The 72,089-nt window shown below is 40.2% G+C and overlaps 2 protein-coding genes across 2 annotated transcripts in view; both read right to left on the minus strand.

Moving 5' to 3' along the window:
* Positions 1-19,292: 19,292 nt before the first annotated feature.
* Positions 19,293-50,903, minus strand: LOC311286305 (NACHT, LRR and PYD domains-containing protein 1 homolog). Its single transcript, XM_084402444.1, has 10 exons — positions 50,879-50,903; positions 48,678-48,850; positions 46,516-48,384; positions 32,415-32,588; positions 32,151-32,324; positions 31,891-32,064; positions 31,631-31,801; positions 27,365-27,411; positions 26,709-27,282; positions 19,293-21,154 (listed from the first exon to the last, which is right to left on the minus strand). Exons 2-10 carry the CDS (start codon positions 48,827-48,829, stop codon positions 19,951-19,953), a joined length of 4,539 nt encoding a protein of 1,512 aa, XP_084258570.1. The 5' UTR covers positions 48,830-48,850; positions 50,879-50,903; the 3' UTR covers positions 19,293-19,950.
* Positions 50,904-70,216: 19,313 nt separating this feature from the next.
* Positions 70,217-72,089, minus strand: part of LOC311286308 (uncharacterized protein) — a 28,934-nt gene continuing 27,061 nt past the window's right edge. The window contains exon 9 of the mRNA XM_084402448.1: positions 70,217-71,758. Coding sequence (XP_084258574.1) covers positions 70,561-71,758 — 1,198 coding nt within the window. The 3' untranslated portion in view covers positions 70,217-70,560. The remainder of the gene's footprint in view (positions 71,759-72,089) is intronic.

The raw sequence follows: 72,089 nt of genomic DNA on the forward strand, positions 1-72,089 counted from the left end.
TTCATTCCACTAAGTAATTTATTTGCATGTTAATTAACTGATAATAAATTGACTTATAAATTGACCGAGTGCAATTTACAGAAATGTAAAGAGAAACTAAATGATAAAAAAAACAGAGTCAGTGACGACTACGTCGAATGTGAGCGACTGAAAGGGAACCATGGTAATGAAAACGTGTGGCAGGATGGGCTGAAGTTTAGCCCCAGTCTCCTCTTCTAGCGACAGAAAAATTACCTTTTAATGATGAAACTATTTTTGATAGAATGATAGAAACTGTTTCTGGAAACCTGTTTGCTTTGACCTCATATCTGGTGTTAATGCATTTATGCTTTGCTTTTAATGTGTTGTAGTCTTGAATATTTTTATATAGTTCAAGTTCAATTTTATTTATATAGCACATTTAAAACAGCCACTAGGCTGACCAAAGAGCTTTACAGAACAACAAGATTAAAAGAAGATAACATGCATAACAAAAAATAAGAGCAACATATCTAAGAGTAACCATAAAATAACCAGTATCAGACTCAAATATAAATGAGTAAAACTGGTAGGGTTAGGGTTAGAATAAGATGACATGCAAGTTACTTATAGTCAGTAGAACCATAGTCAGGACCATCATTAGCAGATATTAAGCAGAGAGTCTACTAATACTCTAATGAGAGTTAGTTGACATGTAGTGGCAAAGTTACTTAGTCAACAGAATGTTCAAAAGGAGCATCAAAATAAAGTGTTACTGAAAACGTTGTGGCCCCGAGATAGTGTATAATGAAGAGGCTTCTTGGGTTTGCTATAGCTGTGTGTTCTGTGTACGAACTACGCATTCTGCTTCTGACATTCCTGATGTTGAATATTTTCAATAATTTTCTATTCTTAACTGATATTTTTTCTCATAACTTAGGCAATAGAGTGAGTGATCTTGAAATCACTTAATTTTCTAATAAAAGATAATACATTTTGATTTGGACTTATATATAGATTATAATTTCTAATTATATTTCTCCTGTATTATACATTAGGCCTGCCACAATCATGACTTTTGTGCTGATGATTAAATACTAAAAATGATTACATATTAATACAAATAATGACAATAAAAGAGGTAATTTACAAATTTGCAATTTAACTCTGTTTTGTTCATTACAATTTAAAAAAAAACAACATTTTTTTTAATTGGAATTAGGGCTGTGATACAATCCGTGTATCATTCGTTCAGTCGTTTTTTTATTTAATATTGAAAGTAGAAAAATGAGAAAACAGGTCCTTTTTCGATTTTCATTTTTTCCAAAACAACGAAAAACAAGAATTCAGCTTGATTTTTCGTTTTTCGTTCTGAGGTAGAAAAACGTATAAACAGCTGGAATATTCAAATTTTACACGTGGGCGGGAATGAAACGCCCCTTTCCTTTGATTTGTCAGCCGAAGATCAAACTGTCCCGTCATCAGTTCTTCCTCAGTTCTGCACTGCAGAATAAGAGTCCTCGCGTTGTGATTCTTAACGCGTTTATTGCAACTATATTTCATCTTTTTTTTCATCAAATAACCAGACTAACATGGCTCGACACAACCCGTACTGGGCAAAACACTAGACAGGGCTTTCTTCTGTGTAGACCAGGAGTTCTCAAGTGCCAGGGGTTTGCTATTTTCCTATTTCCGAACTTCTGTAAAGTCACGTTTGTTTTTTTTTTTTTGTTTTTTTTTTATCATGAACCACGCTGTGTTTTATTCTTAAGTGACTATATAATGCATTTTACTTCAAATAATCTAAATGTTGACTTTGAAAAGTAGGCGCGTCAGAAGGCTATTCACTCTATTTTGGTTCATTTTTGGTGTGTGCCAGAAAGATGTTCAAGGAGACTGAGACGCGCCAAAGCAGCGCATCATGTTGGTTTCTTTATTTTTCAAAGGCATGGCATTTTGTAGTCATTTTGAATGTACACAAATAAAAATATAAATGTTACTGTTTCGAATTACAGAGTATTAAACGACAGAATATTATTATTTCCCCTGCTGAGCAACAAATCCAAGTGATGTCGCCGGCGCATCGCTCGCTCACACAGCATCTCTAGGCTATTATCAGTTCACTTCTGGCATTGCTAACATCACAGCATGTTCATAATTAAAATAAAACACAGTCAACCAAACATATAAAAAGTTATTCTGCTTAATTTAATTGGTCTGTTGTACAATATAAAGGCTGTGCTGCACAGTAGGCTACTTGCTGTTATTCCAAACTCATTTCCCTTGCTGTGAAGATGCTGATTTAGCCTATATGTGTATTGGGACTCAACTTAAGTATAAAGCCTTCTTTACATTACTAGTTAGCATCCAAATGTTACATTGCAAATATGGAAACTTTGGACCGAATGAGAGATGCGCGAAACCAACGGTACAGTTTCAGTTTCGATTCAAATAAATTTGTTTAGGCTTGGCGTTTAAAATTGGCTAAATGTTGTTTATAATAAAGGACAAAGCTATTTTATAAGCTATTAGGCTATATTTTTATTATACGTGGCTACTTATTTTTCATTCTTCTTGTTTTCTGAATAGGCCTACCATTCATTTAAGGATTTGACATAGGCAACAGTAAGGGGAAGTAAAATACGCATAGACATATATGCATAATAGTGTTTATAATGTTAATGTTGCATTTTATTTACCGATCTTTTACACTATTTCTGAATAGGCTAATAATAAAATGTGTTTGTTTCCCTCTCAACATGACCCGTGCACTGCGATACAAGCGCACATCTTTGAGATATAAATGAATAAATTTTAATAAAACACAAGGCCTACATCATAAAACTCAGAAGAGTATGTATTTTAATATCTCTGTTGTTCTCTGTTCTCCGGTTGTCTATAGTCAGTCTGAATGTCATGCGTTTACGTTAATATAGACATATTATATTGTCAATGCATTATTCTTTTCTTTTTGTATTAGTGTTAAAAATATTAAATTTACAACTAATTATATTGATTTATATCTTCATTTATTATTTTAAAAAAATTACTGGGCGAGGGCGACCATGTAGGCTAACAGCCATCATTTAGGCTACCTGTACCCAGCTGATGCAAAGTAGACTTGTGCCGGTATTCGGTAATGCGATAAATCGCGGTAATGAATATGCATGATATTGTTATCGCGGGCACTTCAAAATACCGTGAAAAATAATAGATCCGAATTTAGATTTTTAGAACGCACATTATAGCTTATTTTCCATCAACCGCTTAAACAAACGTATATGCTGCGCGAAACACGTGCGCACTCTGATGTAAACAATCGCCACGTGTATAAGCATGCGGCCGTTGCGCACTTCTAGTCTAATGGTGGAAGGAGGAACGCCGCCGCCTACAGTCTATAGCCGCCGCCGATCTATCCGGATCCATCCCGCTTCTAAAAGCAGAGCTGCCAACTCGACGCATTCAGCGCGAGACTCTTCACACGCTCACGCCACACATCCGTTTTCTCACGCAGAGAAAAATCACGGAGCAAAGAGGACACGAAGACCGTCAAACAAGACAGAGCAGGTTACTTTTGATATGAAACAGGAGAACAATTGTGTCACAGAACGTTACATTTAAACCATTTAATGACCAGCAGCATGTTAGATGACTAAAACAAATAGATAAAGAGGAGTATTTTGCTGAATATGTGCACTGCACTTTTTTACATATTTATTATATTTTTACTTGTGTCATTACATAATTGTTATTATAATGAAAACCACATTATATTTGATTTAATTAGTTATTTGTAACCTTTAATAATACCAGCTGATAGGGCTCTATATGTGAGATTTTTTTTTTCCTGAGAAAAAAATAACATGTGGGCTATCTACTGTAGCCTTCCGAATATTTATCCAATTAAAATATCGTGATAATACCGTATACCGTGATAAAAGATCACTCAATTAATCTCAGCATGAAAATGTGATACCGGCACATGCCTAATGCAAAGCGTAGGTGAATTTATATCTACACAGAAGAAAGCCCTGTCTAGTGTTTTGCCCAGTACGGGTTGTGTCGAGCCATGTTAGTCTGGTTATTTGATGAAAAAAAAGATGAAATGTAGTTGCAATAAACGCGTTAAGAATCACAACGCGAGGACTCTTATTCTGCAGTGCAGAACTGAGGAAGAACTGATGACAGGACAGTTTGATCTTCGGCTGACAAATCAAAGGAAAGGGGCGTTTCATTCCCGCCCACGTGTAAAATTCGAATATTCCAGCTGTTTATACATTTTTCTACCTCAGAACGAAAAACGAAAACTCAAGCTGAATTCTTGTTTTTCGTTGTTTTGGAAAAAAATTTAATCGAAAAAGGAACCGGGTCCGTGTACTTTTTGATCATTTCATTTCCTGTTTGGAATGGAATAACGAGAAATGAAAACCAGCTCGTTTATTCGTTTTTTACTTTAGTTTAAAAAACGAAAAATGAGATTTTGGCTCGATTTTTCATTTTTCGTTTGTGGTTTACAAATCGGTTTATGGGTTCGATATTTCATTGCTGAAACGCCCCTTTCATCTGATTGGTCAAACCGCTCCGCCTTCAGTAAGCTACGTGCTTTTCTTTCTGTCAGAGTCAGTACGAGTGTGGCACGGACAAATCATACACTATAATAAAATAATGTCTGAAACCACCACTCACTGTTAACTATGCACAATATTTGAAGCAGAATATGTTGCTGCTCACGTAATTCGTGCTGCAAGCGACCTCATTAATGTGAGCCACGTATATGACAGATTATTTTAGCATGATATAGGCTATTTCCCATTAATAAATACAGTGCAAATAGGCTAGTCCCGTCTCTTTGGATATAAGGGAAGTGGAAATAAATATCAATGATTGGCTGAACGGTACCATGATGGTCCTATGTCCGTAACATTTACCATTTACATCAAAGGCAGTGTGGCGCATAAATAATTTTGAAAATTGAATAGAAATAAAGATTATATTTATGAATGTATGCATTTGTAGCCTACTCATTTCACATGAAAAGAAGGAGACAGAAAAGAGAGAAGTGAACGTACATTAATACTGACAAAATTACCAGGTTTGGGATTAATTAAAATCACATTGTTTGAAGAGCACAGGATACCTTTAAAATGTTATTAGTTTTATTATAAAACTAATAAAATTTTATTACATACTGAATTGGTCGATGTTTGTCTGAGTTTTCTTTATTAGGTTGGCTTTAAAAAGCCAGCATATTTTAAAACATTATTATTATTATTATTATATAATATTACTATGAGAAATTGACTCCGCCTAGAACAAATGCATCACCAAACTCAGCTCAGACCTTCAGACTGGTCTGACTCGCTTATATCTTTTCTAACTGGTAACTGGTCAGACTGACTTTCCCAAAAAAATCCATTAAAGCGGGGCTCAGTAGCTTCGGGATTTCTTCGCTGTATTCTCGCTTTTTGCTCGCAGGTTTCTCTCTAGAGCTCCCCCCACAGCTTCGGAATAGATATTTGACAACACTGTTGTAAAAACTCTTTGGTGATTCTCAGACACCAGAGGCTAGTAGATCAACGACATTAAAGCAGATGGGACATTCTTTAAAACGTCTTCTTCCTTCGGGTTCGGACAGCGTGAGGGAGCGCAATAATGACAGTATTTGAGCAGATTTCTTTTGGCCGTAAAGCAATTGTTTACATCGCGAGACCTGATATCATGCGATACTTCCTGCCGCGGCGGCCGGCGGCCCGCCGTCTCAAAGTTGCAAGTGCGAATTTTCCGCTCACGGGCACCAGGGGGGTGCGAAACGACCACCATTCAACCCGAAATAAGTAATATAACCATTCCAATGACTCCGAAGCTGTTCAGTTAAGGTAAAAAAGTTACTTAGTTCACCTTTAACTTGCGTTATCTGAGCAATGAAGGCTGTAATACTTAATGCTGTCCACTAGAGGGGGCGACAGAATAAGTTTTCTTCTCTCTTTCCCTGTTTGCATCAGTTTAAATGACAAATAAATGCACGGATTTCTTTCATAAATAGGCCATATCTGTGTATGAGAACAAGATTTACACTTAAAGCTTTACGTTTCTTTTAAGATATTGTTATTCCACTGGTTTTTGCATTTAAATTTGTCCATCTGGAACTTTTATATGTCATGAGCTCTATATTTAAGATGTACTAGAAAATTCAGCAACACAAACTCTGTTTTAACTCGGCAAATTTGTTTTCCTTTCAAGTAAGGCTATGGCCTACAAGTTATCCTGCTTTATGCAATGTCTTGCCATACTGTCCAGAATAAACAATATTTTCTCCACATTCTCTATCTATCTATCTATCTATCTATCTATCTATCTATCTATCTATCTATCTATCTATCTATCTATCTATCACAGACCATCTTTTTTAAACTGTTATTTCACAAAGGAAGCCTTTGTGCGGGCATTGGCGTTGTACGAGAAGGATATTCTGAATATGAGCCGACTCAGACTGTAAAATTAGCTGGTTTAAAAATGCGGATTGATCATTGCAGAGTTATTCCAGACGCCTCCCGGTGCTATTCGTATTGGAATTGTGTAATCACAGATTATGAACAGATGTTTTACAAGGATATATTCCCATTGGGTTGTTGGGTTTTCATGTTTTATGGGAACTTTAGACATAATTTTTATACTGTAACTGTGTTATAGCTAACTCTAATGTAACAGTTATGGGTAGGTCATCTACGGACATGTTACGGACATATCATGGTACCATTCAGCCTATTATTGATTTTCATTTCCACTTCCCTTTTATCCAAAGAGACGGGACTATTTGCACTGTATTTATCAATGGGAAATAGCCTATAATATATCATGCTAAAATAATCTGTCATATACGTGGCTCACATTAATGAGGTCGCTTGCAGCACGAATTACGTGAGCAGCAACATATTCTGCTTCAAATATTGTGCATAGTTAACAGTGAGTGGTGGTTTCTGTCATATAATGTGCACATGTAAATGTGACTTTATAGCTTTAAGGGCATTCTGTTACGTACGCACGCGGGGGCGTTGCCCTAGGAGACTGGGGCGGTTGCGGGGAGTTTTTGAGTTTGAACACTTGCCTGTATGTTAGCTGCTGCACGATTGTAACAATACAAAGTATTCATTGAACCCTGAGACTCGTGTGGACATTTGAATTATTTACATGGTGTCAGAAGCGTTTGACGGACACATTGCTTCACTGAAAAGATGGCCAAGTTTCATCCTCCGGAAAGTTTCGCTTTTGATTGTCCAAATGAATGGGCAGACTGGAAGCAACGTTTCCTGCGATTTCGGCTGGCCACTAAACTGAGTAAAGAGGATGGCGAAGTGCAGGTCAGTTCGTTGATTTATGCCATGGGGCCTGAGGCTGAAAACATTTTCAAGTCTTTCACATTTGAGACGGAGGGGGATGAGAAGAAGATTGACGTTGTGTTGGGAAAATACGACGCATACTTCTATCCTAAACACAACGTGATTCACGAGCGCGCCTGTTTTCACCAGAGATCGCAGCGGCCCGGTGAGAAAGCTGAAATGTTTATCAGAGCCCTTTATGAGCTATCAGAACACTGCGACTTTGGTGTAAATAGAGACGAACACATCCGCGACCGCATTGTTGTGGGCATTTTGGACAAGGATTTGTCACGTAAATTGCAGCTAATGGCTGATCTTACACTTGCCCCAACGATTACAACTGTTCGCCAGTCTGAGGAGGTTGCACTCCAAGTTCACCTGCAGGGGGAGTCACATGCAGCAGTACAGGAAATCTGCGGGAGAGGATTAGACAGAGGAAAGCCCAAGTGGAAACCTAAAAAGAGAGAAAATGATCAAGGAGACTCAAACTGTGGAAAATGTGGAAAATTGAAACATAGAGATCCGGAAAGGTGCCCAGCCAAGAACTCCACATGCAACAAGTGTAAGAAGGTGGGTCACTGGGAAAAGAAATGTTATAGTAAATCAGTCAGAGAAGTGACAGAGACTGTTTCACAGACACCATACTTCCTGGGTGCAGTCACAAATGAAAACAGAAGTGATGAACGATGGACAATACAGTTTACAATTGGAACAACACCGGTCAAATTCAAAATTGACACGGGTGCAGATGTAAACATTATGGGAGCAGAGGCGTTCAACAAACTAGTTCCCGATAAGAAATTGGAGCCATCTAATATCACACTGTGCAGTCCAGGTGGTCAGTTGGACTGTTTAGGAAAGTTCCAAGCCAGCACAGAATATAAGGGAAAGCCATACTGTTTTCCAGTATACGTCGTCGGTGGCCGCAACGCGAACAATCTGCTAGGCAGAGCCACTGCAATGACCATGGGGCTTGTGAAACGTGTCGAGGAAGTCCACACAGCATTCGGTGAGCACGGAACACTCAAAACCGAACCTGTTAAAATCCTGTTAAGTGATAATGCTGAGCCATACACAGTGCACACTGCTCGTCGTGTCCCGTTGCCTCTACTGCAAAAAGTAAAAGAGGAATTAAAACGCATGGAGGAAAATGAGGTGATTGAGCCTGTGACTGAGCCCACTGACTGGTGTGCGCCTATGGTGCCAGTTCCAAGGAAAAATGGGAAGGTGCGCATCTGTGTTGATTTGAAGAGGTTAAACGAGGCTGTAAGGAGAGAGAGGTACGTCCTTCCAACTGCTGAGGAAATTACTGCTAAACTTGTTCACGTCACTGGATGCCGCCTCTGGGTTTTGGCAGATACCTCTGCACCCTGAAAGCACCAAATTAACCACCTTCATAACACCCTTTGGGAGATATGCGTTTAAAAGACTCCCATTCGGAATCACAAGTGCTCCGGAAATCTTCCAACGCAAAATGACAGAGACCCTCAATGGCCTGGTAGGCGTGGCTATCTTCATGGATGATGTCCTTGTGTATGGAGATACTCCAGAACAGCACGACCAACGTCTCAGCAAGGTGCTGGAAAGGATCGAGTCAGCCGGCCTGAAGCTAAACAAAGAAAAATGTAAGTTTAGGCAGGACCAGCTTCACTTCTTGGGTCATGTCATTGACAAATCAGGTGTGAGGCCCGACCCTGAAAAAGTCAAGGCAATCCGCGAGCTCCCACCACCACAGAACGTGCAAGACCTAAAGCGTATTTTGGGCATGTTCAATTCCTTGGGGAGATACATTCCAAATTTGTCTACTGTGTGTCAGCCACTTTATGACCTGTTAAAGTTCAAGTCAGTATGGACATGGGACCATTCTCAGCAGGAGGCATTCCAGCGGATTAAAGACATCCTGTCCACTTCTCCAGTCCTGAAGTTCTATGATGTGAACCGGCCTACTGCTGTCTCAGCTGACGCCAGCAGTTATGGCATAGGCGGAGTACTGTTGCAGCTACATGAAGGGGAATGGAAACCTGTGGCATACTGCTCACGTCGCCTGTCTGATGCCGAGACCAGATATGCACAGATTGAGAAGGAGTGTTTGGCGAGCGTCTGGGCCTGTGAGAAATTTGGAAAGTATCTGTGTGGCCTTGAGAGCTTCAAATTGGTCACCGACCACAAACCTCTGGTGCCCCTCATGAATCAGAAAGACCTGGACAACGTGCCAATACGGTGCCAAAGACTACTCATGAGACTTATGAGATTTAAACCGATGGCCGAATATGCACCAGGGAAGACCTTAACAGTGGCCGACACACTCTCACGGAGTCCACTACAGTGCCTGGAAACGGAGACTGACACTCACTCAGACGTAGCGTGCTATATAGCAGCCGTTGTAGACGCCCTGCCTGCAACCCCACGTAAGCTTGAGGCCATAAAGACAGCTACGGCAGCCGACTGTAACCTTCAACTGGTGTTGCAGTACATAAAGTCAGGGTGGCCAGATTACATAGGCCACGTCCCAGCAGCAATCAGAGAGTATTTTCCCTTGAAAGCTGAATTATCTGAATGCAATGGGATCTTCATCAGAGGTAGCCGTATGGTGATTCCTGATGTGCTGAGAAATGACATCCTGAACCGGATACATGACGGACACCAAGGTTTGACAAAGTGTAGAGAGCGAGCCCATGCGTCTGTATGGTGGCCCAGCATCTCATCAGCAATCCAACAAAAGGTCCAGTCCTGTCAGGTATGCCGTGAGATGAAACCCAGCCAGCGGAAAGAACCTCTCATCTCTACCCCCCTTCCTGACCGGCCTTGGAAGAGACTTGCTATGGACCTGTGTGATCATAACAAACACACTTACCTTGTCGTGTCTGACTATTTTTCCCGGTTCCTGGAAATACTTCACCTGCCGACAACCACTGCCTCGCAGGTAATCTTGAAGTTGAAGACAGTGTTTGCAAGATTTGGCTGTCCAGATGAGGTCGTGTCTGACAATGGGCCTCAGTTTTCATGCCAGGAATTTAAAGACTTTGCAAGAGAGTTTGACTTTATACACATCACTTCTAGTCCACACAACCCTCAAGGGAACGGACATGCAGAGAGAGGGGTTCAGACCGCTAAAAAAATCTTGACGCAGAAAGACCCTCTGCTTGCCCTTATGTGCTTTCGCTCAACGCCTTGCACCACCACAGGCGCGAGCCCGGCAGAGCTACTCATGGGCCGGAAGATAAAGACAACCCTTCCAACACTGGAGGCAAATCTACAGCCCCGATGGCCTGATCTGGAAACGGTCAGGACTAAGGATGCATGGGAAAAGGGGAAACAAGCATTCTACTTTAATCAGCGCCATGGAGCTAGGCCCTTGCCTTCTTTAAAGCCAGGTGATCCCGTCCTCATGAAGCTGGATCATCAGAAAGCCTGGAGAACACCTGCCGTTGTCACGGGAGACAGCATCACACCACGCTCCTTTGTTATTGAAACACCTCAGGGAGCAACTTTGAGACACAACCGGCGTCACTTGCAGCATGTTCCTCCGGCAGCTGGAGACACTCACCCTTTAGCTCCAGATGGACTACAGCAAGGTGCTGCCACACAGCAGCCTGACCCCGCAGTCTTCGCTGACACCGCATCACCAACCCCCAGTCTCAAACCGCCAGAGACTCAGACTGGACTGGTCCATACCCGGTCTGGTAGACTGAGTAAACCCGTTGAAAGGTTGAATCTGTGAAGGTGTGGCTATTTTGTTCACCTTTGGAGCCATGCACTGTGGGGAGGGGAAAAGATGACAAAGAAAATGTTTGTTGATTTTGTGGACTGAAAAGTTTACACTCCGAAGAGAGCTTATGTTCTAATGCTCGTTTATATATGGCACAGAGTTATGTTTGATGAGTTAAGCCTACTGATACTAGTGCCTTACTGTTTAATCAAGTGCAGTACTGTTCAAATGTTCAGTTATAGGAACAGTCAGGATATCTTCGGTATCTTGTGTATCCTCAGAGAAAGAAACAAAACTTAAAAGGGGAGATGTCATATAATGTGCACATGTAAATGTGACTTTATAGCTTTAAGGGCATTCTGTTACGTACGCACGCGGGGGCGTTGCCCTAGGAGACTGGGGCGGTTGCGGGGAGTTTTTGAGTTTGAACACTTGCCTGTATGTTAGCTGCTGCACGATTGTAACAATACAAAGTATTCATTGAACCCTGAGACTCGTGTGGACATTTGAATTATTTACAGTTTCAGACATTATTTTATTATAGTGTATGATTTGTCCGTGCCACACTCGTACTGACTCTGACAGAAAGAAAAGCACGTAGCTTACTGAAGGCGGAGCGGTTTGACCAATCAGATGAAAGGGGCGTTTCAGCAATGAAATATCGAACCCATAAACCGATTTGTAAACCACAAACGAAAAATGAAAAATCGAGCCAAAATCTCATTTTTCGTTTTTTAAACTAAAGTAAAAAACGAATAAACGAGCTGGTTTTAATTTCTCGTTATTCCATTCCAAACAGGAAATGAAATGATCAAAAAGTACACGGACCGAACTGTTTTCTCATTTTTCTACTTTCAATATTAAATTTAAAAACGACTGAACGAATTATACACGGATTTGATACAATAGCATCCAAAATAAAAGTTTGTTTTTGCATAATATATGTGTGCGTATATATGGTGTATAATTATTTTGTATATATAAATACACACTATTATTTAAGAAGAATTTGTTATTTATATATAACATAAATTACATATATATATATATATATATATACACATATATATATATATATATATATATATATATATATATATATATATATATATATACACATATATATACACACATATATATAATTATACACAGTTCACACACATATATTATGTAAACACAAACTTTTATTTTGGATGCGATTAATCACGATTATTCGTTTCACAGCCCTACTTGGAATTATATACAATGTAATAAAAATTATAATAAAATAGGCCCATATGATGTACTTTAATGCAGTGAAAATTAATATAATTATTTATAATATAATGCAGTCTGATCAAACCCACAAACCATTTCATATTAAGGGCCTTTGACTATCTTTGTGTAAGGTCTCCAGTGATCTTGAGTGATCGTCCAGTCCGAATATCATATGCTGATGTAATATATATTATAAACGTGACAGGTGAGTTTTATAATACATTGTTTAATCACTATCTTGAAGATTAGGGCAATTCTCAAAGTCTGATAAAATGTCATTTAATTTTCAAATAAAATAATACATTTAGATTTGGACTCATATATAGATTATAATTTGTCTTATTATATTTTTATATGGGCTGACACGATCATAAATTTTATGCTGACGATTAAATATACAAAGAATGACAATAGGCTAAACGATTAACAATTTCATTCTGTTTTGTTCATGTCACTTACAGTTTAAGCCTGGTACGTTATTTTTTTAACTTGGAATCATAATAAAATTATAATAAAAAAATGCCCATATGATGTAGGCTACTTTAACGCTGTGAAAATTATTATAATAAATTAATGCAGTTTGATCACACCCACAAACCTTCATTTCATATTAAGGGTCTTTCTGACTATCTTTGTGTACTTTAGAAAGCTGTCTTTTAATTCTTTGGCAAAAGGCGATTCAAATGTAAACTGAAAACTTATTGTGTTTCTCTCAAATAACTGAGATTATATAGAATAACAGCGAGCAGACGATTAATCAATAATCACGACAGGTATAATTGTACTGTTGTAGAATACAAGCGTTTCAATGTACAATCTCTCACTAACTTTATGCACATGACAAATAAACTTAAACATCATGAACTCATGTCGTATACATGAATGGGAAAATAAGAAATCAAGCTTTATTTCTGACATGAAACAGAAAAAAGAAAGGCGGTTTAGAGGCTATTCTGTTTTGACTAAACCGAGCCAACAAACGAGTTACAGACACACAGATCTAGCGACGCACGTGTGATAATAATATGTAGACCTACACATCAAATCAGAAGCAAATAACTGACCGTAAAGTGTGACATTTGTGAGAGTCTCCGAAGTGGCGTCTTCTCCTCATCCATCAAGTGTTTTAACTTGTTTTCAACGATCTGTTTCCTGAAGGATAGAGTCGTAACACCTGTTCCACCTGCTCCTCGAAATAAGCTCGAACTTCACTTAGGGGAGACCGGGGACAGTTGCAACATGTCATTTTTCTCCAATCAGAAACAAGCTAGAGTGATGACACTCACACTGCACATGCACAGTGACTTCTAAGTGACATGGATAGCATGTGTCAAAGTCAGTGTGTCTAGCAGGCACATGATGTTCTGTCATGGCTGATAGGGTTGGGGACGGTTGCAACAAATTATAAATTGCATGTTTAATAAAAGTTTGTTGCATTGCAAATTGTTCAATTCTTCCTGTCTGACACTGAAATATGGAGAGATTGAATAGCATCTATAACACCTGCACACTGAATCTATTTTCTACACATAAACAAACAAAACTCAATAACTGTTATTTGATCAATTTCACTAAATAAATAAATAATAGGCTATTATTGTATAAATAAATAATATTATAATATTATAGTAGGCCTAAAACAGTTAATAATTTTCAGAATTCTATGCTCATTGAGACAAAAAGCTAAAGTTAATTAGTGAGATTTAAGGTATTTTTAACATGTTGCAACCGTCCCTGGGTTGGGGTCAACATCTGGGGCCGGTTTCACAAAGATAGACTTTGGGCCCTATCTTGCACCCAGCGCAATTGACTTTGTACACCAACGCATGTTTCATTCCTATTTTGCACCCGCGCAAAGCGCGCTTTTCCCTCCACAGAAGCACGTCGCTAAACTAGGGAATGAACTTGCGCTCCCTGGGCGGTTCAGCGCAAAAAAGGAGGCGTGTTCTGGCGCAAACAATCCCTGGTGCTATTTTACTGTTCCATAAAACAATTGCGCCACTGGCCAGAAAAAAACCTAGTCTAAAGTCAGTGACGCGTTGCGCGTTGTTCATTATGCTATTTTAAGGGCGCATTCTTGACCATAATGTATAGCGTGCACAACGCGCATACACTTTGATTCTCTAATCTACACAGAAGCAGCAGTTTTCATTTTTCAGATAGATAGATAGATAGATAGATAGATAGATAGATAGATAGATAGATAGATAGACTTCTCTCTCTTTTACGGCCGTGACGAGAGCGTCGGTCTCCTCGGCTGTGAACCGCCTGGCAAATCCGCCGTTATAATAGCAATACGCCAAGGAAAAAGTGCGCCTGCTCTTAAAGGGAATGTGAGATGATGCCCTGATTGGTTTATTTCACGTTACGCCCAAACCACACCTATGAATAATGAAGCTACTTCAGACCAACCCCTTTTAGATTTGCGCTGGGCGCAAGAGTCATTTATCCCGCCGGGAAAATAGCAACAGCGCCAAGACCCGCCCACAAAGTTACTTGCGCTTTGCGCTTTGACACTTGCGTTTCAGATCGTTAAAATAGGGCCCTTTGACTATGTGTGCGATACCTCGAGTTGTCCTAGACGCGGCGCGGCGCTTCTGGTCCGGTGTGCGACCCCCTTTAGACCTAAGTTAGCCTGGGGGTAAGGTGTCTAATTTTTTTGGTCTAAATTAAGTCAGTCTTTATTTTTGTGAAACAATCTAACTTGCATTAGACTAGTCTATGAGCAAATTTTAGACTTGTCTAACACTATAGACCGGTCTAAAATAGCTTTGTGAAACCGGCCCCAGATCTTTCCCGTCGTTTAAACAAAAAGAAAAAAAGCATTGTATCGCGTTACCACCGATTTGTAACTATAATGATGTTACATAGGCTATCCCTAAAATATATGATACACTACTCTCAGTTACTATAGTAAAATATATTATTACTGTCTCAAAGTAAAAGTTCCCTCAGAAGAAAAGCTCCTGACTCACTGCGCGCGCTGCGTGATTGACGTTTAACGGTTTCTGCGCGAGGGAGAATCTTTTGTCTCACGCATATTAATAAAATATACTCTTACATTAATAAAGATTAAACATAAACGTGTGTGTGTGTGTGTGTGTGTCTTGCTCCTCCTAGATCACACAGAAGCGTCTTCAGCTTTACATCTGTAAATATCATCGAGCTGGTTTTGTCATTTATGAAGCAAACAGTTTGATCATCTGAGAGATTTCCAGGGGTCTGTGATTATAAGAGCAGAAGTTTCATTAATTACTGCCTTTTCCTCAGTTTTACTCACTTAGTTTCTCATTAATTTACCAATATCACATTTTACTAACTCCCAATTATTACTAAAACAGCGTTCATTACAGCTTTTTTACAATAATGGTTAACGAAATGTTTAATTTTAAGCTTAATGCTATTATGAGATATAAGACTATTTAACGCCAGTATGATGGTTTAATAAGTGCTTACAGAGAGCTTAGTCTTTATATAGATAGCCTTACAGTCAGTCAGGAGAACTGAAGAATATCAACTAAAGTATAGTGAATATCAATAGATTCAGAGATCAGCTAAAAGTCTATATGAGAGGAAGGAGAAGCGGACTTGTTTCTCCAGGTAAAAGCTTTAGTATCAGTGAATTTGGTCCTCCAGACATCAGTAACATCAAGTCTCTCCAGGAATGGTTTATATTCTGAATTAAGTGATGAGAGTCGGCCTGTCAATCATTTATCAAGAGCGCTGTCAATCACAACACTGAAATCCCCACCTATAACAAGTAGAGAGTTTGTGAATTCAGTCAGTCAGTAAAGTCTTCTGCTTTCTATAAACTCAAGAGATGTAGCATTCTCAGACCTTCAGTTATCCAGAAATACTGGCCATAATAATATTATAAGTCAAGTTAAGATCAATGACATTACACAGAAATGTCCATATGAATCACAGTCTGAAAGTAACGGATTCTCTTTAAATGTGTTTCTTCATCACTGCACTTCTCTGCTTTGGTCTTCTTTATCTTCAAGTCTTTTCCCTCTGAACAAACACACATGTATTTGATTAATCAGGAATGACATCGGATCATTCTGTCAAACTATTAGTTCAGTTGATTCAGTGTTTGGAGAAGCTCAGTTTCTCAGCTGATGTGACATTTGTGTTGATTCTTATGAGTCTGAAATATGGTCTTCTAATCTATTCAGGTTTATCCAGAAATTACATCATGTGACATACAATGTTGTGAATTTCACCTACGATTCTGTTATTAATGTTTCCATCAGAGATTGCTTTCATCTTCTTGTGTTGTCTTGTTCCTGCAGAGAATTAAAGGTGGAAGAATCATTTTAAAAGTGTTTTACATTAAATCGTTTTGTTCATAGTCAATTATACGGACCTCGTGTGTTAAACAGTCCAGTGTGCGCTCATATAGAATATATAAATCTCAGTAATCCACACATTACCAGAGCTTTACTCTTATTATTATCCGCTTCTACACCTAAAACTGATGGCATTACTCTCACATGTGTTCATAACGTCCTGAAAGTCAGTTGTGGTGAAGTAAAAGCACAGAGTTAGTGATAAAGTTTCCCTCAGAAAAGCTCCTGTCAGACTCCCTTTGCGAGCGCTGAGTGATCGACGTTTAACGGTTTTGTCTCCATTCACTGAAATAAAGAGCAGCACAGACACCATTAATAACTGAGAGAATGAAAAACACTAATGCCTCATAATCCAAGAAAGACTAAATAAGGCCGAGTCTGAAACTACAGTCTCTACTGAGAATCAAAGCTTGTTGAGATTGAAACAAACACTCGCTGATATCTGATGTCTTCCTTCCAGATGATTCTGTCTAATCTGAGGAGGATTCGTTACCATCAGAAATATTTCACACACTTCAGTCTGTCATATTGACCCTGAACACCTTCTGTGTGTCTTTGATTATAAACACACACAAATATGATCTTTGTCATGTTCATGATAGAGATATTTCAGTGTGAGCTGAGGCACAGAGGCTGGTGTGTGTGTGTGTGTGTGTGTCGCTCCTGTCATATAAAGCTGTTGTGCTCGCGGAGTGTAACGGTCACCAGCTGGAGTGCCCTTGAGAACCACCAGAGAGCACTCCACACCCGACTATTGCCACTCTCTCACTAACTACATTTCCCATAACTCACTGCCCGGACTCATCATCACTAATTGCATTCACCTGTGTCTCATCATCCTTGTTAGTTTCAGCCTATTTATTCCTTGTTCATTCATTCAATCATTGCGAAGTTTTGTTTAGTGTCACACTGCAACTCTGAGCGTTTTTCCTGGTTTTCTTGTTTCTTGGTTTTTGGATTTCTTGCCTGTTCCTTGGATTACTCTCTTGCCTCTGACCCCTGCCTGTCTTGTTTTGTTTTTGTTTGTTTGTTTGGACTGCCTACCTGTGTTTTGACCCACTGCCTGTTTATTGGATTACGTGTCTGGATTGCCTCTTAATAAAAGCTGCATTTGGATCTACCTTCGAGTCTCGGAGCAGTTCATGACACGGAGATCTAATAAAGGATAAAACACCATCATTTCAGAAGAAGATGTTGTGGTGATGAAGGCAGCAGATTGAGCTCTGAAGCTCCTGAAAGACTGGAATTACACCGTGATCATCTGTGTTTAACAGCGATACTGTGAGTGTGTGTACCGTCGCTGATCTGCACAATTCATTTAGTGTCAGACAGTGTGTGGAGAAATAAAGCACACTATCAGGAGATCGTCTGTGTGTTTCATTCTGCTGATCTCTCGTCACATTCATGATCATTCATACTGTCATCAGTTCACATCAATCATTCTCCTTACTCCAAATAAATGTTCACTTAAATACAATGATGAAGAAACTGGTGTAGAGACAAATGTATTTACAGTCCAACGTCACAAACCTTCACTGGGTGCGTAAATCCAGCCCAAAAAAGTCCTAAAGTAGGAAAAGGATCCGCACACGTCGAATAGGACAAAGACTCTCCAACTGTTGGTTTATTACGCTTCAATAGAGGACACATAAAAGACCTGCAGAAACCTGCTATAAAGTGCTAAACATTTCCTCAATAACTCTAGTTGTCTAGATTTAATCTCCAAACACTGAAATTCAGTTGAAAATAATGTAAAAACAGAAACTAATGTAAAGATCAATGCTATAAGAGCTCTACACAGTGTGTAATTATATAAACCATACTGTCAGTCGCCATACACAAATGAAGGAGATCAATGCATTTATTAACATTCAGAAAGCCATCTTTCTGCTCTGTCTTCAGATCAGTGTAATGATCAGAATAAACACACACACTATTCTCACTGCGACGGGCTTGAGCTCTCAGTGTGGCGTTGTGAATGTGCTGTCAATGTCAAATACTGATTTTAAAAGAGCCCGTCTGGAGATTCAACGGTCTGATCGATCTTTCATTTGCGGCCCGTCTGACTTACGCTCTCTCTAGAGTTCATGTGTCCTGTGTGTTTCTTTCCTATCAGCTCAATGATGCCAAACACTCTCTCAACTACAACAGTCACAGATGTTCCTCTACTGGACACATTTCTCTAGAGTTGATGCTGAAGTTCATGACAGATCATTGTGTTCATCACAACACAGCGGTCAAATGTGTGAAATGAACAGCATCTTTTCTCCAAAGCAATAAGAGCACAAGCTTTGTTGTAGTCCAGACTTTAAAGTTAGGCATCTTTACAGATGATGATTTTAATAAATAGATAAAAACCTGCGCTGACAAACACTTGCAGTGCTGTGGATGTTTTCCAGGAGCCGCTGGAGGAGAAACGTGTGCAAAAGCAGAACAAAAGCTCCTGGAGACACAAACTGTGCTGCAACTACAGACTAAACCATGACTTGATGGAGCAACATGAGAAGAAATATTCCAGCTCTACGTGACGAATCTCACATTCTGCTTCTACAGCATCAGAACGCTCAGCTGCTTTCATGGGAAGAGCATCACTGGACACTTCTTTTCTGCTCTTTGTTGAAATGATTTAGACACTCCAGCTGAATAATGTTTAATCGGACAGATTTAAGGAAAGGATCATAAGTACACAGAAATAGAGCTAGTGACACAGAAGTGGCTCAACTTACCCACCATTAGGGGTATAGTATGTTGTCACTGGAGAATTTGAGTTTAAAATAAATAAATGACATATTAGTTTTTGTGCATTATCACAGAATGTCTATTCATTAAGAATGTTTCCATGCAGTGAAATATCCAAAATATCCCAGTGTTAAATTCTGAGACAACAAAATAAAGTTTACATAAAGGCGTTTTATTAGATAAAGAAAATATTAAATGTTTCTCATTGCAGTTCACCAAACTTTGTGTGTTTTCAGAAGAATATAATCATATGAAAAAAAAAGAACTGGATTCTATATTTTGAATAAACTACAGCATTTGATAGTTTATGGCTAATCTATAAAAATGTACATCAGCAATTCACCAACAAGTATGAAATACAGCTAGACAAACATAAATATAAATGCTGGTATACATTTACTTTAACATTGAACTCGTTTTACCTTCCCTGTAGAACATTTACTTTGATGTCCAAAAAACTTTAATTTATTTGTAATGTTACTATGAATTAATATTTAGAAATGAGTATATTTTGATAAGTTCAGATAAACCCATATCAGATCAAGAATCAGACCAATGTTCAAAAGTGGTAAAGCTTCTCTTTCTGAAGAACTGAGATGAATTCAGCTTTCACAGGATCTCTGTGTTTGCGTATAATGTCACAGAGCTTTCTCATGCTCTCCTGACTAGTTAAACTTTCATGTGTGATTTCTGAATATTGTTCTTCATGAATTAGTTCTTGCTGACACAGTTTATCTGCAATGATCTGGACATTTGTAACCCCCTGAATGAGATGTGGCCAATGTTTATCAAAATATCTTGCTTTATCTGCCTCACTATTCAGACACGGCTCGTCTCTCTTATGACGAATCTGATCACTATTCAGACGTGGCTCGTCTCTCTTAGGACGAATCAGATCATCTTTCTCAATCGTTGCAGTCCAGACAGTCTTCTGATCCTCTTCTCTGATAAGAGTCATTTGAAGATCATTCTCCAGACGAGTCTTGACCCTGAAGTAGTTTGGGGGAGCTTCTCTTGTGAGTATGATCCCTTCTTTGGGATGGATAGTGGAGGCACCAGAAACATCAAGAATGTGTGGCGTTTTCATCCGAAATGGCCTGCCAGGTCTGGGATGCCTGATGATGCGTGATGAAAACGATTTTTCAGTTTCCTCAATTTTTTTTTTTTCACAGGGATCAACTGGAAAAAAGTAGAGATTTAGAATAAGAGGATCTTTAGAACACATGTAGAGAAGAAGATCGCAGTGTTCGTCCCATCCCATTATCCAACTTATAATTAAAGTTGTAATAGAGAAGGATGGTTGGACAATCTTAGCATGGAATCGGGTCAACTGCACAGGTTCTGTGGTTATTCCCTCGTCTTTTACGGTGAGGACTTTCACAGCATCTTTGAGAGAGGGGTCAGACTCTCCTAAACAGGCGTAATGGGGCAGATGAACTTCCTCCAGTTTCCCTGAGATCACCGTCACATCAATCACTGGACCGATCCGGTTGCACTGCAGCCTCTCCAGCTCTGCGTTGAGGAAGAGTCCGTCTACGGTACGGTACTGAAGGGTGACGACACAGTCACAGACCCATCGCATTCTGGTCCTGACACACTCGTAATGGCCTGGGTCAGTGCTGACCCTGAACTTTGACCCTCCTTCATCTGTACAGGCCGACGGCTCAATCTGAAGCCACTGATCAGAATCAGCTATATGGACACAAGACTGACAGTTCAGCAGCGGGTGAATATCGAGCCCAGAAGGTTTGGGCTGAGAGAACCTGTGAAGAACCAGAAGAAGGCAGAAGCAAAGAGTCAGCTGCTTTTATTCATCTCAGTTAATGTTATTTTCAATGTTTATTAATACATTATTAAAATCAAAAGTTGTATCTGTCAATATTATTTAATGGACTTGAACTAACATGAACTAACAATGAACAGTTGACTAACTAACGTTAACAAATACAGTTAATGCATTAATGAATGTTAACTAATGGGACCTTATTGTAAAGTATTACCAACAATTCAAAACCAACAACATACAAACAGTTTACTATAAAAACTATTTTTTAGAGTCAGTTTGACAGAGAGAAAATATAAAGCTAGTATATAATGCTGCGACTGACACCTGTGCTGTCACTCCCTAATAACAAACAATCTAATATAACAAAAACATATATACTATAATGAGAGTTTAATTCACACATAATTGTCCAGTCATGTTTATGTTTAACTAGCCAACATGAACTCTATATTCTCCATCAATAAGCTCAAGCTGAATAATTGACACGGTTCATGAATTCGCCGTGTCTCTCTTGTCTGTGTTTATGTGTGTGTGTGGGTGGAGCCGCTGATCACTGTGCTGATCAGCACCCCAATCATGATTGATCAGCACGCCAGCTGCAGATGATCAGCACTGCCTATTTAGTCCCTCTGTTTTCACCTTGTCTTTTGTCAGATGTTTACTGTCTGTTCCCGCCTGTCCAGTTTCTGCCGCTGCCTGTTCGTTTGTCCTGCACGTTCGCATTTCCACCATCTTCATCTCCCGGATTATAGCCGCCATCATCTTCTGGTTCTTTGCCGCCTTCGTCACTCAACGCACGGGATCTTCACGTCGGGACTGGGCTGTACCACGGCGTCCCTGTGTCACTAAGAGTTTGTTTCCCTGGACATTGTTTCATCTCATCTTCATCATCTCTGTTCCTGTGTACCAATAAACTCACTTTTACTTGCATTTGAATCCATCTTATCATTTCATCACAGAATGATCTGACGCATTCTGACGCATCGTGCATTCAGCAAGCAACACCGATCTCCAGGAGTATTTATCACGCAGCAGCACCCGCATGGATCAACAGGAAGATAATCTGGCTCTAACAGGAAGAGCAGTACAAGCCTTGGTGACACAGGTGTCCGAGCTGACCCAACAGATTCAACACCTTGCTGTTCCCGCTGCGCCCAGCCCACCGCTGCGCCCAGCGACTAACTTCATGGACCGGTCACTAGCACTAACTCTAATAATTCCCATCACTCCACTTAAGAACACCATTTCCGTTAATGCCCTTAACGGTCAGGAACTCCCCACCATAACCTTTTCTACCAAGTCTATTACACTCATCACATCTGGCAACCACTCAGAATCTATATCATTTCTCCTCCCTGACTCACCCCTGGCCCCCATCGTCCTCGGCCACCCTTGGCTGGTTCAGCATAGCCCAAGGGTTGACTGGGGACACAATTCTGTCTCATCATGGAGTATTCAATGTCATGAGTCTTGTCTTGTGTCTGCCTGTCCGTCTGTGTCTTGTTCTGTTTTGCAGAAGGAGGCGGTGAATTTATCTAACGTGCCCTCAGAGTACCTCGACCTGAAGGAAGTGTTCAGTCCCGTGCTGCTTCTCTTCCTTCGCATCGTCCCTATGACTGTGCTATAGATTTACTCCCAGGTAAGTCTCCGCCTAAGGGCAAGCTTTACTCACTTTCTGCTCCAGAAAGGGAGGCCATGGAGAAATATATTTCTGATTCTCTAGCCTCCGGATTCATCCGCCCTTCCTCTTCTCCTGCGGGGGTGGGATTCTTTTTTGTGGGGAAGAAGGATGGTTCTCTGCGACCTTGTATTGATTACCGAGGGTTGAACAACATCATGGTAAAGAATACTTATCCTTTGCCATTGATGTCTTCAGCTTTCGAGAGGTTGCAGGGAGCATCCGTCTTCACAAAATTGGATTTACGTAACGCCTATCATTTGCTTCGCATCAGGAAGGGGGATGAGTGGAAAACCGCATTTAACACCTCCAGGGGCCATTTTGAATACTTGGTTAGGCCCTTCGGGCTGTCCAACTCCCCAGCGGTTTTCCAAGCACTCGTCAATGATGTACTGAGAGACATGGTTGATCAGTTCATATATGTCTACCTGGATGACATATTGATTTTTTCTTCATCTCTCCAGGAACACGTTCAACACGTCAGACGAGTGCTTCAGAGGTTGCTAGAGAATGTGCTTTTTGTCAAGGCGGAGAAATGCGCTTTTCATGCACAGTCTGTTCCTTTCCTAGGTTACATCGTCTCTTCTGAGGAAGTGCGTATGGATCCTGACAAGGTTAAGGCTGTGGTAGATTGGCCAAGTCCAGATTCCCGTAAGGCCCTACAGAGGTTTCTGGGGTTCGCCAACTTTTATCGGCGGTTCATTCGCAACTTTAGCCAACTAGCCGCACCTCTGACTGCCTTGACCTCCCCCAGAACAACGTTCAGGTGGTCCGATACAGCTGAGGCTGTATTCTCCAACCTCAAAAGTCGCTTTGTTTCGGCTCCCATCTTAGTCGCCCCTGATTCCTCACGTCAGTTCGTGGTGGAGGTCGATGCGTCAGAGGTGGAGGTAGGTGCAGTTCTATCCCAACATTCTTCCTCAGACGACAAGATGCACCCTTGCGCGTTTTTGTCCCATTGTTTATCACCTGTCGAACATAATTATGACATTGGTAACAGAGAGTTGTTGGCCGTCAAGTTAGCGTTGGAGGAGTGGCGTCATTGGTTAGAAGGGTCGGGGGTACCTTTTATCGTTTGGACCGATCATAAGAACCTTAAATATATTAGATCTGCTAAAAGACTCAACTCCAGGCAGGCTCGATGGGCACTTTTTTTCGGACGTTTTGACTTTTCTCTATCGTACCGCCCCGGGTCCAAAAACATCAAACCCGATTCCTTATCTCGCGTTTTTGATCCATCCGAACGCCCGGTTACTCCCGAGTGCATTTTGCCCGAGAAGATAGTTATCTCCACACTCACATGGGAGGTCGAGTCGAAGGTCAAGTCGGCCTTAGAAGGGGTAATGCCTCCGCACGGTTGCCCACCGAGTCCATTGTTTGTGCCGGAGGAGTTACGGTCCGAAGTATTTCGATGGGGTCATTGCTCCAACATTGCTTGTCATCCAGGAGTAAACCGGACTAGCTGTTTAGTAAAGCAACGATTCTGGTGGCCATTAATGGCTCACGACATTCGCAGTTTTGTTTTGGCTTGCTCAGTTTGTGCCATTGGTAAGACGTCTAACCGACCTCCTGATGGGTTACTCCATCCGCTGTCTGTCCCTTCGAGACCCTGGTCCCACATAGCGCTAGATTTTGTCACCGCCCTCCCGCCCTCTAATGGCATGACGGTTGTTTTAACCGTAGTGGACCGGTTCTCGAAGGCGGCACATTTTATTCCCTTGCCCAAATTACCTTCAGTCAAGGAGACAGCGGTGACTGTTGTAGACCACGTCTTTCGTTTACATGGCCTCCCGATGGACGTGGTCTCCGACAGGGGGTCCCAATTTGTGTCCAAATTTTGGAAAGAGTTCTGTAAATTACTAGGGGCTACAGTCAGTCTGTCTTCGGGTTACCATCCCCAGAGCAATGGTCAGACCGAGCGAGCCAACTAAGATTTGGAGAGAGTGTTGCGATGTTTGGTATCCAAGAATCCTTCATCCTGGAGCCAACAACTTTCTATGGTTGAGTACGCACATAACTCGTTACCAGTGTCATCCACGGGCCTCTCTCCATTTGAGTGTAGTCTAGGGTACCAGCCACCAATTTTTTCGAGTCTGGATTCCGAAGTCGCGGTCCCCTCCGCTCACACCTTCGTCCAGAGGTGTCACCGCACATGGACCAGAGCCCGTGAGACTCTGCTCCAGGTGGGGGCGCGCACTAAGGCTAAGGCCGATCGCCACCGGTCAAAGCCTCCCGTATACGTCGTGGCTCAAAAAGTGTGGCTTTCTACCAAGAACATTCCGCTCTGCTCCGTGTCTAATAAGCTAGCTCCCAAATTCATCGGCCCATTCACTGTCACCAAGATCATTAGTCCGGTGACAGTACGCCTCAAACTTCCTCCGGCGTACAGGAGAATTCACTCCGCCTTTCATGTCTCCAAATTGAAACCTGTTTTTCGTTCTCGCCTTAATCCGCCGGCCCTAGATCCCCCACCGCCGCGACTCGTAGACGGGGAACCCACGTATTCGGTTAATCGTATTCTGGACTCGAGACGGAGGGGACGTGGATTCCAGTAGCTGGTGGACTGGGAAGGTTACGGTCCGGAGGAGAGAAGTTGGGTTCCTGCTAGGGACATTCTGGATCACTCCCTTATTGATGATTACAATCAACAGGGAGGTTCCGCTGGGAGCGCCAGGAGGCGCTCTTAGGGGGAGGGGTACTGTCATGGTTCATGAATTCGCCGTCTCTCTCTTGTCTGTGTTTATGTGTGTGTGTGGGTGGAGCCGCTGATCACTGTGCTGATCAGCACCCCAATCATGATTGATCAGCACGCCAGCTGCAGATGATTAGCGCTGCCTATTTAGGCCCTCTGTTTTCACCTTGTCTTTTGTCAGATCGTTGTTGGATGTTTACTGTCTGTTCCCGCCTGTCCAGTTTCTGCCGCTGCCTGTTCATTTGTCCTGCACGTTCGCATTTCCACCATCTTCATCTCCCGGATTATTGCCGCCATCATCTTCCGGTTCTTTGCCGTCTTCGTCACTCAACGCACGTGATCTTCACGTCGGGACTGGGCTGTACCACGGCGTCCCTGTGTCACTAAGAGTTTGTTTCCCTGGACATTGTTTCATCTCATCTTCATCATCTCTGTTCCTGTGTACCAATAAACTCACTTTTACTTGCATTTGAATCCATCTTATCATTTCATCACAATAATGTGTCAAGTCTTCTATAAATCAGTGTTTTTAACTGTGGATATTTTCACAGAGGTGGACAGATAAAGACCATCAGCAGTCTGGGGTGGACAGAAATGTTCATTATCAAACATAATAAATGAGTTTGACTATAAAGAACTGGACTGTTTTACTGCTTACAACACAACTGTCTACAGTTAATTGTGCTTGATTGTAATTGAGGGAGTGCTGGAATAGATCAAGTAATACTGAGTGAATTTGACTATTTCTGTCTTATTCCTCGTCTGCAGGAATATTAATAGTAAAGAAGATCACACTACAGCTAGAAAATTACAGAAAAGAGCAAATTACAGTTTAGAGATCATGTGTCCATCAGGAGCTTTTGAGAAATACCAGTAAATCAGTCTGAGCTTTGAGGCCACAAAACTCTGAAACTGAATGAAACAATAGATTTACCTCAAAACTAATTAAAATGAAAAATGATTTGTTTATAGTTCCTGCACATGAGACGTGTTCTTTTTTTAAACAAAGAAAAAAATAGATATATTTATTGGTATTGGCCAAAATATGTTAAAAACATATATGGTGCATCGCTAGTGTTTAGTGATGTATGAAGAACAGAGGATTGAACTATTATTCAGTCTGGCAAAATCCTTCACTAAGACACAGTATATTTCACTCACCCGGTTGTGTGTGTATCACTGTTGTTTCTCTCAGGACGCTGTTTAATGTCACACAGAGAAACTGAGGAGTTATAATCAAGTCTAAATCCAGCATAGAGGGGTTCAGTGAATGTGGTGTTGAATGTGTGTAAATGTGTGAGTGTGTGTGTGTCAGAGACGCTGTAGAAGGACAGAGTGCTGGCCAACATGTCCAGATAGACTCCTGCTCTATTAGAGGATGAACAGACAGCAGGAATCTCAGTGAAGTTCTTATTGTGCCAGACAATAAATCTGTTATTAGAGCAGTGCAGACTCCAGGATTTGTCATTCCATCCAAAAACACAGTAATCACTCCGTCCTTTCCTGCTGAAACCTTTATATGTCACTGATATGACAGCTCGTCCGCTACATTCAGCCTCCCAGTAACAGCGTCCAGTCAGACTCTCTCCACACAGAACCTGAGAAATAACATCAAATCTCTCTGGATTATCAGGATACGGCTGATGATCTTTCACACGCGTCACTGTCCTGTTCTCATCAGACAGAATGAGACGAGTGTGTGCTGTGTTTGGATCCAGTGTGAGATCACAGGCCCCTGAACACAAGAAGAGAGAAACATTTCACTGAATGAGACAAATCAACAACAAATCACTAAAGGATTGTGTGTGTAGACCTACATTTGTGTAATCCTGCTGTAATTCTGAACTCTCCACAATGATCCACACTATAAAATACATACATGATTCATATTAATTTTAAAGGAAAGACAAAAAAGAAAAAGAAACACACTCAATCTGTTCTGTGACACAAACTTAGTTCTCCCAAAATAATTGTTTCTATCGGTTGACTCACTGCAGTCGAGTTGACTGAGCTACCAAACTGTCAGGTACCCATATTTGCACAATGCTAGTGTAGAGCGCTGCAGTGATGACGCATTTCTTTATGTTTACATCACTCTAAAAACAATAGCTTTTGAATTTGCTGAAAATAAACTCTGTGACCTACAAAAGCTTACAACTCTCACACATTTTGTCCATCATGATAATCTATGGAAGAAAAATAAATTCAAATGTATTTGAACTGCACTAATTGAAAAAAAATCCATTGCATTAACCCCCTGAAGTCGGCGGTATCGCCGGCGATACCAGCTCGCTTTTTTTTTATCAGTGTAAAAGAAACTCATAAATACTCTGTTGACTTTGATTTTCCATAGGAGTTTCATACATCAATCGATTCTGTTAAATGTGTATTATTTTTCTGTATATTCACAATAAAAACAAAGTGTTGTGCTTTTCGCCAAATTAAGAAAAATAATCACGGAGCGAGTTCTGCCTTCTCTCTGTCCGTGTAGTCCATTCTGAAACGCGTCCGAAAATGAATCATAACTCAGCGAATACTTCTCACACAGGCACGTGATATATGTCTTTATGAAGCTTGAAATCTCTTCTTTTAAATGAAGTAATTAATAAAAAAAACAAATGTTTTCAACTCATGTAATCCGTTTGAAAGCAAGGAGAGGTACCGTTTTTTCCTTCTGCCTAATTATCTCTATAATGAACTGAGGCCGCCCCGCCCCCGGCGCTATTGACATGGTAAATAGTTTAGGTGATCTATGCTTCGCACCCGCCCCCCGATCAATGCCTTGAAAACACGAAGTTTCATCAGATCAGATTCACTGATAGTTCATCGCGTTTAGAGAGGATGACGTTTAAAGACGCCCTTCAGATGATCCTGGACAGCGAGGAATAACTCACCTTGGCTTTTCCTCAGAGGAAGATTGTAACTCAGACGAACGGCAGCATGTTCAAGAGCGAATTGATCACGCCGAGTAAACACCGAGTTTTCACGTGAGTAAATACGTGAACTCAAGTGGTCTAGTGGTAGAACATTTGCCTAGTGTGTCAGAGGTTCTGAGTTCGAATCCGCACTCATATAGTTTTTTTTTTTTTGTCAAATCAGATTATGTTTATCAGTGGTTGTATATCAGGCAGAGACACGTGTGTGTGTATTTTGTTTTGTAATTTCACTGGAACGAAAAGAGAGTCTCCACAACGGATTGAAGCGCGCGTCCGAGTGAAGACTGCGCGAGCCTAAAACAAACACAGTATCCGCGTCTGACTCGCGGGAATCCACGGCGCAAACCTGTGAGGGGCTGTGTTTTCTCGAGCCCCTTATCAGCTCGAGAAAACACAAGTTTATTCAGATCATTACTTGTTTACACCGTCTCGCAGCGCTGTGAGGAATAATAATAATAATGGAAAATGTCCCTCAAAAGGTAGATGTAAACAAACTATTAAAAGGTAAATATAATTTTTTTTTCTTTAAATAATTTTTATTGTGTTTTATTAGTAACAAATTTGGGGAGAGGATAAATATTCCAAAACTGAAAATACAGTATGAGAATTTACTGCACAATTACTAGACATGTTTACCTTGGATATTATACAATTTACAAGCACAATTTGTGGAAAAAAAAATGTATATAAAAAATATAAATAAAATTTATTTTTGTGTATAAATATATACACATATATATGTGTGTGTGTATGCACATATATATATTTGTATAAGCAACGTATTAAACTGCAAATTAGCATTTATATTCCTTATAATAAAAATGAAAGACCTATGTTACAGACATATGAAAGACAACATTTCGTTGATTAGTTTTGGATAGATTATACATTTTTACTGTAAAATATCTGCCACCTCAAATAAGCTTTTATTTGCCAATTTTTTTGTCAAAAATAATCAAATAATCAATCAAATCCTTAACTTTGAAATATGTATGATAAAATGTATACTTTAGTTTGTACAAAGAAAGATTACACTTGAATTGTTGTTTATTTAAATATTTACAAGGTAGATGTAAACAAACTATTAAAAGGTAAATATAAGCCTTTTCTTTAAATAATTTTTATTGTGTTTTATTAGTGACAAATTTGGGGAGAGGATAAATATTCCAAAACTGAAAATACAGTATGAGAATTAACTGCACAATTACATGTTTTCCTTGGCTATTATAGGCCAAATTGCAAGCACAATATGTGGAAAAATAAAAAAGAATTGAGATGCTTCCAACTGTTGCTCTTGCATTCTTGTGGCTCAGTGACTCACCTGAATGAATGGCTCATTAAGTATGCGGTCCTCAGGTGTGAACCACTACATATGTATGATCGTCGACGCCCACTCGAATATTGCCTTTCCAAACAGAAAGTGCTTTGCAAAATTCAAATCAATGTATTGTGTTATGTGAAGGATTAGGCAGGGTGATTTTCACATAATTTTGAAGAAAAAACACTAGGCGATGACATCCATTAGACAAAAGTCTTATTGGCACATATTTAGTGTGTGTTTTGTGGTCTTATTTCAGAAACTTTAGTTTTTAGTTTTTTCAATAACCACGCATAAACATTATTCTCTCAAAAATGCAGACATGTACATTCTTGTTGCTCACATATTATGGTAGCCCTGTTTGTGCTAAATAGTGTGTAATTTTTTTTTGCCATTACTATGTTTATAAGCAACTGAAAAAAGCACAAATGTCAGGGCATGTCAGAACATCTCAAGGACCCCAAAAACACCTCAGACCCCAGAGGGTTAACAGTGCTTGCATTTGAATGCATTGTATTTCCAGGGCTTGCATTTTTAGGGGCTGAAAGTCAATGTGGTTGTATATTTAAGCTGTGAATATTTCAATTCAAAACATTTCACACAAATGTTTGCCTTGCAGACTTCACTTCGAAAATATTCAGTCTGTTTAGAAATGCAGCCTATACTATTCGACAGGCAATATTCTGTCCATATTATTTCAGTTTACAAATTCGCTTCCACAAATTCAGTAGTTCAAATTCGGCAGAATATTCAATGTTGCAAATCTGGGAACTGCAGGAATAGCAGTAGAGTACCGATGCATAATATCCATCTGCTTTTAGTTGGCTCAGCAGCAGGTGGTGAGAGCACGTGTTTGTTGAGGAACACCAAAGCAACAGGTAGGGCAAGTCATTAATTCACAAAAACTAATTTGCAGAAATGGAGCAATCGGTAAGTATATGTTATGATTATCAAGGCCGGTATATATATATATATATGTGAAAAAGCTGCGTTTATGTTTAATTCAACATCGTCATGGTTACTTTCCTCGTGTAGGATACATTTAGCAGCTTTCTCTACCGCAAAGAAAACTCAAAATATTTATAATTTTGTACTTTTACTCAAATAAAATCCAATGTTTTATGTTTTATTAGGGTATCTATATTTTTACTCAAGTACGTGATTTGTGTACTTTGTCTACCACAAATGCCGGCCAAAGGCATACGCAAAGAAAGAAGGCGAGGCTTCAGTACATTTTTGTGTTGTCACCATGTTGTGGAGATGTTATGTGTTTGGCTGCGAGAGTAAAACCCCTTTGTTTAGCCTTGCGAAAATGGATGAATTTAGGAATTTATGGTTAAGATGTATTTATAACAAACTTCCTTAGCAGTACAACCCAAAAGTTAGCTTGTGTACAGCACATTTTACAGAGCTGCAGTACATTTTCTGTTGCAGGTCATCCAGTTGCAGGTCATCCAGAAAATGGATGAATTTAGGAATTTATGGTTAAGATGTATTTATAACAAACTTCCTGAGCAGTACAACCCAAAAGTTAGCTTGTGTAAAGCACATTTTACAGAGCTGCAGTACATTTTCTCCCAGCTTCCTGAACCTGGAAGAGTACAACCACAGCTATACACTCCTAAATTAATTAGAAATTTACACTTCTATATTTTAAAACTGTATTTTATTGTATTACTCCCAATAAACAATAATAAACTATTAAAATCGAATCATATGACCCCTTTAATAACGACTACATCCAAATGAGAGCAATCAACTTGTGGTCAGATCACCTGAGGCAGATCTTAATACCAGGAGTAAACCGGGCCTCTTATTGTCCCACATACTTGAGTATCTGCAGGGAACAGTTTGGATCCTTCAGTTTGTCAGAGAGCTTGACTCCTGATTCTCCTGGGTGATTGAAGCTCAGTTCCAGCTCTCTCAGGTGTGATGGGTTTAAACTCAGAGCTGAAGACACATAACCACAGCCTTCCTCTGTCACCATACAGCCTGATAACCTACGGATACATACAGTCATATCATCTACAGACAGACATCTACATTATGATCAGCTGACTGTGAATCATCTCTTATATGTTCTTAATACTTCAGTATGTGCAGCTGACAGTTTGGGCTCTTCAGTCCTTCAGAAATAATCTTCACTCCTGAATCCTGCAGGTCATTGTTACTCAGATCCAGCTCTCTCAAGTGTGAGGGGTTTGAACTCAGAGCTGAACACACATAACCACAGCCTTCCTCTGTCACCATACAGCCAGACAACCTACAGACACACACAGTCAGATCATCCACAAACACACATCAACATGACAGACTGATTGTAAATTATCTCTTATATGTACTTAATACCTCAGTATGTACAGCTGACAGTTTGGGCTCTTCAGTCCTTCAGAAATAATCTTCACTCCTGAATCCTGGAGGGCATTGTTACTCAGATCCAGCTCTCTCATGTGTGAGGAATTTGAACTCAGAGCTGAAGACACATAATCACAGCCTTCCTTTGTCACCATACAGCCAGACATCCTACAGACACACACAGTCAGATCATCTACAGACACACATCAACATTATGACTGGCAGACTGTAAATTATCTTTTATATGTTCTTAAATACCTCAGTATCTGCAGCTGACAATGTGGGCTTTTCAGTCCATCAGAGAGCAGCTTCACTCCTGAATCCTGCATGGCATTGTTACTCAGGTCGAGCTCTCTCAGGACAAAGTTTGAGGATTGTAGAGCTGATGACACAATTTCACAATCCTGACCAGTGAGATTACAACCAGCAAGACTAGAAGAAATTAAAAACAGCACAATAAATTGGCAATACAAAAATAAAAGTCAAATGTTGTGAAATTTTTCAGACAGAATATAATCCTTGATTTGAAAACAGCATTTACATTTAGAAATGCTCTCAGTCCACACTGTTTGTATGTTGTCAGCGTAAAACCACATAAAAGCTAAATAAAATGGTGCCAGACCAAAATGCAAATTATTACCGTATTCCCTGGGATTTCCCTGTTATCAAGAATTATTGAACAGGGATACACATTGACCTAATTTTTTAATGTGTAAATGTGTTTATCCACTTGGAGTAGCATCTTCAAAAAGCTGTTTTTGCTGGACAAAAACACTATCTCAGTATGGACGGAAGCACAAATAGAAAAAAGAAAAGAAAAATATGTTCTAAAAATTATACGGATTAATATGGTCGCAGCCAAAACCTGAGTAAACAAGTCATCCACTCTGAGGAATTTGTCTTTCTACAAAAACAAAGCTATAAAAGGAGTGATCAGTTCCTTTTCTCTTGCCTCATCTATCCATACCCCCATGTGCCACGGTCGCCATGACCGGTTCCCCCGGAGAAGGGGAGGGGGGGGAGTAGAGCGCAGTCTCGTGGGTACCCCCCGGCCTGCGAGGGGCGATGGGGGTATGTGGCGAGCAGGACGGTGGCGTGATTGATAATGAGCGACACCTGCGCGACGCACCGGTCTCGTATCTCTCACGGAGGAGCGGAAGCATAAAGGGGGAGAGACAACAGTGGAGATCGAGAGAGGCCAGGCCTGGATTTTATTTTCATGTTTATGTTTTATTTGATGTGACAGCAGTCGTCCGTGAGGGGCAAGCCTGACCTGCTGAAAGAAAGGCTCAAAAGCAGAGTGTGGCGAGTCAAGCTCCCCCTTGTAAAGACTGGGGACCGGCTCGTCGTGCTCAGCAGCCTCATAATAGACCTGAAACAAAAGTCCTGACGTTTTTTTGTGCCCAGGGGGTAGCGGTTTCCAGCAAATTGTTGGATGATCTGTCGTTTTCTGTTATTGCCCAGGACACAGAAAATTTAACATCCACCCAACTGGAAGTTTTAAAATTAGTACCCCTTTAAAGATACTTTCGCAGCATGAAAGCTACTGCCGGGTATCTCTCTCAGGGTCCTAAATACAGTAAAAAGGAATACACTGCCCTACTCATTTTAAAGGCCTAGTTCCCATTACCGTAAAACCGGAGTAGGCTCATCTGCTATCACATTCATTATGACGTTATGGAATGAGATTGATATAAAAACATGTAGCCTAATGTTTGGTGCATTTTGCTTTTCAAATAAACAGAGCGAGTGACTCAAACTCACAGCGCTTGTAGAGACCATTTACTGAAGCAATCGAGCCACTCCTCACTATGAATCATTATTGTTAACACATTATAAACATCTACGTTTGAGCAGATATCCACAAACACAGCAAATGCTGGTCTAAACATTATAATATTTATCATGTTAGTGTAAACACTCATACTAGCCTACTTTTATATCACACTGTGTTTTATATTATAGAGCATAAAAACATCCTTGTGTCGTACGTGTATATTTATTTAGCATTCAAAGGTTACCTACCTGTCTATAGTTATTCATATCTATATTTCCACACGTTTCTGCCGATTTCATACATTTTAGTCTAGCTAGTTCAACTAGTACAAGTACGCTAACTATTATAAGTGGGAATTAATTTCTTACCTTAAATATCTATCTTAACTTCAAATCACATTCTTCTTCTTCTGAGGTAAATCCAATGTAAGCTCACAGCATGTCTTCCAAACTCGATGAAAAGCAGAGCAATGATGAAGTCTGATGCTTTGTTTTGAGGTAATGAGGGCGTTTAGAGGCTCACGTTCCTTCACGTGGACGATTAGCAGTTGAATCACTTGTTTGCACGTGGGTGTGGTCACATTAGAGATAATGAGGACGCGCTTGAGAAACTGGACCTCTCGTTGCTTTCATACGGATTACTTAAACAGAGAATATTTGTTTTTGATATGATTACATCATTTAAAAATAGAGACTTTCTACCTTCTAAAGACATAACTCTCATGTCTGTGTGGCAAGTATTCGCTGAGTTACAGTTCATTTTCTGTCGTGTTTCAGAATGAACTTCACACTGAGAGAGACACCAGAACGCGCATCATGTTTATTTTCATTATTTTGCGAAAAGCACAACATTTTGTTTTTATAATGTGTACACAAATAAAAGTACACATGTAACAGTTTTGAATGATGTATAACACTTGTATGTATGACAAAAATCGACAGAGTTATTTCAGTCTCTTTTGCACTGATAAGAAAAAAAGCGAGGTGTTGGTGCTTGACCACTGACGCCAGGGGGTTAAAGATGCATGTTTTCACATAGATATATTGGCACAACAGAGAAAGTTCCTAAGGTTTGTTTTTGAGGGCGAAGCTTACAACTCTTGGGTCCTTCCATTCGAACTAGCCTTGTTACATAGATGATTGGTTGATACTGGCCCAATCTCAAAAGCTTGCGCTTTGACATTTGACAAATTGATCCCTGCTGATCTTCTCTCTCTGCAGAAAAGTGTTCTTTCTCCGGCCCAGAGGGTAACGTGCTTGGGGGTTAAATGGGACTTACCATTTTAAACACCATAAGCAACATTAGACTAGGTCAGGACATTACATAGGTCTCATGGCAGCTGCGTTCACAGTGATCCCTATGGGCCTTTTACACATGAGAACACTTCAGTTGTGGCTCAAAGCTGGGGGATTTCATCCACACAATCCCCAAAGGCAAATAAGGGCAAGGAGACGTGCTGATTGCTTTGTACCCTTTCTAAAAATCCATGTTTATGGTAAGTCACGCTCTGAACGCTTCATGCACTTTCTAAAATCCATGTTTATGGTAAGGGTTAAGCGCTGCTGTTTTGTTCTCTTTCTATGTGGCTCAGACCCCAGTTCCTCACCTGGGTTCCCACTCTAGGTGCGTGTTGTCGTCACAAGATGATAACGGGCAGACACTTCTCTGTCAGGCTGGGTAGCAGTCTTAGGTGGCCGTCCAATCCAACGGATCTGGGGTGGCATCACCTTTTTTGGCACATCAATTGCCTCGAATTGATGGCTGTATTTCTGGCCCTGAAGTACTTCCCCCAGCAGTTAAGCGGCTACCATGTCCTAGTGCAGGTGGAAAATTATATGGTAGTAACCTACAAAAATCGGCAGGTGGACTGTTTTCGCACCGTCTAACAGGCTCCACTTTAGAGTCAGGACAAGTTCTGGTCCCTTAGGGCATTTTACAACCTTGGGAGTAGATAAAGTTGAGGTGACCTCTTCGCCTTTCTAGGAACAGCGCAATGTCCCCTTTGCTTCTCTCTAAATCACCATGCTTCTAGGAGTCCTGGCCAAGGTTCATCATCAAGGGTCCTTGCCTCTTATTGATAGCGCCTTGTTGGCTGAACAGAGTTTGGTTCTCGCGATACCGAACAGGAGGGACCTTCAGTCTCAAATGCAGGGCACAATATCCCCAGCCCGATTTGTGGAACCTTCATGTTTGGCCCCGGAAGGGTACCAACTGAGGGACACTGGGTTTTCAGCTGATGTCATAGACACCATTCTCAGTGCTAGGGCTTCCTCCACTAGAAGAAGCTATGCCAATAAATGGGGTGTCTTTGAAAGGTGGTGCACTGCACGTAATGCATATCCATTTAATTGCCAGATTGCTTCAGTTATGGACTTCCTGTAGGAAAGATTTTCAGCAGGCACATGACCCACCCCTCTCAGGGTTTATGTTGCCGCTTTTTTGGCTTGCCACGCCTTGATTGACGGGGTGCCAATCAGGAAGCATCCTCTGCTTGCCCGCTTCATTCGTGGAGTCAGGCGACTGAGGCCTCCTGTTAGAACCAAGATCACTTCATGGGACTTAGCTATAGTCCTTGAGGTTCTGGTCGAGACCCGCTTTGAAGCTCTAGAGTCAGCGCCTGACAAGCTTCTGACTCCCAAGATGTTTTTTCTTATGGCTATCGCTTCTTTGAAAAGAATTGGGGATTTGCAGGCTCCGTCTGTCTTGCCATCCTGCTTTTACTTTGCTCCAAGAATGGTGAAAGCAATTTTGCATCCTCATCCTGACTACCTGGCTAAGGTTACTTTTTCGTTCACAACGCCGGATCAAGAGAAACTTCACAGGCCATATCCAGTCCATGCTCTTCAGGCCTACGTCCACCGCAATAGCCAGTGGCGTAGGTCAGAGCAACTATTCATTTGTCATAGGGGCAGTAACAGGGGGCGGCCACCACTAAACAGACAATTTCACATTGGGTGAGGGATACTATTGCCCTTTCCTATGAGGCATGTGGTCAAACTTTGTCAGTAGGCATCAGGGCTCATTCAACTAGGGAGGGTCGCCTCTTCCCGAGCCTTGGAAGGGGGTGACCCCCTGCAGCATGTTTGTGATGCGGCAGGCTGGTCCTCTCCGCACACATTTATAATATTTTAGTTTGGTTGTTCATGCCACTCCGGGCTCACATGTCCTTGAGTCAACATCACAAGCTCATGTCTGAGAGCTTTCAAGTTCTTGTGAGCACACACTACACAACCGTGAGGGGTCCAGATACCTTTAGGCAGTTGTTTATCTAGTTTTCAGAAGTAGTTGAATCTAGTTTATAGTTTAGGAGCAAACATTTTCTCTCTCATTAGAATTTTTTAAGCGGTCATGACATGAGACATACATTTTCCTAAATCTTTTGACATTTAAGAGGTATTTGTACTATTGAAGTATCCTGCAGGATCCATAGCTTAAAACGTCCTCAGAATTAAAAAAAAAAGAATTCAATCAAGTTCCAAAAATGGCTTGTTAGGATATTGTGGGTTTTGTGACGTCACGTGGGCAAATACATTTGCATATGACCACCTCTAGAGCAAGACATCAACAAACAGTTTTACATCTTTGCACCACAAGCTCTGCCCACTGGCGATCAGTCACTTTGATGCATCCTGTTTAAAAAGCTTGTTTGCTTCTCTATACAGACTCCAGAAAGCCTCCAGCGTCAAAAACAGGGGATGGTTTATTTTTTAATGGCACCCTGGATCACATCAGAGGATTATGTGTTTGTTTGGAGCATTTTACTGCATATTGTTTTGTAAATGAGGCACAGTGTTAGAGAGGGTTTGCAAAAAAACTTGAGCAAAGATAAAGCAGCCACTGTATTGGATCTGACAGCAGCTAGATCTCAAAGCAAAAGTATTTTCATAAAAGCATAAGCAGTTTAATAATCCTTTGTCTAAATTTTATATGTGAATTTTAAAAAACAGAAGAGGGCATTGATACTTTTTTCTTTGTAATGACATTAGTCAATTATACTAATTACACAATTATACTCCCTCCTGACAGAGGGAATGGTTAATACAGATTTCACAAGCTGAGAATATTTGTTTTTTATATACATTACTTCATTTAAAAGAAGAGAATTCAAGCTTCATGCCTGTGTGTCTGTATGCCTGTTTGACTGAGTATTCGCTGAGTTATGGTTCATTTTCAGACGCGTTTCAGAATGGACTTCACTGACAGAGAGAAGGCAGCACTCGCTTCGTGTTTATTTTTCTTTATTTGGCAAAAAGCACAACACTTTGTTTTTATTGTGAGTATACACCAAAAAAAATACACACTTAACAGGATCGATTGATGTATAACACAAGCATATAAGATAAAAATTTATATATTTTTTTCACTGATAAGGAAAAAAACGAGCCTATCGCGCCGGCGCGACAGCCGACCTCAGGGGGTTAATTTCAGACAGAGGGTCAGAATGAGGTTGAAAAATGTATGTAGATTTGTGGATTTTTATGAAAAAAAAATAAAAAAATCCATGTCATGATCCATTTAAAGATGTTAGATACATTATTAAAAAGGATTCTTTAGCCATTAATACGTAATTATTAGCCATTAATAAGTCTTGGCTTTCTCACCCCATATAACACAAAGTGTGCCAGGAATCTGGGCTTTCTATTTGACTCCAGTTTAAAGTTTGACTAACAGATTTTAGCTGTTGTCAAGTCATGCTTTTACCAACTTCGCCTTCTTAGTAAAGTGAAGCCCATTTTATCAAGGAGTAATTTGGAAACAGCTATTCATGCATTTGTTACATCTAGGCTTGATTACTGTAATTCTCTGTATTATTGCATTTCTCAGGCGACCTGAGTTCAAAGTACGACCACATAACACCTATTTTAATGTCTCTGCACTGGCTTCCGGTAAAGTATAGGATTGAGTTTAAAATGTAATTATTTGTCTACAAAACCCTGAATAATTTAGCACCTCAATACTTAACGGATCTTTTGATTCCGTACACTCCATCTAGAAACCTGAGATCCTGTGACCTTGGCCTTCTCACAGTTCCTAAAGTAAAACTTAAAAAAAAAAAAAAATCACGCTTTTGCCGCTGCTGGGCCGAAGCTGTGGAACAGCATTCCTCCTTCTATTAGGCATGCCCCATCTATCTATACTTTTAAATCAGTGTTAATTTTGGCAGCCAATTTTGATTTAGTCTTAGTCTTCATCTTCAGATGAAAATGCTTATTGGTCTTAGTCACATTTTAGTCTTTTTGTCTTTCATAGTTTTAGTCTAGTTTTAGTTGACGAAAAGTCATTGCATTTTTTGTCAACTTTTAGTCATTACTTTGTCAAACTGCAGTTACCGACATTAATTTTGGTAGCTATTTATATGTAGTCTTTAGACAAAAAAATGTCCTTATAATTTTTATCTCTAGGCCAATTCAATTATGCTTATGAGAAATTTAAATTAAGGTAACAGGCTGTATTGACATTGCACTCTTTAGCAGTAGAACTTGTGCAATTCTACATACCCCTTTTCCTTAGTTCAGTGGTTCAGTGTTTTCAGAGTGCCCTACCCCCTGGCCCTGGTACCCCCTCTCTTCCACTTGGACTGCAGTCACACCTTTTCCATTAAGGGACAATATTTGCCCCCTTTAATCGATTTTTCCAGTTCATTTTTTTTTACCTTTATAAGTACCTTTATAAAGTAAATATTGCTTTAAATTAAACAATGTTCAATAATAAATATGCAATGATGGTAAAAGCTAAGTGATACTTTTAAATATTACATTAAAATCGCCAGTAGGTGGCGGTAAGTCACTGTCTTTATGAGTGAGTCATGGAGTCATTCATTCATTCAGTAACAACGCAAGTTACTATATTTATGAACGGGTCATTGAATCTCACGATTCGTTTAAAGCCACAGATTCGTTCACGAATCACCGCTGTGTGCTGCAGTTCTGGTATGGCTTTCGTTGCAAAATAGAGCAATAAGCCTACTGACAATACTGTTTTAAATGTAGTACATCACTTAATGTTACCCTTCTGTTTGTTGAACTGTTGTATAAATCAATGTCACATTTGAAATTGTGTGGATATTCAGGAAACATTGCATTCTTGCTCGTATAATATGAAAACACTGCTGGAAATCAGCCTGCATTTTGATCGCAGATTTAGTCGCACAGATAGCGCGGCTCGTGGAAGAACACAGACCGACTGAATGACACTTTAATTTAAGTAGAAAATCTCAAATGAAGAACTCCAGTTTACTAGTTAGTGTTTTCAGATCATCCGCGCTTCTTCAGCAGTGTAGAGAGCGCGCGCGCATGGTTGCCAGATACTATTGAAAAGACCAGGTAAAAAACGTGTTCTTTTAACAGAAAAGCTCTAACTGGGGGGTTAAATTATTGAAATCTGGCAACCGTAAGCCTGAACGCTCATAAAAACAGTCAATGTGTTGTCGTCTCCTTTATTTGACACAAACAAGTGGTTTTGGTCAAGTTTTAAAAAAAATTTAAACACATTTCAGTCTCGTCTTTTTTCGTCAACGACATTGCATGTGTTGATCAGGGCCGGATCTACCATACGGGCAATCTGGGCACGTGCCCAGGGGCCCTTGCGCAGAGAGGGGCCCTCCGTGATCGGAGGTTTTTTTTTTTTTTTTTTTTTTTTGTGCGCCACACGCTACATAAAAATAGTATACACAAGGCTTGGCCTCGATCTTGATAATTATCCAATCAGAATAAAAAAAAAAGTGTATATTACATATCTTATTCATGCAAATGCTTTTAAACAATTCATGTGCGACAAGACAAAAGTGTGACTGTGACACACACACACAGACACAGAAAGACGCGCGCGCACGCCAGTATCGTGCGCACAGACAGCACGCCAACACAGTTATCTTTCGTGCTTGAACTTACAATAACACACAATTATGCCACAATGTCCGTTTTATCGAGTATCTTCATAACATAAGAGCTGTCTCATGATGAACGTGAAGAGTTGTCGCGAGAATGAGGCGCGTGTGAGATCCGCGTCTCCGTCAGCTGGTCTTAAAGAGACAGCAGCCAATAAAGCTTTCTGTCAGTAAAGTTAATCAAAGAACAAAAAGAACAGAGAAAATGACTCACTGCTGTTGACTAAAGTTTTTTTTGTTGTTGTTGTTGTTGCTATAATAAAGATTAGTCTATATTTAATTTATAATTTATGCAGTGCAGTTTGATAACTTTATTCAATTTCGGTATATGTCCAAGGTCTACCTGTTAGACAGGCACAGGTAAATATGAAATTAATTTTTAACTCTTGTATTATTGAGACAAATAACAATATTTAATTAAAATATATTATTTTAATTTGAAAACACAGTGCATTTAGTTGTTGTTTCTAGTTTGAGTTGAGAAATAGGCTACAAATTTCAGCATTATCACTAATCTGTGGGTGCATTTTACTTGAGAAATAAGCAAGTTAACTCATGAAACCATTTGTTTACTATATCGCAATCGCAATATTGACCTCAATAATCATAATATGACATTTTCCCCAAATCGTGCAGCCCTACTTTTCAGAAAAAATTATTTTGTATCATTGTTGTGAACTAGTCATTCAGCTTTTGATCAATAGTGATTGGCATGTTAAATCCCACACCTGGTGGGCCACCTGTGTGTGTGTGTTCCTTTGGAGGGTGTGGTTGTCAGGTAGGGGAGGGGGGCCCATGAGTTTACGTGCCCAGGGGCCCCTGGGGGTACTAATCCAGCCTTGGTGTTGATATAGTCACAGTTATCATTTAAAGACGTGGGTGTCGTCTCTCATCGTCTCGTCTTAGTCAGGGAAAAAAAGGTCGTCAACGAACATTTTTCGTCAAAGTTTTCGTTAACGAAATTAACACTGTTTTAAATCTCATCTTAAGACTTATTTATTCACCTTGGCTTTTAACCCCCTGGGGTCGGCAAATGCGCCGACGCGTTTTGCTCGATTTTTTTCACATAGCAGTAAAATAGACTTAAAATACTCCGTTATTTATGGTCATACAGACTTAAGAAATATGAAAAAATAAACTGTTAAAGGGATACTTCACAGCTGGAAAGATGAATGTGTATTTAAAATAGGTCATTTATGTAGAAGAAATGTGAAGAAATTTTTGAATTTGGAGCTTTCTAGACTGAGAAAAGCCAGAAAATGTATTTTTGGCTTATGTGGATGAAAGACAACAACTCCCAGAATGCACTTGCTTCGCTGCCCTAGGAGGCCACTCCCAAGCCACCCCTACCGGTAAGAGAGCGCAGTTGAAAACAACAAGGTTAGGCTACGAGTGAGTCTCCGTGACGAGTTTGCCCGTGATTTCGAGATCGCCCAAAATGTCCGGGATTCGGCTTTTGCGTTCTACAGTCGCCATTCATCATGTTTACTGTGGCGAGCAGGACGAGGCGGAGGGCCGTGGGAGAACGGCGCGAGGCCGGTGGCGTCATTACTGAGACGCATCGGTCTCGTATCTCTCACGGAGGTGCGGGAATTTTCTTAGCAATGTTAAAACGCACATCAACCGATCACTTGTTTAGCGTTCATGTAAACACTACATTCAGATTACCAATCGGAATGAATTCAGTTAGATTGAAACAAAAGGTGTGCATGTAAACAATGAATGGCGACCGCAGAAAGCAAAGCCGAATCCCGGACATTTTGGACGATCTCGACGTCTGGGAAAAAGAGGATGGTAACCCCTAATACTCAGCTTTCTCCTACTACTCAGCTTTCTCCACAGAACAAGATCCTGCTAGCTTAGCTTCCAAAGAAAGACTGCTGACACTATGTGTACATTCTGTGAGTGAGATCCCACCCTCTATGGGCGGGTTGAGAACATGCGGAACAGCCCCTCCTACTGGCTGTAGTCTTTAGCCTCTGGCCAGAAAATCCTCAGATGACGCAAAATGACGATTTTTGCGTCATCGGAGGATTTTTTCCAGACAAAAAATACATAAATCTCTCGTCTCAGGGGGATATGAGGGTGGAAAGCACAGTAATTCGAGAATACTACAGGTTTTCTACTCATACAAAGCTTAATGCTAAATCCTGAAGTATCCCTTTAAATGTCAACTTTTTTATGTATCCACGCGAATACTAGTCACACAGGCATGAGCTATATATTTTTATAATCATTTAATTGTCTACTTTTAAATTATTTAATTCAAAACTAAAATGAATATTCTCTGTTTATGTAATCTGTATGAAAATAGAGAGATGTCAGTCGTTCTCATTACAGCTCATCACAACTCATTATCTGCTAATCTGAACACGCCCACGGAGAGCGTGCACTATTCAAACGCAAATGATCTGAGGCAATACATGCAAATCTGTCAACGCCCACATCAGCTGGATAAAACACACCAAGTTTTTATTTAGATTAGTGTACTTTATGTTGCGAGTTGTGAGGAATAATTCTATTGTAATAATAATCCTTGAAAATTTACCTCAGAAGTGCTGGTTTATTTTCATTCCGAGGAGCAACGGATCCAGCTGAGGATTGTGAATAGTAAGTTCTTTATTCTTAAGTGCTTTGTTCTAATCACAATATGGAATAGTGTCTGTAAACTGCAAAAAGACTGTTAAAATTTGAAAAAAGACTGTTATGAATTGCGTTTCTGTGTGTGAATGAATTAACAGCTTTTACCAAACTATATTGCTATACTGAGATGAGTAAAAATCGACTGAACTATGTTGAAATAAAATGTCTTCGTATAAGCAACGTATTAAACATTTATATGCCCTAATATATCATAAAAACGACAGACCTATGTTACAGATGAAATTCGATTTTCGACAATATTTCGTTGACTAGTATTGGATAGATTAGGCTTTAAAATTTTTACTGTAAAATAGACTACTGCCACATCAAAATAAGCTTTTGTTCACCAATTTATCCTCATATGTTAAATATGTAAGTTTGTTTTGTCAAAAATAAAGTCATCAACTAAGATGTTATTATAGTGTTTGTTCCAAGGTAGGCTAGTGAATCCTTAAAAAAGAATTTGGAAAAGAATCCAGGTCCAGGCACTCAGTAGGATGAAAAAGTTAAAAAGCCTTTATTATTTAAAAGGGCTAAAGCATTAAAACACTAACGCGTATCGGCCCACTGGCCTTCATCAGGGTGTTGGTAACAAACAAACAAACAGAATCAAGCCATACTTATAGTTGCATTGATTTCAGGTGTGCCACTCTGGCACTTGCAACACAATTTCTTTGCCACTAGAGGCAATAGTTCAGGTAATGTCTAATACCAGAGGTTAAACCAAACAAGACCAAATGAGACATCTCCAAGTGGAAGAACAGGAGTGACACTACTGCAAACATCCAGTGTACTCCACACAATATGCACCAAAAGTCAATAAACCAGTTACACATCATAATTCTTAATTCATAGTCAAGATGGTTCTAAAACAACATGAATAGTTTACAAAAATGGCAATTGAGTCTATTACATTCAAAAACTAGTCATCATTTATGAACAGCAATATACTGTCCCTATAGAGACACAACAATTATAAAAAGGGTGAAAGGTCAAAACCTTCATTGAGACCTGGATGACTATTGGCCCTCAAGGAATAGATCCAGTATGTCTCCCTCTGTTTAAGACGTTTGATTATATCCCAACCCCTGGCATCAAGGCGAATAGCCTCAATGCCCACTACTTGTAAGGTCGAATCCCTCCCATGTTCTGCGTCTATATAATGTTTGGCCATTGGATAATTCATATTTCCAGTCCGGATGGCATACCTATGCTCAGCTACCCTGTCTCTCAGTCTCCTTTTAGTGAGGCCTATGTAAAAGCAGCCACAAGTACACTCTAATCGATAGACAACATGGGTAGTATTGCAATTTATAAAAATCAAGCGTAGCGTTAGTTCTGGAGGGTCACGTTAGTCAAGCTCGCATCAGCTGACCCTCAGCTGATCCACATCTACCTATAGGAATACGACGCCTATCACCGTATATATATATATATATAAGCTCCTTCAGTATTATGAGCAACTATCGCGTTTCTCAGGAGCGAATTACCCTCCTCCATCCCCAGCTCCTCCTCTCGCCCAGTCAGGATTTGGCTTTCTGATTCCCCTTGAATCAGAATAAATTATCGAATAATGTTGTACTTTAAAATCTTGAATTAAATATATTTGCAAACTTTCATGTTGGTTCTGTTCACTTTACCCCAAGGGGGGTTATTGCTGCTCTCCCTGCTCTTATCCATGCTAGGCTGCATGGATGCGCAGGGAGTTCTCGACCAGAACGGAACCATACCGCCAATCCAAACTGTATGCTAATTGTCAATCATATTTGACGATAGTGGTCCTGACAGAACTGTTAATAGTGTAAGTCTTATTACTGAAAACATCCATAAATGTAGCAGTTTTAGCCATATTCTCACAATAATTACAATTACCACAAGGAAAGTTTCCCTTAGTTTGACGAAGCCAAGTTTCACGTTTAGGAGCAGGGAGGTAAATAATAAAAGCTTTTAAATAATAAAGGCTTTTTAACTTTTGCATCCTACTGAGTGCCTGGACCTGGGTTTTTTTCCAAATTCGTTTTTATGAACATTTAACCCTTCCATGAGCACCAGAGGATACAAGGGATACCAGCAGCGCTCCAGTTCCCTTTTGTCTAGTCTTATAATGAATCCTTAACTTTGAAATACGTATGATAAAATGTATACTTTATTTTTTACAGAGAAAGATTACACTTGAAATATTGTTAGAATTTTAATTGTTGCTGTAATTGTAACCTTTTTAATAAAAACTATATTTACAAGGTAGATGTAAACAAAATCTTAAAAGGTCAATATAATTAAATACAATTAAAGCCTTCTCTTTAAATTATATGTATTGTGTTTTATTTGTGACAAATTTGGGGAGAGGACACATATTCTGAAACTTTCTGAAAATACAATATGAAAGACTCATTATGCAGCTCATTATGCGGGTCACTGTCTTCTCAGGTGTGAACCACATTATTATTCATGATCATTCACGCCCCCATGCATATTGCCTTTCCAAACAAAAAGTGTCCTATAAAATTTAAATCAATGTATTGTTTTATGTGAATGATTAGGCAGGATGATTTTCAGATCATTTTGAAACAAAAACTCTAGGCGACAACATCCATTAGTCAAAAGTCGCGTGGACACATATTTAGTATGTGTTTTGTGGCCTTATTTCAGAAACTTTCATTTTTTGTTTTTTTCAATAACCATGCATAAACATTATTCTCTCAAAAATACAAACATGCACATACATGTTGCTCACATATTATGGTAGCCCTGTTTGTGCTAAATAGAGTGTAATTACACCTTTGCCATTAATATGTTTATAAGCAACTGTAAAAAGCACAAATGTCAGGGCATGTCAGAACATCTCAAGGGCCCCAAAAACCCATTAGAGGGTTAACACTCTGTAGTTTGTCTTCCTGGATTTCTCTTTTATTCTATTGAGTGCTTTTTGGCTTGTCTGGTATTTATGTATGTATTTTGGATTTATTTTTGTGTTTCTTTTATTCCTTGTAAAGCACTTTGGTCAACTTCAGTTGAATGAACCGAATAAATGATTGATTGATTTAAACACTCACAGAGCTTTTCTGCAGTTGACCACAGCTGGTACCAGTCTTCTTCTACCCTCATCTGATGTGTTGTATTTCTTGAGGTTCAGCTCATCCAGCGCCTCCTCTGAGATCTGAAGCATGTAGGAGATTGTTGAGCAGTGAGACGGAGAGAGTTTCTCCACTGAGTGTTTGTCTGATTTCACAAACTCCTGAATCTCTCTGGCCAGAGTCTGATCTTTCACTTCCAGCAGACAGAGGAACAGATTGATGGATTGATCAGCTGAGAGACGATTAATATTCCGCTTATCTTTGATCTTGTCTTTAATGTCCTGTGTGATTCTCCTCATGCTCTCTGAGCTGTTCTCTGTGTGTGTCAGTAGATCCTGTAAGAGTCTCTGATTGGACTCCAGTGAGACGCCCAGCAGGAACCGCAGGAACAGATCCAGCCGTCCATTCTCACTCCAGAGGGCTTTATCTACTGCTGATCTTAGTAGATCATACAGAGAGTCTTCATCAGACATGAATTCACCCAGAAGCTGCAGTGGTTCCTCGTTCTTCATTAAATAGCAGTAAAACACATAGAAAGCAGCGAGAAACTCCTGAACGCTCAGATGAATGAAGCTATAGACTTTCCTCTGATGAATCACAGATTCCTCCTTAAAGATCTCAGTGCAAATCCCAGAATGCACTGAGGCGTCAGTGACGTCTATGCTGCTCTCAATCAGGTCCTTCTCATAGAACATCACATTGCCCTTCATCAGCTGATGGAAAGCCACTTCAGCAAGTTTCAGGATCACTTCTCTGTTGGACTGCAGGAGTTTCTCTGGATCTCTCTCTTCATACTTCTGATTCCTCATGTTGATCTGAATCAGCAGGAAGTGGATGTACATTTCAGTCAGAGTTTGAGGGATTTCTGCACTCAGATCTTCTTCCAGGAGCTTCTGAAGCACAGTGGAGGAGATCCAGCAGAAGACGGGTATGTGGCACATGATGTGGAGGCTTCTTGCTCTTCTGATGTGTGAGATGATTCTGCTGGCTTGATGCTCGTCACTGATTCTCTTCCTGAAATATTCCTCCTTCTGAGGCTCATTGAATCCCTGAATATCTGTCAGACGGTGGATGTATTTGGAGGGGATCTGATTGGCTGCTGCTGGTCTGGAGGTGATCCAGATGAGAGCCGAGGGAAGCAGATCTCCTTTCATGAGCTTTGACATCAACACACCCACTGATGAAGTCTCAGTCACATCAGAAACTTCCTGAGCGTCTGAAAACATCAGTGTGATTCTGCTTTCATCCAGACCATCAAAGATGAACACAACTTTACACTCCTCATAAATCTTTGAGTCCAGATCTTGAAGTTCAGGATGAAAGTCCAGCAGAAGTCTGTGAAGACTGTACTGATGATCTCGGATCAAGTTCAGCTCTCGAAATGGAAGCACAAACATGAAATCTACATCCTGATTGTCTTTTCCCTCGGCCCAGTCCAGAATGAACTTCTGCACAGAGACGGTTTTCCCGATTCCAGCGATGCCTTTAGTGAGAACAGTCTTGATCTGCTCTTTCTCCTCGCGTCCTGGTTCAGGAGAGGCTTTAAAGATGTCATTGCAGTAGATTGGAGTGTCTTGTGAGTGTTGTGTTCTGGCTGTTTTCTCCATCTGTAAAACCTCATGTTCTTCATTCACTCCTTCTCTCTCTCCCTCTATGATGTAGAGCTGTGTGTAGATCCTGTTCAGGAGGGTTTCATTCTCTTGGAGTTTCAGTCCCTCAAATAATCTCTCATACTTGTTCTTCATGCTGGTTTTGTGTCTGTGTTTGACTCTCTGTAGTTCATCATTCACTGGTTGATCATATCTATTCAGGGACGCTGTAATGGTTGTGTTGTCTCGATCTACTCTGCTGAAATAACAACAACAAAAAAAAACAGATTAAAAATTATGTAAAATAAAGGATTTAAACGTATAAATAAAATTTAAATGTAAATGTCAATACAGATGGTCAATCTTTTAAGACATTAATTGTTAAGTTAATTTTCAAAAAGTTAAAAAATGTAAAGTCAAATTAACTTTCCATCACTGACCTTTTATCCCTAGATTTGAGGTGGAAAAAAAAACCCTAACATCTCTGTGTGAATTCAGTGTGTTTTTTACTCTTATTGAGCAGTTCATTCACCACTACATGTTTATACTCACCTAGGGTCAGAGGTCACTGCTTCATCACTGGGGTCAGAGGTCACTGCTTTATCACTGAATTCAGGAGGCTTATGCATTGATCCATCACTCTTCACAGACACACAGCTGGGATCTGGAGATGAAGATCTTCCACAGCTCTCTCGGTTCTCCATAATGAGAAACAGACTTCAGACCTGCGCATGGAAACACAGAGAACAATTACATTTTGACTATTCCAGCAAGGACCGTAAAAACAAACCCAGATTCTACACACAATGACTTTCTAGAGATGTCTGTGTGTTCAGACTGTAGTTGCAGCAGATTGTGGAGGATCCTTTTCTTCAGGAGTCTATAAAGTACTGGTTTACTGTGGAAGAACTGGTCTGACTGCACAAAGGCCAGATGTGAACCTCTGAGATGAAGTGGATCAGTGCTTCAGTCTCCATTACCCACCGTCAGTGTCTCACTGATGCTCTTGAGTCTCACTGAACGCTGAACTTCAACAGCAGGAGGAAAAGCCTGAATCTCTCTCTGTTCAGAAGGTTCATGTGTTTCTGCTGCTGTAGAGAGACTCACTGACAGCTTCTCTGTGTCAGAGCTCATATCACACTGACTGATCAGCACATTTGATCAATAACTCTCTGAACGCTTAGACATGGAGCCTGTTATATTTTTCTAATGCTTAATAGTTGCTCTCCCTCCACAATAATGAGCTTCAATGTATTCAAGTGATGCAGTTTAACAATCAGATACAATAATCACATCATTCCAAATTTGACAGTCATCGATTCCAATAGATTTATTATTTGTTTAAGTGTGATGATTGTGAGTGTTTCAGAAGTGTCAATGAACAGTGTGTTTCCCAAAATAAATTGTGAGGAACAGCAGCTAAAGGTTAAACAGAGTGAAGCTTGTAAAAGCGATGGCTATGTCTCAGTCTCTGTCTGGCATGAGTAAAATAATAATGCAAGTTACAGTGTGGTAAATAAAATAAAACGCATAAAAGAAACAAACAACAATGAATAAACTACAAAAATGGGAAAAATGACAATAATTAAAAGGCACAAAAGTGTCTATAAATAAACTGAATTACATTTATGGACTTTAATCTCAAAATGACATCAGGCCTAGTAGACTATTTCCTCACAAACCAGTGTCACTGACGAGGTGATTAAATCAAAATGAGAAACTAGCAGGGCTGAATCAATACATTTTCTAATCCTATAGTTGATATTGTAATGAAGCTTCAGGAGAGTGAGGATCCATTTGCAGTTTTATTATAATCTTGGTCGCACAATCAGGGTCAATCACCAGCAAACACAACAGTAGAGATAAGGCAACTCGTAATCCAGAAACAGGCATAAGGTCAGGGCAGGCAGCAAACTTACATAAATCAGTCCAGTGTAGAATATAGTCCAGGGCAGGTGCAAAGAATCAAGATGAGAATAGACAGTCCAAAAGTAATCCACAGGAAGACAACACATGGGAAGAAACGCTCAGAGTTGATCACCAGGGTAAATACAAAACTTTGCAATGAGGCAGAGTCTGAGAACACCTTTAAATAGTCCACTGATGAAGATCAGGTGCAAGGAAATCAATGCCAGGTATGTGGGAAATGTAGTGCAAATGGTTTAATATTCAGGAGAGGGTTCCCTCTGGTGGTGAGCAGGAGGAACCGCGGGAGTCTCATTTGTGACAGATATTACGATTCAGTTTTCAGCTCAAAGTGCAGCAGATTGACGAACTGTAGTGAACTGTTTTATTGTACTGAGTGTTCATATCTGGACACTCCTTTTACGTTTGATCCTGATAACACACCCTGTGTCACATGATCTCAGTGATCTAAAGTTAAAATGAAGTTTCATTTGTGAGTTTCAAACTTAGAGGGTAAAGCATATTCATAATAAATCTTTGAATCATAATTAATCTCATCATTAAACTTGAGCTTTTACAAATCATCCCCTTTCCTATAGACGAGCGGCAATAATGTGTTAGAAATGAAAATATAACGATCATGGGTGTCATAAAATGCAACATTTAATATTCAAATACTCAGCTTGTACGTATCTGTAAATTAATCTAAATTAACACAAAATAGCTATGCCTTGATATCATTACAATCCCGTTTAAACTAAATATTAAGTTAGAATTAATGATGCACATGAGAAACTATTACTATATGATAATATGAGATGACTTTAGAGGACTATAACTGAACTTACCGTGACGTGTGACAGTTCAGTGTCTGAAATGGTGTCTTCTCATCGATTAAGTTTAAGCAGTCTCTAGAAAAATATTAACTAAAAGCATTTATCCAGTTATATTATATCACGTGACAAAGCATGTTTCAAAGTTCAGAGGTGTCAGATGAACTGAAGTCTCCTCCTTCTGTTAATATTCAATCACACAGACCTGGTTGTGTGTTAAACCGGACATCTCAATAACCGACTCAATAATCTACCCCAACAATTTAATATTTAAAAAAAAATCAGTCTACACCTAAAACTTAACAGATTATATGGTTAAATTACCTCAGAAAAGCTCCTGTCAGAATCCATTTTCTTGATGTTTAACGTTTTTTGTGCGAGGGAGAATCTTGTGTCTCATGCGCCCATTCACCTTTAGCTGGAGTGTGTTGAGCGAGAGCACTGGCGCCGTCGCATGATTCAGGTGTACAGTTGTAGCCTACATAGTAAAGCGGTATATATAAATGTCTCATTCATACATTCAAATGAGGAAAACCAAAAGTTTAATTTAATTCATTCTTAATTTGCTAAGAAACAAATCCAAACACTGAACCAGAAATCATAATTTAAATAAATCATTTTAACAAAACCAACAGAAATTCTTCTAGTTTAACAGCATCTCACTGATATTGTATATCTCCTCACATAAAACCCCTTAAGAGTCCAAATGTGCTGCTGAGAATCAGAGGAACATCTTAATTTATCGCTCGTGTCTGTAATGACAAAACATGTCCAGGCCACAGTTCACTACCACATAACAAGAAAAACAAAGAAATTATATTTATAATGAGAAAATGAACCCTATTTTAGGACCATTAAGCGTTTTTACATGATGACTTTATTTTCGTGATGATGAAACTTACAAATGCTCATTATTGTAATGCAAATAATCTCCAAGATGTTTAAACACCAGATGTTTAGCTGTTGAGTTGCTCTTCTAATTCTTCTTCTCAATGATGATGTCAGATGCTATATTTCTCCCTGTACAGAATCTCCATCTGTTTCATGTCGGAGACAGTAAAGTTTGGAGATTAAAAGTGGGATTTCATCATATTTTATGTCACAATAATTGCTGAAACTTTTGTCATGATACTGAATTACATTACAAATACAGGTTGAAAAAGATAAAAAAAAATAACTTTGAACATTTAAATACAAATGAAAACAGTAAAGATTAAGAAAGAGATCAACAATAATATTTTTCAATATTTGACACATATTTTAGTTAGTTTTTTTATATTTAGTTTTGAACATGAGGGTGCGTAAACATTGACAGAACTTAATTTATGTGTGAACTGATTATATAAAGATACACACACACACACACACACACACACACACACACACACACACACTCACAGACACCCCTATAGATCATTATGAGGACTTTCCAAATGTGTCATGATTGTTATACTGAGCTAATGATATTTATTTCTCTTTCGCTGCATCAAGGACGCTTTGGGAACACCTCTGTGTGATTGCATCTGAAACCTGTGTGTGAACTCAGTCCAATTGCAGGAAGCTATGAAGCGTACGCAGAACAAACATTGTCAGCTTTTGTGCCTTCAACAAGCGCTCTTTGTGAAATTCTCTCTGTCTATTTATTGTTTGTTTGTCACAAGCACTATATATATATATAGTGCCATTAAACTCCTGTCTTGATATATATATATATAGACAGGAGTTTAATGGCAAGCAAACAGCAATTTGAATTGTGTATCTTCCTGCCCTCGCTACATTACGAGTGGGGATACATGCGATTTATGCATTGTTTGTTTGGGAGTAGAGCACTCATGTCAGCACCCGACATGTCTAGTTGATATTTTGCTGCACTTAATTTTGAGGAATTAAATGGTATATAAGGTACTGCAGCTGTTCAGATCCGAAGAGGTGAATGTGCTGAGCATCAAGTTGGGGGAGATTGAAGATTCCATTATAAACCATTTTTAATAAACCATTGTTCTGCATCTTTATTTAGCCATTTGTATTATAGGGACAGCTGGGATTCCCTCACAATGTAGGGATAGAAACCTGAACACACTTACATTATGAGGCCATTTTCAACACTGTAAGTGCTTTAAACCAGTAACCACACATGTTCAGTGTAACACCACATTAACCATGGTAAAATTACTTTAATGCCTGTCCATCCTCAAGTGCCTTATTTCTTGAACAACAGCAATATGATAAAAGGCAAAACAACAATGACATTCATGAGTAATAATCAGATCTCACCCTCTTCTTCAACAGGAATGAGTGCAGCTGTATGAAGAAGGATCCTGATGACTGAACACACTTCTCCCAACAATCTGCTGCTGAACACACAAACAACTGTAGAGATGACATTAGATTTCAGAAGAGCAGCACAGACACCATTAATAACTGAGAGAATGAAAAACACTAATGCCTCATATGACGGATCTGTTCTTTCACTCACTCTCTGTTCTTTCAATTCCCGAGATCCGATAGACACCATCTGTATGACGGGCTCAATCTCTAGACGACCTCTAGGGTTGCCAACGGTCCCGAAATGTTTTTTGAGCATATTATTCCCTCAGGTAGATTACATGTTTTCTTGCGTGGCTGGATTTTGGACTCATGAACAATAATCACGTTGTTTGCATTCGCCAAAATTGATTAGCCGAAATCAAAACGTGGACAGTGAAAGGAAATTACCGTTAGCGCGAGACGAGTCTGGCTTGAAGAGGAAGCGACCAGGCGGCAGAGGATTATGTTCGCAAATCAAACAATGATTTGTCTCAAAACATTGATTAAAGGAGAACTTGGTAACTTTTTTAACTTAATAAAACTGTCTAGAAATCATTTGGATGGTTAAACAACCTGTTCTGGTGATACTGGTGACTTTCCCCGCTCCCCCCAGCGTTCCCAGGCAGAAAACCAACCTTGCAACTTGGGGACTACCGTCCCGGCAAGATAGAAATTGGAAGTCTCGTGAGAAGCGAGAACTAGAACGAGAACGAGCGCGAAACACGAATTGCTTTACGGCAATTCGACATAAACACACACGCATGTATGATGTATTACCAGATTACCCACCTCGGTAGACATAGCTCCACACGATACAGTTGGCTTGCTCTGATCAAAACAAACGCACATGAGCAGCGGTAGAGAGGGGGAGGAGGCCGACGCAAGTGAGTTTTTTGCGACTGTGTTGTGAAATATACACCCCCCCACAGCTGTAGGGGGAGCTCGTGGGGAAAACACTAGAGTTCGCTAGAGTTACCGAGTTCTCCTTTAAAAAAAGCTGTGATTGGATTATGACAGGTGTCGGTGATCGCTTAAAGTGTTTTCCCCAGGATTCTTTGATGAATATAAAGTTCATAAGAGATTTATTTGAAATAGAAAGCTTTTATAACATTATACATGTCTTTACTGTCACTTTTGATTAATGTAATGCATCCTTGCTGAATAAAAGTAGGCAATTACTTTCTTTAATTTCTTTCCAAAAAAAAAAAATCTTACTAACCCCAGACTTTTGAACTGTAAGCCTAGTGTATAATGTTAAAAAAGCTTTCTATTTTAGATAAATGCTGTTATTTTGAACGATGGTTTGTTTGTAATGTGACATTTTTTTTTTATGTAAGACATTAAAATTCTTTTTAGAATTAAATTGTACATAAATAGGTTAAGCAATACAAATGTGTTTATGTCTGATAACCTTTTAAAACTGCAGACACTGAAATGACGTACACTGTGTGATACAGTACAAATATTTTGAGTGTCCCTCATTTTCCTATAAATAACCACGATTGTCCCGCATTTTCTTTTTCTGAAGTTGGCACCCTAACGAACCCCCCAATGAATGCACAAACACAAATGCTACTTTACTGCGGCTGTTAATATAATAAAACACCCTTTTTAGTGGTATTTCGCTGCAGGCATAACTGACCCACAGCGTGCAGTACACATTGCAACTCTGTGTTGCGTCATCTTAACAGACGTAACCCATATTAGCATCACAACACGTGAACACACTTGGCATGAAACATGACAATCATAATAATAAACAAACATAAACAAAAAGACATGCCTGTTGAATTAAATAAAACACCCTTTTTAGTGCAGGCATAACTGACCTAAATAAAATGTAAAATTAAATTAATCCGTGCCACAACAAGGGCCATATAACTAACAAAAGATATGTTAATACTAATTCAATGGTTAAAATATTAGCCAAACCAAATCACAAACATAAAATACTCGAAAAATTTTTTTTATTTTGCATTATAATCAAACTAATGTTACTGAACTGAGACGGAGCATGAATATACCCACCCACAGCGTGCAGTCCACATTGCTGCTGTGTTGTGCCATCTCCCAACTTACCGAACATTTTTTCCTGCAGTCCCCAAACAAACCACATGAGGGCACCACTACAACATGAAATTAACAACCGCTGCTGAATTCAGGAGGAATTCACAATAAAATACTAACTCTGTTATAATCCAAGAAAGACTAAATAAGGCCGAGTCTGAAACTACAGTCTCTACTGAGAATCAAAGCTTGTTGAGATTGAAACAAACACTCACTGATATCTGATGTCTTCCTTCCAGATGATTCTGTCTAATCTGAGGAGGATTCGTTACCATCAGAAATATTTCACACACTTCAGTCTGTCATATTGACCCTGAACACCTTCTGTGTGTCTTTGATTATAAACACACACAAATATGATCTTTGTCATGTTCATGATAGAGATATTTCAGTGTGAGCTGAGGCACAGAGGCTGGTGTGTGTGTGTGTGTGTGTGTGTGTGTGTGTGTGTGTGTGTGTGTGTGTGTGTGTGTGTGTGTGTCGCTCCTGTCATATAAAGCTGTTGTGCTCGTGGAGATCTAATAAAGGATAAAACACCATCATTTCAGAAGAAGATGTTGTGGTGATGAAGGCAGCAGATTGAGCTCTGAAGCTCCTGAAAGACTGGAATTACTCCGTGATCATCTGTGTTTAACAGCGATACTGTGAGTGTGTGTACCGTCGCTGATCTGCACAATTCATTTAGTGTCAGACAGTGTGTGGAGAAATAAAGCACACTATCAGGAGATCGTCTGTGTGTTTCATTCTGCTGATCTCTCGTCACATTCATGATCATTCATACTGTCATCAGTTCACATCAATCATTCTCCTTACTCCAAATAAATGTTCACTTAAATACAATGATGAAGAAACTGGTGTAGAGCCAAATGTATTTACAGTCCAACGTCACAAACCTTCACTGGGTGCGTAAATCCAGCCCAAAAAGTCCTAAAGTAGGAAAAGGATCCGCACACGTCGAATAGGACAAAGACTCTCCAACTGTTGGTTTATTACGCTTCAATAGAGGACACATAAAAGACCTGCAAAAACCTGCTATAAAGTGCTAAACATTTCCTCAATAACTCTAGTCGTCTCAATGATGCCAAACACTCTCAACTACAACAGTCTCAGATGTTCCTCTACTGGACACATTTCTCTAGAGTTGATGCTGAAGTTCATGACAGATCATTGTGTTCATCACAACACAGCGGTCAAATGTGTGAAATGAACAGCATCTTTTCTCCAAAGCAATAAGAGCACAAGCTTTGTTGTAGTCCAGACTTTAAAGTTAGGCATCTTTACAGATGATCATTTTAATAAATAGATAAAAACCTGCGCTGACAAACACTTGCAGTGCTGTGGATGTTCTCCAGGAGCCGCTGGAGGAGAAACGTGTGCAAAAGCAGAACAAAAGCTCCTGGAGACACAAACTGTGCTGCAACTACAGACTAAACCATGACTTGATGGAGCAACATGAGAAGAAATATTCCAGCTCTACATGACGAATCTCACATTCTGCTTCTACAGCATCAGAACGCTCAGCTGCTTTCATGGGAAGAGCATCACTGGACACTTCTTTTCTGCTCTTTGTTGAAGTGATTTAGACACTCCAGCTGAATAATGTTTAATCGGACAGATTTTGTGGAGCTTCGTTCAGGTGTCCTGACGTTGGAGGAAGGCTGAGACTGTTGTAGAGGACATGAAGCTCAGAGAACATATTCTTAACTGCCAAATATCTGTGCTTCAGCATTATTATACAACACATCATATTTCAGCTGTCTTCTATCAGGACAAATAAAGGAAAGGATCATAAGGACACAAAAATAGAGCTAGTCACACAGAAGTGGCTCAACTTACCCACCATTAGGGGTATAGTATGTTGTCACTGGGGAATTTGAGTTTAAAATAAAAAAAAGAAATAAAATTAAATATTAGTTTTTTGTGCATTATCCCACGACAGTCTTACTTTACAGCACATTATTCAGAATGTCTATTCATTAAGAATATTTCCATGCACTGAAATATCCAAAATATCCAAATGTTAAATTATGACACAACAAAATAAAGTTAGAAAAAAAGAGCTTTTATTAGATAAAGAAAATATTAAATGTTCCTCATTGCAGTTCACCAAACTGTGTGTGTTTGCAGAAGAATATAATCACAGGAAAAGAAGAGCTGGATTTTGTTTGCCACAACTACAGTATGTTTTTTAAGAAAATTCAACATTTCATAGTTTATGAAAAACATTTTATAAAAATGTACATAATTCACCAACAAGTATAAAATACAGTCAGACAAATATAAATCTTGCTATACATTTACTTTAACATTAAACTTGTTTTACATTCCCTGTATTTGAGTTAAAAATAAAAAAGTGGGGAAACGGTCCATTAACTCATGACAGTCTTACTTTACAGCACATTATTCAGAGTCTATCATTCAGAATATTTCCACTTCTGTGACTGAAGTGACGTCGACGTCCGGGTTAGCAGTAGCATTAGCCGTCAGGCAAGTGTTATTTAAATAAACTCCTGATGTACTTACAAACTTTCCAATGCCTTGTTCTATGAGTACAGAACATATTTGTACTACTGTAGAAGTTTGGTGCCATTCTGGGCATTATTAGTGCGGTAATTTACCAGATACAAACCTGGAGCCGTTAGCGCCTGCACTAAACCATCCGGCTGATATCTCTAAATAAGCTCTAACTTAAAAAGGTTTCTGGGGGGTGTTCGGCTCGAGGTCATGGTGCAAAGGACCCTATTGATTTTACTCCGAACCATCCCTTTAAGTTCAAGACTTGAATATAATTATGGGATAAATATGTATTTCCAGGTCCAGACTGATCATTATTTACCCTTGATCTGTTTTGAATCAGCAAGTGGAAGAAGCCTTCATGTTGCCCTCAGTCCGAGCTGTGAGAGAAAGATGAAACATCAGATTACACAAACACATCAGCTGAGCAAAGAGAAACATTTGAGTTTAACAATGACTTCATTTTTCACATTGAATCCCTCACAGCACTAAACAGTCACTCCTTACAATGAAAGAAAACATTTAAATGTAAAGTTTAAACATTACCTTCATTGTGTTTGTCCTCCAACTCTTTAGCCAGATTATTCTGGTTCATCTTCCTCAGGATGTTCACTGTGATCTTCACAGCTTCTTCTGGTCCTAAACGTGCCACCATCGTGTCCACTGTGTCAAAGACATCTGCGTTCTGCATTTCAGACTTTGGAATATGCTCATGATTCCTCAAGTTCCTTCGCTGATTCACTTCTGCAGGACAAAAAGAAAAAGATCTTCAGTATTTTTTCACTCTAAACACATGATTTGAAGTATTCAAATGTTAGGGTTAGATCAGGTCTCGTCTCTTGGAGGCATCTCATCCAAACTCTTGTCGAACAGTCAGTGATTTTTCAGCGAGTCACACACAAAGCAGGAAACAAGATTTAAATAAAAAAGTTTTTACGAGTAAAGTACAATTAGTAGTCAGAGGTGCAAAAAAATTATTGTGTGAGTATATTAATGAAGCAAAGACAGAGATAGTCACTTGAGTTGTGTAAATCTGCTATACTTTACAGAAAAATCAGTATAATGAATATATCACTAATTAATCATTTATGAATGATTAGTCATGTTTTGTAAATGATTAGTTAATTATTAACTAATCAATTGTAAATGACTTGTAACACAATCTACAAAACATACATAAAATGTTAGTATATCACTTGCTAATCATTTATGAATGTTTTGTAAATGATTAGTTCATCATTAACTAACCACTTATAAATGACTTACAACTGAACGTTATTATAAAGTGTTACCTGTTTAGTCTCAGGTTAGTTAAAGTAAGTCGAATTCGTTCTAAGTAATAAGTATATAAATTTCCATAATTACAACTCGATCGAAAGACTGCTCCGTGGTTTAGTTCAGCTCAATTCTTTATACAGTAGTCACGGCAGGCTGGTTCTTTTTGTATTAATTATAAGTAGTTTTATTATTTCAAAGTTAATAGGTTTACTACGGAAGCGTATTGCATTCACTTGAGGAAAAAAAATCTACTCTGTTTTTCTGAATTAATGACTTAATTATCTCAGAATTCTGAGATAATTTTTTCTTGAAATAAAAATATTTGCTCTGTTTTTCTGAATTAATGACTTAATTATCTCAGAATTCTGAGATAATTAAGTCATTAATTCAGAAAAATAGAGCAATTTTTTTAAAATAAAAAATTATCTCATAATTCTGAGATAATTAAGTCGTTAATTCAGAAAAACAGAACAAAATATTTTTTTTATGAAAAATTATCTCAGAATTCTGAGATAATTAAGTCATTAATTCAGAAAAACAGAGCAAATATTTTTATTTCAAGAAAAAATTATCTCAGAATTCTGAGATAATTAAGTCATGAATTCAGAAAAACAGAGTAGATTTTTTTTTCCTCAAGTGAATGCAATACGCTTCCGTAGTTTACACACTGTAAAATAAAATGAAATAAAACAAAACAAAGCATAAAATAAACAGTTCACAGGCTTCAACTGCAGGTGTCAGGCTAGGACAATTGAACAGAGGAGAGGCTGCCAGGGTAGGCTATTACAGCGTCTGACATTGACATATGACACTGTACTTTTTATACTTCATATCACACCCCGTTATCACATATTCAATCTCTTCTAAACAATTTATCCAATCCAAAATCTTGATCTATTGTTAACTCTTTCAGTTTTTCCAAGACCTTCTTATAAAAAGCCTTCCTCTCCTTTGTTCTTCTTTTCCTGGCTCGCATCCTTTGTCGTCTTCTACGCTTAGTCTGTAAAAGAACAGGTAATACTTTCCATTTCTACTTCGCTAAGATCAGGGATGTAGTGGCGGCTAAACGCACGTAAACGCCGTTTACGCACCTCCCAAAATTCGGAAATAGCGTTTGCCCACCTCCAAAGTGCGTTAATACACCTCTACATTGCGTTTATCCACCTCTAAATTTCACACTATTTGAGCGGACTTTGCTTTCCCAGAGCGTGATTGCCGATCGGCACATGATTCGAGCATTTGGGCCGTTAACTACAGAGCAGAACGTGCAGCGCGCAAACACGGAGCAGAGAGCGCAGCGCGCGACACACACACACACACACACACACACACACACACAAACACGGAACAAAGAGAACGGCGCACATACATAGCAGAAAACACACGCTCGTGAAGTTACTAAACAAGCTGCGCGAGAATGAAACTTGATCGCAGCCGCAACAGGAAATCATTAAAACGATGAAAAAAAAAAGTGATTTTTTTTTATTAATTACAGTCAGCTGGTTTAATGTAGGGAGCATGTCAAAACCCAACTGTACAAGAGATTCAGAGGGAATCAAGCCTGCACCAGGTTAAAGACTTTCCCTCTACAGGGAAACAATGGAGTTCTGATAGACCAAACAACTAATCAATTAATCGAGGAAATATTCAACAGATTAATCAACTATGAAAATAATCCCAAATCCCTAATCATTATGCACAAGTGCATTGCATTGGAAGCCCTGGTTATAAGCCTCCCTCTCGATCTCTCTTAAATATTTTTGTTTTCTCTGTTTTGTCATTTAGTAAACTTTATAGATTTCAACCATATTATTCGTTTTTGAGTCTCTTTAACAAGAACTTAGATTAATGTATGAATTGAATAGTGATTGTGTGACCTATGATGAGGGAACAACCAGTGATACTGTTGTAAAGGCTCCTTTAAGAGAGGACTTTTATTCTGACACCGAAAATCATTCTCGGACTGAGCGCTCTCGTGAGTGAAGTAGCTGTTGCCTGCTGAACAGTTATGTTGCGCCGATCGCTGAGGGGACATTGTTACCTGTGATATTTGCTGCTTAAGTTACCTTGAGGTGTTAGTCATTGACCTACAAGTAAGCATGTTTGTCTTATGTTTGAGTTTATAGAGTATATAGAGATCGAAATGTTTAGTTAGGTATAACTGCCTCACGCACGCATGTCCAGACATGCCCTCAGTTATTGTTTCTCTTAGTTTAGATTAGTGACACTGTTTTATATGTGATTATTCTTCTTTATTGATATGTATATCACTGTTTTTTGGTTTTGATGGAAATTTATCATTCCTTTGGAATGATAATTCAAGATTTGGAGCTGTTTATACCAGATGAGTGATGTAAATCTGACGTGCTCTCTTATTCATATACTGTATGGAGTGATGTTTATCATCTTAAATGGTTGCTTATGGTTTATAATTCACAATGTGATGCCTTATTTTCCTTTATTGAATTGTATATTCTATGGCTAAATGTCACTAATGAGGATTTAGTATGCTTTGGCTGCCTTTGGATGTTTAATATTGTATATGCCCAGCTTAACCTTGTTATTCACTATCGTTTTATGGTGTTTCTTGTTTTCCAGACTAATTCCTCTACTGCTTGTAATACCTACCTGTGACATACCTGTACCTCTGTGGATTGATCTTATATTAATACATCATCTAAACCTGCTCAACTGTCTCCTCATCCTTATATTAAACTGTGCTCTGACAGGCACCCAGAGGGGTTCACTCATCTAATTAAAACCTGATCCAAACAGTCAAAGTCTCCTAAACATTGTGGTCCTTCGAGCCGGATGAGTGTTCCTTTCTGATATGATGGATTCTGATGAGGAGAATGTCATTGGAGCACGCCCTAAGCGACTTACTCGTCCTCCAGCCTACCTAGACCAATATGAGGTGCAGTTTCCCAGAGGTGGACCCAGACCTACAGAGGTGCCAGTCTCAACCTGGTCCCTGTCCTTTCAGCCAGGTGTTACCCCTCCTAATGATGGCCGTGTCCATCCGGATGGCTCGCAGAGCCGGTCATACAGACATCAGCCTACTCAGCCTGCTGTGTGCCTTCAGTCACCTCATTCCTCGCCTTCAGCGGCTGATTCAGTTGTTTCTGCCCACGTCAGCGAGCTACAGCACCTGCGACAAGAGCGTGCAGCCTTCCGAGAGGACCTGAGAGAGTTGAGAGCAGTTCAGGCAGAAGTTCGTGAGTTAGTCCTAGCAGCGCAGTCCTTTCGATCAGACCTTGGCCAAGCCAGAGGCCAACCGCCATCCCCAGTGCACCCGTGGTGGTCTAATCCTTCAGTGCAACCCTGTGTGTCAACTCCTGGAGTCGATGGTGGTCCTTTCCCTGATCTTCCTCCGCCACCTTGGCCTGAGCCTGATATAGCCTTAACTAGACAGTTAGGTAATCTGGATTTGTACGATGCAGCTACTTCTTATCGGCCTGTGGTCTCAGAGTCTCAGCAGTATCCCTTTGAGCTCACCACTACTCGTTTACGCCCATCTCGGCCTAGTGTTCCAGAGGCTGGTGAGTTCCCTCCGCCTCCTACTCCTCAGGACCTTAGAGAGATGCTCACCCCTAGGGCCATGCCCTTGCCTGCCCAACACCAGCCGGCGCCTGCCTATCCTAGTCACTCACTATCCCTTCCTCAGACAGAGCCAAGGGTGCGCCCTGTACTCTATTCCTCTGAGTCCGTGTATCGTGGTCCCCCTCCTACGATCCCTAAATTTACTCGTCCAGATCCTAGTGAGTTCACTCGTCTTCGCATATCCTTGGAGAACCTTCTACCCCCAGATGGTACTGAGCTGTTTAAGTATCAGATCTTAGTAGATCACCTCAAGCTCGAGGAAGCTAAGATGATTGCTGATGCTTACTTGAATTCCCCTACTCCCTTCACGGATACTATGTCAGCGCTTCGTGAAAAGTACGGCCAGCCACATCAGTTAGCTTTGAGGAGGATAGGTAGTGTTCTTGATAGTCCTGATGTTAGACGAGGAGATGTCCCAGCCTTTCAGAAATTCGCTCTCCAATTCCAGTCGCTAGTCGGCTTGTTGAGAACTTTAGGACATGAAGGGGAGTTGGAGTTGAGCTGTGGTTCCCACGTCGCACGCCTTCTGAGTAAGCTTCCCCCAGAGCAGAGAGCGGACTTCCGTCGCCATATGTTTCGTCAACCTAGTTCTAATCCTAACTTCATTGACCTCTCTAATTGGCTTCGTTATGAGACCTGGTGTCATAGTTACGATGCAGAGTTGATATCTAAGAGCTCACATGCTGGCAAGAGATCCGTTGCTATCCTGCATGGAGTTGGAACATCCTCATCTCTGTCACCTTCCTCAGTTGAGTCTTCCCTGACTCGTAGGGGTTCCGTTCAGCCAGCCAAGCCTGTTAAAGCGAAGTGCTATTGCCCTTTCTGTGACACTTCTGAGCATTACCTGAGTCAGTGTGCTTCCTTCACCCAGCTCACCCCTGATCAAGTTAAGACCTGGATCCGTAAGCACAATCGTTGTTGGCGTTGTGCCAGATCTCACCATGCTGCTCGATGTGACCTGAAGAAGCCCTGTAGTCTTTGCCGTGGCTTACATCTTCGCCCCCTACACGATATAAATGTCGGTCCTTTCTCTACAGAGGATCCTACCATGGTGGAGAAGAGTTGCCTCACGAGTTTCTCCTCAGACAGGTTCTTCTGCGATAAACCTTCCATTAGCGGCCGTGTTATGCTTAAGGTGGTCCCAGTGCGTCTGCATTATGAAGAACGTACCTTAGATACCTTTGCCCTTCTGGATGACGGATCAGAGCGAACAATCCTGCTTTCCACTGCTGTTGAAGCCCTGGGCATTCAGGGTGTTCCTGAAGATCTGCCGTTACGGACCGTCAGGGATGAAGTTCAGGTCATTCGAGGTTGTTCCATATCCTTCCAGCTCTCTCCTGTCTACCGAACGCAGGTTAGTTATCAGATCAGTCATGCCTTTACGGCTGATCGCCTTAACCTGTCACGCCTGTCCTATCCTGTGGAGCAGTTAAAGCGGAAGTACAGACACTTGAGAGGACTTCCCATCCGTACCCTTACCGATGTCCAACCATTGCTCCTTATTGGTTCCGACCAGCCTCACCTTATAACACCCACTGAGCCAGTTCGATGGGGCGGCCCGGGAGCACCAGTTGCTGTTCGTACCAACTTGGGATGGACACTTCAGGGTCCTGTTCCTTCTACGGGTTGTCCTTCCACACCTTCTCAGTGTTTACTTACTTCTTTGGTTCCTGTCCAAGATGAACTCATTCATCACGTTCAGAGATTGTGGCAGTTGGATACAATTTCTTACCGTGAGAGTAACGAAGTTACTCGTTCCAAGCAAGATCAGGAAGCTCTTCAGCTGCTTGACCTCAAGACCATTACCCAAGAGATAGAAGGTGTTCGTCGCCTCGCCACTCCCCTTCTTCGTCGTCGAGACATGCCGGTGTTGAAGGCTCCAAGAGATTCAGTCTTGCCTACCCTCCGCAGTGGGGAGCGACGCCTGTTGAGGGATCCTGGGAAAGCCGAGATTTACCGAACAGAGATACGTAAACTCCAAGAGAGCGGAGCTGTCCATGTAGTTCCTGATCCTGTTCCTGATACCCCCGAGTGTTGGTACATTCCTCACCACCTTGTGAGCCACAATGGGAAGTCCCGGCTTGTCTTTAATTGTTCACATCAGTACAGAGGTCAGAGTCTTAACCAGCACTTATTGCCCGGACCTACCCTTGGAGCCTCGTTGTTAGGTGTCCTCCTTCGTTTTCGAGAACATCCTGTAGCTGTAAGCGGGGATATCAAGGCGATGTTCCACCAGGTTCGTCTCCTACCTGAAGATCGTCCTTTACTCCGTTTTTTATGGCGAGACCTGCAGATGGAAAAGGCTCCTCAGACCTTCGAGTGGTTAGTCCTACCTTTTGGTACCACCTCCAGTCCCTGTTGTGCTATCTATGCACTCCAGCGCCACACCCGTCAGCATCCCTTGACAGATGAGGAAATTCGTTTCTCTGTAGAGAGGTGTTTTTATGTTGATAATTGCCTCCAGAGCATTCCTACTGCTGACGCAGCCCGTAGTCTGATCGATCGCCTGCGTACCATCCTTTCCGACGGTGGATTCGAGATCAGGCAGTGGGCCTGTAACGATCCTGCTGTATTGAGTCACCTACCTCCTGAGGCTCGGGCTACTAGTGTGGAGTTGTGGCTGACCCAGGAGAAATCTGATGTCCCTGAGTCCACATTAGGTTTAAGTTGGAATTGGCAGTCAGATACCTTATCTTATAAACACCGACCTGTGGACTATGAGGCCCCTACCTTGCGGAATATCTATAGGGTCCTTGCTACGCAGTATGACCCTTTGGGATTGCTCCTTCCTTACATCACCCGTGCGAAAGTGATCGTCAAGCACCTTTGGAACCAGCAGAGACAGTGGGATGATCCTAACCTACCTCCTGACCTGCTCCACTCCTGGAAGCAGTGGGAAGAAGAACTTTGCTACCTTCCAAGTGTTTGTCTTCCTCGTCCTTATGTCCCTCCTGAAGTTGAGGTTGAAGGAGTTACTCACGAGGTCCATATTTTTTCCGATGCATCGGAGCAAGCCTACGGAGCCGTAGCGTACCTACGTACCATTGACCCAGCCGGTCAGACCTACCTGTCCTTCCTTATCGCTCGTTCCCGTGTTACACCCAAAAGAGTACATTCCATACCCAGATTGGAGCTCTGTGGGAGCCTGGTGGCAGCCCAGCTTGCGAAGTTGCTGTCCAACGAGTTGACTTTGACAATACAGTCTACTGTACTGTGGACCGATTCTACTACGGTCCTTCAATGGTTGAGCTCTGAATCCTGTCGCTATCGAGTTTTCGTTGGCAATAGGATTGCTGAGATCCAGGAGCTTACTGGTCAGTGCTCTTGGCGTTATGTTAACTCTGCCGATAACCCGGCCGATGACCTAACAAGAGGGAGATCTCTTTCCTACCTTGCCAGCCCAAACCGATGGTCCCAAGGACCCCCTTTCCTTCTCCTTGACCCTAGAGAATGGCCGGTCCTTCCTAATCCTGAGCGTAGTGAAGATCCAGCGGAGTTGCGGAAGTCAACCTTTTGTGGAGTTATTGCCTCATCTACCACCTGTAGCCACACCGATAGATGGAACTATCCTACCTGGTTAGACCTGCTGGACGCCACTGCCCGAGAACTTCAGATTGACCCAGTTACTGACGCTGGTCCAGAAGCCGCAGATTATCATCGAGCTGAGGCCCATGTCCTTAAACAGGTCCAACAGGAATCCTTCTCGGAAGATTACCATCTGTTACAATCTGGGAAGACAGTTAAACCTAGTAGCCGTCTAGTCGCCCTGGCTCCGGAGATTGATCCTTCTACTGGCTTGATTAGAGTGGGTGGTCGTTTGAGGAGAGTGGCCGACCTTGCGGATTCTGTTCTCCATCCTGTAGTCCTAGACCCCAAGCATCCAGTTACTCGCCTGATCATCCGTCATTACGACAATCAGCTGCATCATCCTGGATCAGAACGGCTGTTTGCTGAAATAAGGAGGTCTTATTGGATCCTGAGAGGCCGGGAAGCTGTTCGAGGGTTTCAGCGAACCTGTCCGGAATGTTGTCGGTGGAGATCCCAGCCTTCGGTGCCTCAGATGTCCGATCTACCCTCTGCCCGTCTTCAGCTTTACAAGCCCGCCTTTCATTCGTGTGGCATGGATTGCTTTGGACCTTTCCTGATCAAATTTGGAAGACGTACTGAAAAGCGGTGGGGTATTCTCTTTAAGTGTCTCACCACGAGGGCAGTACACCTGGATTTACTCCCTAGCCTGAGCACTGATTCCTTCCTTATGGCCCTGAGGAGGTTCATCGCTAGGAGAGGCACCCCCACCCAGTTATGGTCAGATCGAGGGACTAACTTTCGAGGAGGCGAGCGCAAGTTGCGAGAAGCATATGCTGCCTTAGCTCCAGAACTGCAGCGTCATCTTGCTCGCCAGAAAATCCACTTTCGCTTTAATCCCCCAGCAGCCCCTCATTTTGGTGGGGTTTGGGAGAGAGAAGTGAGATCTGTCAAGTCAGCTTTGTATACGGTTTTGGGTTCCCAGTCGGTTCCTGAGGAGGTCCTGATGACAACTTTGTTGGAAGTCGAGGCTATCCTTAACTCAAAACCCTTGGGTTATGTATCCTCGGATGTGGCTGATATTGATCCTGTGACCCCAAGTAGTCTGCTCATGGGGCGGCCTGATGGATCGTTGCCACAGGTCATCTATCCTGAATCTGAAATGTTGAGTCGCAGAAGATGGAGACATTCCCAGATCCTGGCGGATCAATTCTGGTCCAGATTCATCCGTGATTACCTTCCCACTCTGCAGACCAGGCAAAAATGGCAAGCTTCGCCTCCTGACCTCCAAGAGCATACTTACGTGATGATCATAGACCCTCAGTTGCCCCGAGGTTTATGGCCTGTAGGTGAAGTAATTCAGACACACCTGAGTCCCGATGGCCATATTAGATCAGCAGATGTGCAGATCAAGGGTAAAATATACACCAGACCAGTTGCCCGCTTGGTTGTCTTACCATCATTGCCTTCAGAAGATCCTGGAGTTCCTAGCCCTCATTAATACTCGCCTTTCCTGAATACAAAGATGCTTCTCATCTTTGGGGGCGGCTGTTGTAAAGGCTCCTTTAAGAGAGGACTTTTATTCTGACACCGAAAATCATTCTCGGACTGAGCGCTCTCGTGAGTGAAGTAGCTGTTGCCTGCTGAACAGTTATGTTGCGCCGATCGCTGAGGGGACATTGTTACCTGTAATATTTGCTGCTTAAGTTACCTTGAGGTGTTAGTCATTGACCTACAAGTAAGCATGTTTGTCTTATGTTTGAGTTTATAGAGTATATAGAGATCGAAATGTTTAGTTAGGTATAACTGCCTCACGCACGCATGTCCAGACATGCCCTCAGTTATTGTTTCTCTTAGTTTAGATTAGTGACACTGTTTTATATGTGATTATTCTTCTTTATTGATATGTATATCACTGTTTTTTGGTTTTGATGGAAATTTATCATTCCTTTGGAATGATAATTCAAGATTTGGAGCTGTTTATACCAGATGAGTGATGTAAATCTGACGTGCTCTCTTATTCATATACTGTATGGAGTGATGTTTATCATCTTAAATGGTTGCTTATGGTTTATAATTCACAATGTGATGCCTTATTTTCCTTTATTGAATTGTATATTCTATGGCTAAATGTCACTAATGAGGATTTAGTATGCTTTGGCTGCCTTTGGATGTTTAATATTGTATATGCCCAGCTTAACCTTGTTATTCACTATCGTTTTATGGTGTTTCTTGTTTTCCAGACTAATTCCTCTACTGCTTGTAATACCTACCTGTGACATACCTGTACCTCTGTGGATTGATCTTATATTAATACATCATCTAAACCTGCTCAACTGTCTCCTCATCCTTATATTAAACTGTGCTCTGACAGGCACCCAGAGGGGTTCACTCATCTAATTAAAACCTGATCCAAACAGTCAAAGTCTCCTAAACAGATACCCTTGGTAGTACCATCAAATAATAGCCTATAGCGATGTCATCAGGATACACATACCGGTAGGCAGTGGCCCACCTTACCGGGGGTGACCACGTCGTGGTCCACCAGAATTTATAGTTTACCCACCTCTTTTTTTACCACTACACCTCTGGCTAAGATATATGCTTTTCACTACTCAGTGTTATTTCTATCTACTGTAGGTAATTCTTTTAATTGATTAAATGCTTACACATCGAGTACAGTATAGTCGTTTCTTTCATGCATTATCATAATAAAAACCTTTACAAAACAAGTTGCAGTGTTTTTCTTAATAAACCAGATTCACAATAAAACTTTTACAAAACAAGTTCCAGTGTTTTTTCTTATATAACACTTTCTCTTACAAAGTTACAATCGTGGTTAATAAGCTTATACATATAAGGCATTGGTTAATACAGAATAAATTGCATATATGTTCCACTTACAAGGTTAAAATTGCGGTTAATATCATATTAGCCTATATATATGAGGCATTATAACAGAATAAATTGCATGCTCACTTAACAATATATATATGCTCGTTCTTGGGTTAAAAACGGTAGACAAAAAAACGCTGCACATGTGAACGCATCAAATCGTTTCTTTGAAATTAAAAATGTCGCCGATTTTTATGTTGATAATCTATGTAGGCTATATTCAACCAATATGTTAAAGACAGCATGTTTCTAGGAGACATTGATATTCTGAAACTATATTAGGAATATTTTAACAGGTGCTACTCATAAAAAGCTCATTGTGGACCAGTCTATTTAGAAATATAAACTGGAATAAAGCTTGGTGTATTTGTGAAGCATATTAAATAATAAATAAAAGAGGTTACATTTAAAATTGTACATGGTATATATCCATCTAAAAGTGTGTTGGAGAGGTTTAGTTTAGATATTGATTATTCATGTGATCCGTTTTGTAATTGTATACACAAAAGATTTTTTGGGTGGATGTGGAAAATCTCATTAGAAGGAAAACAAATGTTATAATTAAATTAAATAATTTTGATATGTATGTAGGCTATTATTCCAATGAAAGTAATAATAATAATAATTTACCATTTATTACAACTTTTTATTATTTTGGGAAAATGTACACAAGTAGAAATGGTCAGGATCCAAGCCAAATGTTACTCATTTTCTCCAGGGGACCACTCATTTTCTCCAGGGGACCAAGGATTATTGCACCAGTCTGGAGAACATTGTGACTAAGAAAGACTTTATGAATATACAGTTTTTTTTATTAATAAATGTGTACACTCTGATGTTTTTTTTTTTATGTATTAATATGTAAATTTTGTAAACTATATTGTATACTACTCAAGTTAGTTAAAAAAAAGAGGATGGAGACACGTGTCAGTGTTAACTGAACATCTAGTGGGCACGTCATCATCACATTCTGGAGTAACGCAACACATGTTAAAGGGACAGTTCACCCAAAATTAACATTCTGTCATCATTTACACCCTCATGATGTTTCAAACCTGTATGACTTTCTTTCTTCTGTGGAATATAAAATAAAAATATATTTTGCCATCCTTGATATCAGCTGTAGTCACTGTCACTATGGGTGAATGAATATACATGCCATTTCTTGAGATTAAAACAGTCGTGAATTTTTATTGTAACATCAGCATACAGACATAATGCTTTCAATGATTAAAAAAAAACAAATAAAATAAAATCTTAAAAAAACCCCACATTTATCAGATTTCTTTGTAATGTTAGTATGAATTAATATTTTGTAAGATAGTCAAAGCTGCTATGTATATTTGGTTAAAGCAATATATTTTTCCTAAATCTTCACTAGAAAAGTCTTCAGTTTATGTTTAGCAGTTTTACACACACACACACACACACACACACACACACACACACACACACACACACACACACACACACACACAGCTTGAGCTCACGGTGGAGAATCAGACCAATGATCAAAAGTGGTAAAGCTTCTCTTCCTGAAGAATCGTGATGAAGTCAGCTTTCGCAGCGTCACCGTGTTTGTGTAGGATGGCACAGATCTTTCTCATGCTCTCCTGACTGGTTAAACTTTCATGTGTGATTTCTGAATGTTGTTCCTCATGAATTAGTTCTTGCTGACGCAGTTTATCTGCAAGTATCTTGGCATTTGTAACCCTCTGAATGAGATCTGACCGATGATTTTTAAAATATATTGCTTTATCTGCCTCACTATTCAGATGTGGCTCGTCTCTCTTAGGATGAATCTGATCACTATTCAGATGCGGCTCGTCTCTCTTAGGATGGATCAGATCATCTTTCTCAATTGTTGCAGTCCAGACCTCCTCCTTATCCTCTTCTCTGATAAGAGTCATTTGAAGATCATTCTCCAGACGAGTCTTGACCCTGAAGAAGTTTGGGGGAGCTTCTCTTGTGAGTGTGATCCCTTCTTTGGGATGGATAGTGGAGGCACCAGGAACATCAAGAATGTGTGGCGTGTTCATCCGAATTGGCCTGCCAGGTCTGGGATAATCTATTGGGTCATATGACTTTTCTTTCTTCTCAACCTTTTCTTTTGCATGATCATCAACTGGAAACAAGTAGAGATGTAGAATGAGAGGATCTTTAGAACGCATGTAGAGAAGAAGATCGCAGTGTTCATACAATCCCATTATCCAACTTATAATTAAAGTTGTAATAGAGAAGGATGGTTGGACAATCTTAGCATGGAATCGGGTCAACTGCACAGGTTCTGTGGTTATTCCCTCGTCTTTTACGGTGAGGACTTTCACAGCATCTTTGAGAGAGGGGTCAGACTCTCCTAAACAGGCGTAATGGGGCAGATGAACTTCCTCCAGTTTCCCTGAGATCACCGTCACGTCAATCACTGGACCGATCCGGTTGCACTGCAGCCTCTCCAGCTCTGCGTTGAGGAAGAGTCCGTCTACGGTACGGTACTGAAGGGTGACGACACAGTCACAGACCCATCGCATTCTGGTCCTGACACACTCGTAACGGCCTGGGTCAGTGCTGACCCTGAACTTTGACCCTCCTTCATCTGTACAGGCCGACGGCTCAATCTGAAGCCACTGATCAGAATCAGCTATATGGACACAAGACTGACAGTTCAGCAGTGGGTGAATATCGAGCCCAGAAGGTTTGGGCTGAGAGAACCTGTGAAGAACCAGAAGAAGGCAGAAGCAAAGAGTCAGCTGCTTTTATTCATCTCAGTTAATGTTATTTTCAATGTTTATTAATACATTATTAAAATCAAAAGTTGTATCTGTCAATCAGGGACGTGCACAGGAATTTTGAGGGGCAGTTGCTCTGACCTGAAAAAGGGGCTGCAGCAAAAAAGCCCCCCCCCCCCCTTTTTTTGCCCATACAAATTGCCTTATCTGACCGTGTTTATGTCCAAACTCAATGCCTCATATTATGGTCTTATTATTATTTATAAAGATTGCAAAACGAGATGACAGGTTTATAACTTTGTAAACAGTATACA

The sequence above is a fragment of the Rutilus rutilus genome (assembly GCF_951802725.1).
Source record: "Rutilus rutilus genome assembly, chromosome: 2".
In the NCBI taxonomy this organism is placed as follows: Eukaryota; Metazoa; Chordata; class Actinopteri; order Cypriniformes; family Leuciscidae; genus Rutilus; species Rutilus rutilus.

Excerpts from the sequence above, each read along its gene's own strand:
- LOC311286305 (XM_084402444.1), bottom strand. The coding sequence starts at position 48,829 with ATGGAGAACCGAGAGAGCTGTGGAAGATCTTCATCTCCAGATCCCAGC. Across the intron at positions 32,589-46,515 it reads GTCAACTGCAGAAAAGCTCT|TCTTGCTGGTTGTAATCTCA; the intron begins GTGAGTGTTTAA and ends AATTTCTTCTAG. Across the intron at positions 32,065-32,150 it reads TGTCAGCTGTACATACTGAG|GTTGTCTGGCTGTATGGTGA; the intron begins GTATTAAGTACA and ends GTGTGTCTGTAG.